We start from the raw sequence: 71,077 nt of genomic DNA on the forward strand, positions 1-71,077 counted from the left end.
AAATGCTTACAGTGCAATGTATCCTTATGAAGTCTGATGGAAAATCATAAATTGAAACTTCAAATTTAGAACAAAACCAAATAAAATGTTTACTGGGGATATTAGATCCTATCAAATATGTGTACAATATGTTAGTGTTATTGTTACCTCTGCCAAGGTGGTAATATGATCACTGAGCAGAAATAACCAACAAACTGACTAAAAGATGAATTGTTCAGTGATATCTCCAGGAAAGAAATAAAGACCACTCAACCATCCTGGCGTTTCCAAAAAATAAAAATAAAGCTTTGGTGGAGGTGTGTACATTTTTAATTAATATTGTACGAGCAAATCCAGGGTGGCCCTTGATGTTATTAGTTCAGAATCAGAATCAGAAATCCTTTATTTGTCCCACGAGGGGAAATTCGGTTTAAACAACAGCAAGCGCAATACCACAAATAAAAAAGTTAGTTAAACAACTACAAACATTCATTACTAAACACAAGATATTGCATCTAAATTGTCAAATGACCAAGAAGACACGAAATAGAACCAAACCCACTGTGATTGTAGCACCACGCTCGTAGCACCACGCTCGTAGCACCACGCTCGTAGCACCACGCTCGTAGCACCACGCTCGTAGTACTGTTGAGCGATCCCAAATATTAGATCAAGTGCTGAAATTCTTTCTCTCTGAGCCGCCATTTTGGATTTTCCATTCATTTTAGACTCGTCCTCCGACATGCTTCTAGGAGAGATGACAGGAACTGGTTATTTCGTGAACCACCGAATTCTCTTGAGTATTGGTTTATGTATTACAGGCAGACATCAAGGCTCTCCCTGTAAAAAGAAAATACCTGTGAGGTGTTCTGGGTCTATCCAGGAAAGCAGTGGTGCAGGACACACAGGGTCCATTTTGTCCTCAGGAATAGTTTCAGTATTTCACCATTGGATTTGGAGGATGTTGTGGGGGCCTTTATCGTTGCGCAAATATTTTGGACTGTACAACCTTGGCCTTTATCAGTCTCGTGAGTGATGGACAGTAATGGGGCTCTGGCCAGTTCTCGGCCGTTTTACAGAGCAACAGGTCTGCGTCAAAGCCAAATGCTGTCAGCATCACAGAGCTAACAGCTGGATTCATAGCCAACCAATAGTCATGGGTGAAGCAAATGATGAAGCTCAGCCTTGCCAGAGGAAGCTTCCAAATTACTGCCTGTGTGAATATTCTATTAATGAGTGCCTCAGAGTGTTTTTACCTCCCTTGCTGCCACATGCCTGCAGCAAGTATGAGTGATACAACACGATGTGATAGTGATCTCCACCTAAATGCCCCAAAGTCCTGAAGTGAATCCATTTTCAGATTGATAAATTGATTTTACAGGACTGTGTTTAAACACCTGTACAGTATATGTCAGGGAAGCGCAAGAGAGACACATCTCTTGTTAATCCAACTCAATTAATTTAAATATAGAATTAGGCCGCACAAAGGCAGATTTTGACTTTTTTGTGAGAAAAAAAGATGGTTGAAAAAAGTATAAAATCTCAGGCCTGTGAAAATAAATTTTAATCCCCTGACTACTACCAGGAATCCAAGAATATATTAAGATAGAGATTATCTATATCCTCTCAAAAGGAAGGGAGCAGTAAAGGGAAACAGGGATGTATGTTGGCAGGTTGCGCTCTGATCTTTATGATGCTGTTATAATCTTCACCTGACTCCTAGTTTCTATCAGTAAGGGAAGTTTTATGATTTGTCTCTATTCTATATTTTTACTAAGCCTTTGAAATTGCTGCGTGACACATGAATCCAGTGATTAATAAAAGGCTTCATTTGTTAACTCTTCCACATTGGCTTAGCCTGATTCATAAACCTTCAGGGAATATTTATGACCTCCACAGAAACTACTGACTTTCACTGTGATCGGTGACAGCTTTGCTGATAATAGATCCATGATTTGATTGTGATGTTAGTGACTACATCAAAATTCTGAACATCAGATCTCTCACCATCATCATCATCTTGTACATCTCCTGTATTACAGTGAAAACATTTGCCGTCAAGTGAGCTGAGCAAATTCTTTCAATAACATAACAGTTGAGGAATGTGATGGAAGTTTTGGCTTCATCCTGCATAAATAAAAAAAGAAAACCAAGGGATGCTGATCCATTGTGTTCAAAACCAATGACCTCACATCCCTATAATACTTTCCGACGCTATTTGTAACAGATGATGGCTAATAAATGGCAAATGATCTCTAGACTTTGTTGTAGGACATTACCACCTGAATGGGTTTTTACGTGCCTTAGAGAGTATAGTTACGTAAAGGCTTTATAATTCATCTTAAATTGGCAAAAAGAAAGCTTTCACATCTAAATTCAGACCCTTAAAGTACTTTACAAACACTTAATAAAAATAAGCCAGAAAGGGGTTGAGAATCTGTCACAGGTTGAGATGGTGCCTTTTAATTCCTGCATTAACAAAAAAAAGAACCGATACTGGGAACAGTTCTAATTACAAGACCTGGAAATTAATAGTTTGCTGAAAAGTTCCATGTTCAATAAAATCGAAAGTGTTCTCTTCTTCACGTACACTTGTGCATGGCGGGATGGAAGCACTCCCCTTACAGATTTTTGTTTTGTTTTTGGATACCAGCATTATAATGCTTATTTTTGGATAAGCACCAGAGAGCTGAAAACTTCTCCATCTATCTGCAGCTAAGATATTATAGAGATTCCAGTTGGAAGGAGAAATTCATGGGTGTGTTTCATACTTTCCGCCCCTGACAATATCAACCTTGTTATTTTTGTTTCTCTGCCACTTTGCTCCTCTGATGGAGTAGGGAGTGCATGTATACATAAATTAATATTAATGTGCGGCGTATACCCCATCCCCCCTCCTCGCACAGCACAACACACGTATCGTTTTACAGTTTGTATCTGCCTTTTTTTTTTCCCCTCCAACTTTTCCAGAGCACTTCCCTGTCTTTTTATTGCTTTGTAAACACTTGTAAATGATGTGGCTCTGTCTATGGATCCGCTATTTATGTACAAGAGAGTGGATGGATGACATCAGAACAATCGGAACAAAGAAATCCATTCACCTATTCTTTACATAGGTGAGCGTGAAGATTAGGATGACAGAAAGTTGTATTCCACAGAGAACCATGAAATCGATAAGACACTGACTCCTTGCAAAAAGAGCGGTTAGACGCCATTGACTAGCGCCTTGTCACAAACTCAATCAGATTAACTAATGAAGCAATTATTGATTGAAAGTTGGGGTGCTGGCCGGCACCGGACTGGCCATTAAGTAGATCTCCCCTCTCTTACTCGGACGGGAAACGTTCGCAACACAGCTTGTTTGCTGCCTTACACAGTTTACCAAAGAACCAATCATTCCTCTTCTCCTAGTCGGGACTTTAAAGGGTCACGTTCCTCTTTGAGATTGAGGGGAATCTAATTTGCCCTTCTGGAAAAGAGCCAGTTTCACCTCTAGCTCCTAGTGAAAATTAATGATTGCTAAATAGAAGTGACCACACCGGATGAAGAGCAGCCAGCTCACACTGAACCTACAGCCCTATCATACTGGCTTCATTTATGAGAAGAATGATCATTTAAAGAGAGCATTTTCCCTGCTCTGTTAAAGCTCTTTGTCTCCACACTTCTAACCTTTGCCCTGAAATATCTTCTTTTGCTTTTCAGCTCTTCATTCACTGTCAACTATGTGTTTGGAATCTAAACTCGCAGGACATAATCCCTTCTAATTTATCTCTTCTTTTACTCAAACTCACAATCCCTCAAGAAGATATGAGCTAGAAATAATGCAAATGTGATTCCCTCAGTGTTTCCTACACTGAGTCATGGATATTTTTGTTATTAGATGACAAGAATATAACAAATGCTGCTTACACTTTGTAAGCTGACCTTGTTATCCTTTTCTAAGTAAATTGTGCTTGAACTGTCAAATCATAATAGAGTTATCTCAAGAGTTTTTGTGTTTTTTTTATTGTTTAAGCGCTTTGTGACCCTGGTCTAGAAAGGCGCTATATAAATTTAAATTACTTGCTTATTATTTACTTACACTTTACAGTTTAATAACAATATATTAAAGAAAAACAGGCCCCCGCCAATCACAATGAGCAACAGTGGCAAGTATAAGACGTTTCTATTTGTTCAGGCTTTTCCTTGAATTTCTCGAACTCCTGTGTTGTTCTCAGTATTATCTTGATCTTTAAAGTATGTACTTTTTTGAGTATTGTTTTGATTGTCTAAGCGCTTTGTGACCCTGGTCTCGAAAAGCGCTATATAAATAAATATTACTTACTTACTTACTTACTTACTTTTAAAAAAGAAAATGTTAAACAAAATACATTTAAGGTGGATAAAAAGGACATTACAAATCCAAATGTTAAAAAACAACATTTAGTAATCAGACAATTGCAAGAGCAACAACACAAATAAATATAGCGACAACAGAAGTGACTCTGATTACATGTCTTGGTGCCTAAAGGGCTTCGATAAGTAAGTAATTGGAGGACAAGTCCTAATACTAATGTAACTTACATTGTCACTTGGTCCTTTTGAAATAGTAGCTCTGAGAGTTAAAATCTTCCATTTTGTTACTTAATTTTGTTGTCAGTGTTGTTTTTTTTTGTGTTTCTATTTGTTGTGATTCCCTTATGCAAAGGGCAAACATTTAAGCATTAAATATTAGTAAGCCAAGTAAGAGGTCAGACATTACATTTATAAGAATTTGACGGTTAAAAGAAGACGTTTTGTGACTGTTTGTTTTTTTACCACTGAGAACTTCCCTTGGATAGGAACTGAAATGTAATTGCAGAGTTATAATATATTCATCCATCCGTTTTCTGCCGCTCATTACCTTATGGGGGTTGCTGGGGACTGGAGCCTAGCCCAGTTTCTTTGGGGGAGAGGTGCGGAACACCCTGAACAGGACGCCAGTTTGTTGCAGGGCACACAAAGACAGACAACCATTTACACACACACTTATACCTACGGACAATTTCCCAAAGTTCCTAATCAACATCAATATGTTTTTGGACTTTGGGAGAAAACCATAGTAGTGCCCAGAGTAAACCCACACAGTAGAGGAAGAACATATAGACGACCTAGAATGATATATTTTATAAAAATGATTATTAATAAACTATTCTGATGTCCTCAAGCATCCCTTAATTCAATAAAAAAGCACATTTCAACGGCTCTTGTTGTACTAGTTATTTGCCTCTTGAGTTGAAAAAGTCTCTTGATAGGAAAACACAGACTTTGAGCCACTGCTGTTAGTTTGGTGGTCACATGATACTCATAGATTCATGGGGTGATCATCCAGACAAGGTTATGATCTAAAAATAATCTCTCAATTCCAAACTTACAGAGTCCCGACTGTTCAAAGTTAAAGCATCATTACAGAATGTCTAAAAGACATGTTGTGGTACTTGAGGTGTTTAGCTTTCCACAATAATGTATCTTGACTTCAAAACTTTCCTCAGATTGTATCATGTTTATTTATTTGGAAGGATTGGTTTGAAAAAAAGGAATTAAGTAGCACCAAACTATGCAGACGGTTTCACACTTTCTTAATATTGTCATGCAATGTGTGTTACTATGTTATGTTATTTTTCATTATTTAATGGGGCTGTGTCTATGACCCTGTATCCTTCCCATTCCTTGTTGGCTGTTTTCAAGTCAAATATATTCTGCTTTTTCCCTAGTGTGTTTACTTTTTGTCAGCACTTTTTGGTTTGCATTCCTCTGTTGAGGAAGGGGGAGTGCTAAAATGATTTGATTGATCCAAGCAAATGAGGGCGAGATGCATGTTTTGCACTTGTTGATGTCATATACTAGATGTAATTAGAGAGAATCAGAGAGTAAAAGTAAAATATTCCAAAGATTGTGCTCTTGCACTACAAATTTTGATGTAGACTATATACGCTCCAGTGTGAATAAACACAGCCTGCTACATGAGTTTGAGAGTTGTAGGTGAAAATATTTCCTTGAATGTGGTTTAGGTGTACTGCCTTTTGCTGGAGTCTGTAACAGCAGCGGCAGCAACCCTGTTGTTTGTTTGTGCGCTGCTAGCTCTGTCAGACGAAGTCTCACAAGGTGTCATCATGGGAGTGTTCATTCTTTCATCAAATAAGAGACAGCAAGGGCTGCTACAGTTCCTCCAACGTGACATGATAAATACTAATTCATTATTCCATGTGTAATCTCTCTCGCTGCAGTGTTTGGGGACTCTGTGAAAAATGTTCCCCTGTGAATATAAATCATCTAAGCCTCCTCTGCTTTTCATAACTAAATAAACTTAAAGCTTCAGTTTGTTTTCCAAAACAGACTTGTTTACCTTTCTTCAATCGAAGTCTTTGACCATCTCACCTGAAATCAAAATTATGAACTCAATGTTATTGTGTGGTAACTGACGGCAGGCTGCAGGCTCTGTCATCAGTCATACTTTCTCAATTTTCAACCACATGGAAAAAGAAAAATAAGGGGAACGGCTCTTTATTTTTTCTCTCAAGTCACTGAGGCAAGAAGAACATTACTTTGCAGTTAACTTGTAATCAAATTGCATTAGGTTTTCACAGACAGTGGCTTCACTTCATTTTCACAAACCATCACAGACCTACATGAATTTTAAACCCAGTGTGAGAAAAACCTTGCTTCGGCACACACCACATAAACACACATACCCACACACAAAGAGGACACACACACTGTTCAGACAAGCATGGTCACCATGTTAGGCCACGGTGGTAAATCATTTATTTGGAGCAAATGTTTTTTTAATGACGTTTTACAACGTCTGGAGTACTTCAGCTTGAATTGTGGAAAGACAGTTGTCTGTAGACTTAAAAGAGCAACTTTCATGTCTAATATTGAATTTGTGAAATGCCTCGCTAATCATAGATGCTTATGAAATGATCATAAAATGAACGATTTGTGAGCTCACTTTCAAAATAGACTCCTTTTAATGCATGAAATGTCAAATGTTCTCTATCTTGCAAACGCCCCCCGAGCAGCACACATGACTCTATGGCAGGCTATGAGTCAACAAGAAGCATTACTTTATATGCACCTTCAAGACAAGACGTCTTTTATAACACAACTGTTTCTAGAGCAAATTAGAGAAAGAAGACAGTGTGTTTTGGGTTGTTTTTTTTGCCACACTAATGTACTGAACGGAAGGTCTACTATCCCTGCAGATACAAGCTTTCCAGATTACAGTGCTGACGTCTTCTTCTAACCAAGAAGAAGGAACAGGAGCTGGTGTGAGCTAAAATGAACCCTGGGTTATAAATGATAAACACAAGGTCTTAGTGGTTTTATATTCTGACTTTAAAATAATCATGAATTTCGTTTACTGTTCGCTTGTAAAATGTTATTATAAATATACTGGTTCAGTTAATAGTTTGTCATATCTTCCAATCGCTTTTAAACATGTGTTTTGTAAATGAATAAACTTGCTCAAAACGGAGGCTGATCACTATAAACTACAGTATATAGATTTACTTTATTTTTTTGTTCTTACAATAAAGTTAATTTTTTGAACGTGATATATCACATCCTTCAAAACATCGTCACTTCCCGTTTGTGAATACTGTAATGCGATCTAAACTGTGATGGATTGTTTCTGTCTATTTTCTGACCGAGTTAGAGGCCAGTGCGCATGCGTATGGGTGGCAGTGCACATGCTCGTGTGAATACTGTAATTGTGTTAATCCTGTACTGACAACGAAGTGTCGTCCAAGCAACCCGGTCCATGCTGCTGTGATTGGTCAGGGGTCAAAGGTAGGTAGTGACTAGACCACACCTCTGCCAAAAGCTCCCTTCTGGCATGCCTACTTTCTACAGCAGTACCTGACGTCAGTATATTGTTTTTCATTTTTATGAGGTTCCAACACATAGTACATCAACTGCAGAGATATAAATAAGGTGAGTGATTATAGCCAAATGTGATATCAGAGAAATGTAACTTAAACTTTTTCAAGTTGGGAAAATGCAGTGTAGTAGCTGCCACTCAAATACCTAACAATAACATTATGAGAATAAATACTTGGAAAAGTTAAGGTTGTCAGGTTCCAGACCCACTTAAGTGTATCAGAAAACACCTTGGATTTGAACCAAACTTTCTGAATCGTTATACACTACAAAATATGTATAACATATTTAGGCCTGATTTTTATGTTACTTTCTTTGTAAGATGAAAACTGTGTTGGATGTGATGTAATAAAATATATTTTTCTTTTTTAACCGTTATCTGATTCTTTAATTCAATTCAATTCAATTTTATTTAAAGTGTCTTATCATAACAAAGTTATCTCAAGACACTATACAGTTGAAATAAGACTACAGTTGATTAAGGAAAAATAGATCCCAGCAATTCAACAAAGAGCAAGAAACAAAACACTGTACAGTGAGCTGTACAGTGAGCAATGGCGAGGAAAAACTTCCTTTTAGAAGGCAGAAACCTCGAGCGGAACCCGACTCATTGTTGACGGCCTGCCGCTTTGACCGGCTGGGAGGAAGGATGGGGGGTAGACAGATGGATAAGGAGAGGAGTGAGGGAGGATATAGTGAGAGAAAAGAGGAGAGTGTAGGAGGGTCCATGGGGGTGCTGGAGAGAACTCGGGATCTGATGACGTGGTGAAGATCCTGGATCAGCAGCAGCTCTGGAGGTGGATCCCTGGATCAACAACAGCTCTGGAGGTGGATCCCTGGATCAGCAGCAGCTCTGGAGGTGGATCCCTGGGGCTCCGGGAGAGAAATAAAAAGGTGTGGGTTTGGGACAAATGTAGACAATACACAGGTATACAGACTCCGGTGACGGGTGAAGATATATAGAGGGGGGCGGGGGGGGGGGGTTAAAATAGCCAGGCCAGAGGGCACATACCTAGCACAGCAGATCCAGACACAGGGGCCCAAGCCGCGGCAGGAACCCGCGGGAGACCAGGACCCGGCAGGCGAGATAACCACAAGAGCCGACCCCAAACACCAGCGAGAAGGCGGACCACCACCGGGGGCGCGAGAGGGCGAGCACAGGCGAGGACGACCGCGGAAGCAGAGAGGGGGAGGCACCAGGCGCAGGCACCGGGGCAGAGGGGCAGCCAGAAGAACCAGTCAGGGGATAGGGCCCCGGGGCCAGGCCGGGCGACGGAGGACCCCCAGACCGTCAGGCCGCCAACAAGTCCATAGCAGGGGACCGAGTCAAGGAGATGGGGACCCACCACAGCAGCGGCGGCGGAACCCCCCCCAATACCCTGCGGACACGGCCAGTAGCCGGATTGAGTGCCACCGCATGAGCCCGGGGGAGCAATGGCCAGGCACCGGCCCAGGTCCCCCGGGTCACAGGGGGGCCACGGTTGTGCGGGCAGGGCGGGGGCAATGGGGCCGCAGCCGTCCGGGAACGGCCCCCAGTCTTTGAACTGTAGACCGTCCCCAACAGCCGCAGCCCACCTCCCCATGAGGGAAGTTTGGGGGGCCAGCAGTATTCGATGGGCAGTCCACGGTCTCTAAGGTGCCGAGGCCCCGCCCATCACACGTACTGACCCCCAGCCACCGCCCCACCCACCATGCATCACCCAGGGGGACAGCAGCACTTGCATGGGCGGTACATGGTCACTACGGTAACATGGGTCCGCCCAATGCCTCCGCCGTCCCCCCAATGCGGTCCCCCCCCCCACCCGGGAAGCCCCCGAAAGACCGACCAGCCCGGCCACGAACCCCCAGGACCAAGGGCGACAAACCCCCCGACCACGGCACATGCCACACAGGGCGGGTAGAGGACCACAGCCACCACTGCAGCAGACACCCACCCCAAGACAGGCCCCCCACCACAGACCAGGCCAAGCCTTCGGGGCCGGAAGGCCATCCAGAACACCCGGCCAGCCCCAGCCCCACCCCCGACGGCTCCGTCGGCGGGACCAGCAACCCCCCAGCCCCAGCACCGCCCCCAGCGCAACCCCCCAACCACCACCCAAGCCACCCCCGCCAGCACCCGCCCCCACGCACCATCAAAAACCCCCCGGGTACCACCCCACCGCCGGCGCACGGGGCCATCGCGGCACCAGCGGTGACCACCACCAGGCCCAAGGTACCCACAGGCCCCACCCGCCGGACCCCCACACCCGAACCGGCCAAGCCAGAACGGCCCCGGCGAGAAAAGAAGGATATACAGAGCTCGGTGTCTAAAACTAAAACTAAAACTCAGCATTCTCAGCCTATAGCAGCTAAGATAAACAGTTTTGTTAGTTATGACAGCTAGAGATAAACAGTCAAGTTAATTATAGGCTTTATTGAAAAGTAAGGTTTTAAGATTATTTTTAAACATAGAGAGGGTGTCTGCCCTCCGGACTGAAGCCGGCAGTTTGTTCCACAGTAGAGGGGCTTGAAAACTAAAGGCCCTGGCTCCGAATCTACATTTAGAGATTTGTGGTATAACTAGTAGATCAGAGTTTAGGGATCGTAAGGTCCTTGAGGGTTGGTAAGTTTGGATTAAATCTTTAATGTATGTTGGTGCTAGACCATGTACGGCTTTATAGGTTAGGAGAAGGATTTTAAATTGTATTCTAAATTCTACAGGAAGCCAATGTAGGGAAGACAGTACAGGGGAAATGTGTTCGCGCCTCTTAGTCTTAGTCAGGACACGAGCTGCAGAGTTCTGAATGAGCTGAAGAGTTCTGAGAGACTTTTTAGAACAGCCTGACAGAAGAGAGTCACAATAGTCCAGCCTGGAGGTAACAAAAGCATGGATGAGCTTCTCAGCAGCATCTAAAGGAAGGAAATGCCTAATTTTTGAAATGTTACGAAGGTGGAAATAAGCAGTCCGTGAGATTTGTTTTATGTGTGAGTTAAATGATAAGTCCTCGTCAAAGCATACACCCAGATTCTTTACAGTGGTGCTAGTAGCAGGAGCAAGTCCATTTTGTAAAGCTAGATCATTAGTTAATAATTGTCTGAGATGTTGCGGACCAACTAGTAAAACCTCAGTCTTTTCCGAGTTCAGTAGGAGGAAGTTTTTGGTCATCCATGACTTGATATCTGTGATACAGGACTGTAATTGTGTTAGCTGAATTCTTTCATCTGGCTTCATGGACAGGTAAAGTTGGGTGTCATCAGCATAACAGTGAAAATGTATAGAGTGTCTTCTAATCAAGTCCCCTAGTGGGAGCATATAGATTGTGAATAGTATTGGACCAAGAACAGAACCTTGTGGGACACCATAGCTGACCTTAGTGTGTGTCGATGAGAGGTGGTTGACATGTACATAGTGCGTTCTATCCGACAGGTAAGATTTAAACCAGTTAAGAGCAGTTCCACGAATGCCTAAATGGTTTTCTAGTGTCAAATGCAGCACTGAGATCTAGAAGAACAAGAACTGAAACATGGCCCTGATCAGAGGCCATCAGTAGGTCGTTACTTACTTTTACCAGGGCGCTCTCTGTGCTGTGGTGTTCCCTAAAACCAGACAGAAACACCTCAAATTGATCATTGTCCTGGAGATAATCACAGAGCTGACTCGTTACCACTTTCTCCAGAAGTTTTGAAATTAATACTAGATTAGAGATAGGCCTGTAGTTAGTGAGGACCTCTGGATCGAGAGTGGGTTTTTTAAGCAGAGGTTTAATTACTGCAACTTTAAAAATCTGAGGCACATAGCCGGATGTTATTGACAGGTTAATAATGTCAAGTATGAAAGTGCTAAGTAAGGGGAACAGTTCTTTAAGTAGCCATGTGGGAATAGGATCGAGAATACATGTTGTGGACTTTGAGGAGGAAACAACCTGGGACAGCTGTCGAGGACTCACTGGTAGAAAGGAGTCAAAGTATGTATCAGTCATAGTGTCTGTGACCGGTGAGGCTGCACTGGTTGAATTAGACGAATCTAGGAGGTCTTGAATCTTTCCTCTAATAGTTACAATTTTTTCATTAAAAAAGTTCATAAAGTCATTGCTACTGAGATGAGGAGGGATGGACTGCTCAATGGACTGATGGCTTTAACAGAAAAGTTACATTAAAAAAAGTAGAGGCTACATGAAGGAAGGGACAGACAGACAAGTTGACACAAAACCAATTTATTCATTCTCCTTTCCACCGGGGTTTTTCCCAATGCATTTAAACATGCCATTGTGGAGCCTTTGCTCAAAAAGCCAGGCTTAAACCCTACTGACCTCAGTAATTTCAGGCCTATTTCTAAGCTCCCTTTCTTGTCCAAGATCTTAGAGAAGGTGGTGTCTGAGCAGCTGTCTTTGTTCCTGGATCAGAGCGACATCCATGAGAAGTTTCAGTCTGGCTTCTGCAAACATCACTCTATGGAGACGGCCTTACTGAAAGTGTCCAGTGACATCATGTCGGCTGATTCGGGTAAATACACTGTTCTGGTTCTCTTGGATCTGTCCTCAGCCTTTGACACAGTTGATCACCAGATCCTGCTGAGAAGACTGAGGGATGTGGGACTGTCTGGTTCTATGTTGCAATAGGTTCTTGCAGTTCCAGTGTATCTGCCAATCAAATGAGGTCTGGTTCAGTGGATCTGTTGTGTGGAGTCCCTGTTGTGTGGAGTCCCTGTTGTGTGGAGTCCCTGTTGTGTGGAGTCCCTCATGATTCTGTTCTGGGTTCTTTATTATTTTTGCTGTACTTGATTCCCCTGGGTAAAATCATTCAGAGATTTCCTGATGTTTCTTACCACATTTTCTCTGATGACATCCAGCTCTACTGCTCTTTTGATCCAACTGAGCCCCAGAAACTGAGCAGCTTAGCCAATTTTTTGCTAGAAATCAAACAATGGATGAGTGAAAACACTTTTCAGCTAAATGTGGACAAAAGTGAAACTCTGGTTATTGCTCCTGATGATAAGATTATTGGGTTGAGTCAGTACTTGGGTGACTTAGGTCAGTCTGTCAAGCCTGAGCCTGAAAAACCTGGGTGTTGTATTTGACAAAGACATGTCTCTAGTTCAACACTGCAGACAACTGACCAGAAACTGTTTCCTTTAACTGAGAAAAATCTCTAAATTTAGGAAAATGTTGTTTTGATCTGTAGTTTATAATCCATGCGTTTGTGTCTTCTCGTCTGGAATATTGGAACAGTTTGTTTTCATGTCTTAATAAGAAGGAGCTGTCTCGCCTGCAGTTAATACAAAATTCTAGAATTCTGACCTGCTCTAGTAGAAGAACTCACATTTCTCTGATCCTTAAAACTCTTCACTGGCTGCCAGTTTCTTTGAGGATCAACTTTAAAATTCTGGTTCTTACTTTCAGAACTATTCATGGTCAAGCTCCTCCTTACAACAGTGATCTGATCCAGCCTTACACCTCAGCTCGGGCTCTGAGGTCTACGGATCAGAATCTGTTGTTGGTTCCTCGAACACGGTTAAGGGCCAGAGGAGAGAAATCCTTCCAGGTTGTTGCTCCCAAGCTTTGGAACCATCCTCCTCTCTCTCTGTGCTTGATGGAGTCTACTGACTCCTTCAAGAAACAGCTTAATAAACTTTTATTTGTGCAGGCTTTTCCTTGATTTTCGGAGACTCCTGTGTTTGCCTCTGTGTTGTCTTGAACTTTAAGCATATACAGTATTTTATGGGGTATTGTTTTTATTGTTTAAGCACTTTGTGATTGGTGACTGGTCTGGAAAAGCGCTCTAAAAATATAAATTACTTACTTACTTACTTACTTATTCTTTTAGAAAATTTAGGAATTCTAGAGAAGGTTATTTGTTGGAGACCCGGGTATTTCCCCAACAGTCAGATTACTCTTTTGAGTTCCTTCTGCCTCACCCCCAAACCGGGAGTCATGTCTGGTAACAAGCTCCTCTTCGGAAAACGTTTCAAGGTTTGGACTCAGGGAATCTGGGATTTTAATCTGTTTCAACTCATGCATTGGCTCCACCAGAACTTCACATGTTTCATCAGTATCAGGAACTATAAAAACAAAAACAAACAATCCTTTTGATTCAGTTTAAAAAATGTTAATTTCATTTTTTTTTTTATTGCATTAGATTACCTTAAATTTGTGCTTCCTTTAGGGCCTTGACAGTTCATTGGCCATTCTTGTACTTGAAAAAAGACAGCCTGTACCTGCTGTACCCTATTGAGTTGTGGATTGAGTTTCAACGTTCTCAAAGTGATGCAGACCAGCCAGGTATAGTCTGTGAATTCATATAAAAAAAATGAATATGTACATTCATGGGCTCATTTAACACACTGGGATGATACTTAATTCCTTAACTGGTGAGTCAGCTCTTATATCTCCGCCATTTTGTTTTCCTTTTGAAGTTGTTCTGTGAATGAACGTTGCTCTGAATTTCACTTATAGGCGATGGCAGGTTCCAGTTGGTTTCGAGCATGTTCTCATAAAGTATTGTACTCGAAGTTCTCAACGTTCATAGCTTTTATACAAAATTGATTGAAACTTGAAGTTGAAGTTAATGGTTGCATATCTGAATGAAAATGATATCTTAATACCTTTTCTAGCTGGATGTATGATGCACCAGTAAAATAAACTGCTGCAGACGTCATGATGTTGCCCGCAGGTGTCTCTGCCACTTCCTGAAGTGCTGACATTCTGGAAAAAGTTGTTTGAACTACACAAATATCCCTCTTCGAAGCTGGTCAAATTCACAGTCTTGCTGGATCAGATCACTGATGTAAGCTGGAGCCTGACCATGAATAGCTCTGAAGGAAGAACCAGAATTTTTAAATTGATCCTGAACGAAACTTGCAGCCAAAAAAGGTGAAAGAGCGTTCTCAAACACTCGCTGCCATAGAAGTAATACTATCAAATACTGAATATACATATACTATTCTAAAGACCAGATTCATGGCACTTGAAATGTCTTACCTCAGTTGGGATAGCTCTATCAACGTATTCCAAGGATCATACATTGACTCGTGTTGCACAGAGAAAGAGTCCGATCCTTGTTTTCATCTTCAGGCGTGGTCTCTTTGCTGATATGAACAATGGTCGGTTGAAAGTGCCCCTAATCGGTTTTGAACTAAGCAAGAGTTATGTATCCAGTTCGCTGTCTAACATTTCTGCATTTAACTATGTTGCTGTTGCACTAACACACACCTTTTTACAGCATCTTTCCACCAATAAACCTGATTTAATTTAAATATTTGTACTTATATTTTTTATTAATAATTTATATCTTAGATTTTAATAATATTATCTTTGCCATTTTATTTTATATCTTCGCTTAACATGTCTCTCACATTACTAGTAGCATTCGTTGTAAAAATGTTTCTATGTCAGATGAATAAAGAACATATGTATTTAATAGACTATATAGTTTTTCATCTAAGACCTGCAAGTCAGATGACTTTAATGATTTGGATAGAGATAACCACCATGCTTCTCATGTGGGCCTGTTGTGTTCTATAGGACTTCTGTGTTGCTGCTAGTTTCATAAAAGTCGACATGTCTACCTCGAACACTGATCCAGGAGAAATTTTGTTGCTTAGGTCATGTTGACATTCATCACCGGGTTGCAATGTTTCTATATGAGAAATAAATATTACTTTCTAGGCTGTAAAGTAATTGTGAAATAAAATGAACAATTACAACTGTAGTAACATGAGCTCTTGAAATAACCAGACAAATACAGACATGAGGTACGTTCATGTGCCAACATAATATAGGACATTTCAAACTCAGCCGTGAAACTCGTTTCATACAGCGCCATGTTGCAGTGTAAGAAACTAATCATAAAAATAAGGTTTGCTACAACAACGAAGAGTGGAAGGAACTCTCAGCATGTTTAAGCAAAGAGGTGTTTGTGTCACACTAAACATCCAGGTTTTGTGTTTAACAGCTTAGTAAATATTGTTGTAGTCAGTATAAATAAATGCTGCACAAAACTTTGCCGAAATTACTACATTGCCCTTTACTAGCAGTGACCTATCGTTCTGCGAGACTTCAGACGGGGATAACTTTATTAAGTAATTACTTGAAAACCAAGCAACACAACGAGTGACTTACTGTTGGAGAAGAAGACTTCAACATGTGAGTAAGTCAGGAGAGTTTGGTTTTCACCAGTATAAATATAGTTCATTTTTCATAAATATGCGTTAAATTATTCCTCATAGTCCTTTCTCTTCATTTAATTTCTTTCTTCTTGTTGCTTCCAGGATTTTACATTCATGTGAGAGCTTTCATCCAATCATATTTGAGATTTCACGTGTTGCCAGAAGAAATCTACCCGAGGCCTTCAGTCGTTTCAGAAGTGACGCTTGTCCATTGAAATCAACGGCAGCTGAAGGATTGTTTTAACCAATCAGATTCGAGTTGGACACAAAACGTCAGCGCAGTGGAAGCTACCACGTCACAGCTTCCATGATGCTGAACGCCTTGAGTGTGTTGAACACGTGACATATTCATGTCCTCTGATTGGATAGCACTGATACAAGTTACATGGAGCTGAAACTATGATTTGAGTTAATGTAACTGTTAGTTTTTATTGGAAGTACAACTCCGAGAGAGTCTTTCACGCATCAAATTATTTATTTATTTCCTACATGAACTTCAGAAAAGTTCAAATTCATTTTTTTCTATATAATGTTGAGCTTTATGAGATCAATAGTGGTGCTTGTGTGTCACTTTAGTGTGTGTGTGTTTGTCGCTGAAGCACGTAGTGTGTATGTGTGTGTGTGTGGGGGGGGGAGCGATGTAGAGCGTGTGTGTCGCGGCCATGGAAACCAGACAGACTGTAGTGGGAGTGATATTTTGATATATTGCACTGATGTTATGTTCATCTGATAATGATCTTAAGGTCTTATTGACCTTTAACAGTACACGCTCAGATCCCTGTGGTGTATAAAGAACCTTAAAGTAGTAATTGAGAGTAGGACTCATTCAAACGTGCAGCAATGAAGGCCTATGTGTGAACTGCATGGCACGCCAATGGTTTTCACATTAGTTGCCTTTAAAGAACTCTGGAAATAGTCATAATGTCTCTATGTCCCCATTGAACTTTGATTTGTACTTTGTCCCATTTGTACTTTTTCTCATCTGTGAAGCTAATGACTAGAAACCTTCACATAGAAATCTGTTTTATTTGAGTTCATTCATGTTGAATAGAATTTTAATTTGAGACATTATTATAATTATGAAAGTGATGTATAACTTTTTTATTCGTAACAATATAAAGTGTTTTTAACAAAATCTTTCAGTTTTTTGAATTTGATCAAAGTTCTATACCAATAAAGAGTGTTATTCACAGTTGGGTGAAGAGACTAACTAACAGTTCTATCAAGGTCTTAATGTGAATAATAATTTTTCTCGCTGTGCTTACCGATATAATTGAAAAGATGTACCACATGGTAAATGGGTTGAATAATTGATTTTTTCCCCTCAATTATTTATGGTTAGATGTCTTCATTATTATTGACCTCGGCTGAGTCCAATAGTCCACTCACAATGAACCTGCTGTCATCTGCCTGTAGGGCACAGAGCAGCAGTGTGATGGTTTTGCGTGTCACTACTTGCTAAGTACCCCCCATTGTGTGTCGGAAACATGCGGGGGATGGGGGTTTGGGTGAGTGTAAATAATAAAAGCGAAGGCAAGAAATTACTTATAGGTTGAGACAGGGTAATAATAGCTATACACGTGATGTTGAACATGTCTGTGAAAAACCTTCACTTTCATTTTTTCTCATATATCTTTACACATCATCAAAAGGGCGCGCCGTACGAGTGGCAGCTGCCTCAGTCTGCCTGATCCAGTAATGTTTATATTTCTGTTTGTCTACTCTTAGACAGGTTCTACTTAAATCTATTTTTGTGAACAATATTTTACTTTAATTGTATTATAATGTTCCTACTTTTCTCTATTATATTGTGTAACATACATAGACAAAATGCAGAAAGACCAGAAAACTGACACAAACATTGCTCAAATTGATCATTTAAGATATATTTTTCAGTATAAATAATATTAAAAGAAAACTCGAAAGTGATGATGACATTTTACTTTAACTATTCAATGTCATTCTGTTAAAACAAACATATGAAAAATTACAGATATTTTATCCAGGCAAGTTTAAAGCCTGGATCTACCAGCACGGCATCTTGCCACGACTCCTCTGGCCACTGCTGGTGTATGATGTGTGTGCTTTGAGAGGAGAGACTGGAGACCCCACTGTGCTCTCTCTGCCAGAAAGCCGGATCGTTGGAGCACATCCTAAGCTGCTGCCCACGTGCACTTGGAGATGGGCGTTACCGTTGGCGCCATGACCAGGTGCTGCGGGTCATTGCAGAAGTCATAAGCACATGGATCTCAACCAGCAAAAATCAACAACCAACAAGGCAGTCCATCGCCTTTGTAAGAGCTGAGGAGAAGCCACCGCAGCGCAGGACTCAAGCAGGGGGGCTGCTTGCAACAGCTCGGGACTGGCAGCTGAAGGTGGACCTAGGAAGACAGCTCAAGTTCCCTGATAACATCGCGGTGTCCACACTCAGGCCAGACATAGTCCTGGTGTCCGAAACAACCAAGCAAGTGGTCCTGCTGGAGCTGACTGTCCCCTGGGAAGACCGGATGGAGGAGGCCTTTGATAGGAAGAGGGCCAAGTATGAGGTGTTGGCAGGCGAATGCCGAAGCAGGGGATGGAGGACGCGATGCAACCCAATCGAGGTCGGGTGCAGAGGGTTCGTTGGCCAGTCTCTCATCAGGGCACTCAAAATGTTGGGAGTGAAGGGACTGCATGTAAGGAAAGCCACCAGAGACATCACCAATGCATCAGAAAAAGAGTCAAGGTGGCTGTGGATCAAGCGGGGAGATCCGTGGGCTAAACAACCTACTTAGACACAAGTTGGGGTCTGATCAACCCTGGCTGGGTCGCCTGGGCGAGGGTGTCTGTTGCGAGACCCGAAACACCCTATGAACCCAGGATACAACACTGATGATGTGTCTAAGTTGCACCAAGAGTGTTTGCTATAACATATCAGTTTGTATTATGAAATTCTAACCAGAACAAGGGTTGATATTTTTAATGGTTACTTAACTACATGACTAAATGACCAAAATACTCAATACCTGAGAAAAACTAGATGAATTCATTAAATGTTATTTAAAGTGTAAAATCATTAAAACTTATATCAAGGCACTTTCCTGAATAAATAACAGGAAATAATAGAAGAGAAAAACAGGTTCTAGTCAACAGCAATGAGCTTCAAGGGCAGAGGCAGATACCTCGAACAGAACCAGACTAGTGTGAACAGACTTTTTCTTTTAAGTAAGTAAGTAATAATAATAATAATAAGTAAGTAAGTAATTGTTATTTCTAGAGCGCCTTTCTAGACCCAAGTCCCAAAGCGCTTTAACATCCATTCCTACCTGCAGTCACACTTGTGAGCTATGGGTGTTGATAAAAAGAGCTAAAAATGTGATTGGTCAGGCAGGTGGCTGGCATCTCCGTTAACTGAGGTTGTCATTTACAGGCTTGGCACCAGCAGAGTGACCTCTTTTGAGGGGTTTCCCAGCACTTACAGGCATTCGCTTTCATATCACAGTTCAATCATGTTAGCAGTCCAACAAAACAGGAAGATAAAAGAGTTGAAAACTTTTCCCCTGAACTATTCACTTTTAGTTCACCCCTGAAAGCAGTGAAAAACCCATGGGTAATGCCTGGAAGGCCCTACCTTCAAGTGGACCTCTGAGGGAAGAGAAAAACTATATAACATATTAACAACTAATTCCATTCTCAATTAACAAGCTAAGGTTGTTTATGTTACAACCTAATTTTAACTGTGTACCTTTAAAACAAAGAAAAGTAAGTGTAAGTGTTAGACTAGGGCTGGACCCGAGTGCATATGCAAAAACAGACAGAATCCAAAAATGTTTAATCTCAATAGTTAATTAAAAAAAACAAAGTTCTCAAGTGCCCATATCGCAAAGGAAGTCGGGTGGAGAATAAAAAACACAAGGAGATTTTAAAAAACAAAGATAGCGGTCATTAGAAAAAACACATGCTGTATAAAATGACAAAAAGTAGGCTCAGGCACAAGGAGAACAAAAACGCCAAAAAACGAGAAAGGACTGTAATCCACAAGGAGATTGTAGAAAACCAGGGAATGACGATTATAATCTGGTGCCTGTTGCAGTAGGAGAGGTGGCTTTAAGCTCTGCTCTTCAGTGATTGTTTGATGAGCTGCAGCTGCTGTGTAGCAACAGGCGCCGTGGAACTCAGGAAGCAGAACATTTTACTACGAGTCTCTAGACGCGCGGTTACATACCTCGATGTTTGACCAATCATAGCAGAGTGGCTGTGGTTATTAAGTTGTTTCCGTGGCGGAGCTTCAGCACATTTTCTAATGTAAATGTTTCAAGGAAAAGAGAGTTTTGATGAGTACAATAGAGGTCCAAGATCAATTTAAGATACACTCAAATCAACACATTAGTTATGTTATCATATGTTTTATCGAGAGTGCATTTATGAAAAAAAATGAGCAAACACTTTGTCCTGATAAGCTTTTCAACTTAGTAAAGTATGCACTTTTTTCTTAAGATTTCCCATTAAAGGAAGGTACTTTCCTATGTTCATTTGCCTCAAATGCACAATCCGACAGTCGCAGTAGGAAATTGAATAGCCTACCCCTGGCTTTGGTAGAGCTGGCTAAAGATTAGAAGTACCAGCTTCAATCATGCAGAACCCCATCTATTTATCACTAGACATAGCTTCTTATAAACTGTGTGCTTTCGAAATAAAAATGTTGCAGCAGATTCCTTAGTCATGGTGAAAGGTCACATTCGACCAGCTAATAAAAGCAACTCTTCCCGCATGGGCTTTTATTTGCTTATTCCATAAATAGTACACCCATTTGTCCAAAGTACAACCTTTATTATATCTATGTGCAGATTCTTAGAACCACTGTCACACCTCTACTCTGCTCATAAAATGTCAACGTTGGTCTTTTCAAAGGAACAAGAATAACCAATAGAATCAAGATAAAATCTGAGTGCAAACTTTTAGTGAGATTGAAACAACACAAGCCTCATGGGCCTGTTTAATTCTACAATATGGTGAAATAAACATTTGGAAGCTAACCCCTTTCTTTTTGTTCTCAGAAAAACATGTCTCTAGTGCAACACTGCAAAAAACTGAGTAAAATCACTAAACATATGAAAATGGTGCCACAACATGATTTGGATCTTATAATCCATGTATTTGTGTCTTTTCGTTTAGACTATTGTAACACTTTATGGTTCCGTGCACACGCTTCAGGACCAGAGGAGAGAAATCCTTCCAGGCTGTTGCTCCTAAGCTTTGGAACAATCTTCCTCGCTCTCTGCGCTTGATGGAGTCTACTGACTCCTTCCAGAAGCATCTTAGGACCTTTTCATTTGTGCACTTTTTTTTCCTAATTATCTTGGGGCTGATGTGTTCTGTCACTGTGTTGTCTTGACCTTTTAATGTTTTTAAATTTGTATGTATTTGGAACTGAGTATTGTTTTGTTGTTTAACCGCTTTTTGACCCTGGTCTGCGAAAGGCACTTTACAAATAAAAATGACTTACTTATTTACTTACTTTCTAAACAAGTCGCTGCAAAGGGTCTGTTCACACCAGAGCCAACTTCTTATTTTTTCCCCTGATAGAATCTGACATTATTCCTTCTCTGCTATGTCTCAGGAGCGTTAGAATAAATCTTTCTAAAAAGTTCCAGAACGATAGTTGTTTGTATTTTTTATTGATTGCAAAGTTCTTATCTGCCTTAGGTTTACATAGTTTCACTTCTGCGTCTTATATTGTTGCAAAGATTTGATGCACGCCAGCTGTCAAAAGCATGAGTTGCAATACACGTATTTCTCACATATATCAGAGCTATGTAAAAAAATCCTGTTTTTTTCTTTCATTTTCTCTTCATGGCACTATTGTGTAAAAGGAAAATTCACAAAATGAGAGCAACAGGTACATTGCAGCAATCGCATTCTGAACAAGCTTTTAAAATAGATTCAGACAGACTGCAATTTAGCTCAACATTTCCGCTGATGCTCCTATCGGCTGTATCGCAGTCAGGAGCTACTGCTTCAGTGAACAGCACATCTCACAGAATAATTATTCCAACAAGGTCATCGAGAAGGAGCAGAGTTTCAACCCTCAGGTCACTAAATTGCAGCCCTTCCTTTACGACTACTTTGAGCAAGTCTTAACAACTACTAAACAAATGAGCGCAACGCCGAACAAACTTGCACTTAATGGCCCCTACGTGACACTTTATAGGTTCCTACAGAATCCCACTTCATTCATAAAAATCCTTCCCGGCCAGGTTAAAATGTGCCTCAATTGCTAGTTATTACAGTAAGATGGTCTTGTCGAGGGTGAACTGATGTAATGCTAGGAAAGAAGATATGTCAGAACTTGCAGACCCAGCCGTTGCATCAGTGAGGTCTAGTAACAGACGGTGGCAGTAAATGGTTAAAAACACATTTTTCATTCCAGCCAAACTTTAATTCATTGTTTGGCACTGAACCATCCGACATGTGTGACAGACTTCAGCACTACAACCCTGCAAGAATGTCGAATATTAAACCAATAAGAACATGAGTGGAATGTGAGCTGTGTTACCATGAATCCTTAACAAAGGTTTAGTTCACTTTATTGATTATTAATTATTGATTATTAATTTAGTAGTAATATAATATTTTATATTCAGGGGAGTAATATATATACTACTACTTTAAACCATATACCAAGTGTTTTTATGAAATGTTTTACTTCTTTTTGGCTGAGTTCATTGTAATTGTACAACATGAGTAAGATAATTACCATACTTGGGTATGTTCATGCTAGAACACAGACAAGCCTTGTTTTCCATGTTTAAAAGTGTAAAAAGTTATGTGAAGTGAAAGTCACATATAGAAATCACACACTTTTTTTTTAATATTATTGTTGAATACGTTTTTGATGGCTGGTTGTTATTTCATGTTGGCATTTTGTTTCCAGCACAGTCCTGGACAAAGCATTTATTTGATTTTTTTTGTTCTGGGTTAAAATCTCATGTTACAACGTTGACACCTTTGCTTGTAGGCCTGTATGTTATTTGTATTTTGTTGTGTTTTAAACAAAAACAAAAAACAAACAAACGTGGTTTGAGCAGCTTTTATTCAGATTGTCATGCAGCATAAATTTGACACACACTCCTGTCCAGCCATGTTTCTTTTTATAGGGATCTCAATGAAACTGCCCCCAAGACATTTATTTACATTGGTCATATATACAACGTCAAACCCCTTTGTTCCTCTCCACCCGGTACAGAGCACACCAGCTGTCATGGACAGAAACACGAAGACCCCCTGGACAGTACTCCCGTCAATCAGACACATGCGCACATTTCTGTGCACAATTTAGTGAAGTATTTTTTTTTTCCTAAGGAAAAAAAACTTAAATCCAATCTTCACAACTATGCTGATCGCACACCTATAAATTATTGTGAATTATACTTTACAGGTGGAGTTTATAGGCTGCATTTTGAGGAATAAAATGTATTAACTAAATCATATTAAATCTTGGACAGTTGACTTGTACCAATTAAATATGCATTGTTTTAGTTTTGCATTTATATTTCAAATAAATATTCCTAAATAGTTTTCAACCAACCACATTTCATTTCATTGAACATTTCTTGATTTTGTTGACCTTTAATAACGTCAACATTCAAAACCACCCCTGAGTGGTTACATGTTGGCTTCACTTCTATTCGGCTATTGTTCCACTTTCAGAGGGATTTTCATTTTTCCTGTACGAACAAGTGATCGAAATAGAATTCGCCGAATACTTTCTAATCCGATTTCCACCTTTTGAAAATCTATCTTTCATTTATACGAGAAAAGAAAGTTACAGTCTGTTGCCAACGGTTTAATTCCAGGTTGTGTGTCACACTGCATGCCTGGCATCTGGGGTGCAGAATGGATGGAAAAGAACATGGAGGGGTGACAGAGGAAAGAGGAGGTGCTCTCTTAAGAAAAAAAAAAGGGTGTGTGTGGGTGGGGGTGCATCTTCACTAGTGTTGGTGATGTGGGGGGTGCAGCTGGGAGGGGCGAGGAAGGGGGTGAAGGAGAATGAGGGAGAGAGAGAGAGGGGCGGAAGGGTGAGGAGGGGGTGAGCAGACAGAGGCGGAGCTGCTTCCCTCCCCCTCCCTCCCCCGTCACTCTCTGAGTTCTCCTCGCAAATTACCTGTTTCACTCCGGGCGAGCACATGTGACACTGCGGAGAGGAACAACACCACTAAAAAACACCACTACTCGTTTTATTTCCAGGGGCTGCGAAACCCACCGAGACAAAGTCTAAAGTCCAGCAAGTGCTTTTTCGAAGCAACCTGTGAAGCTACCCGAGGATCCATGAGCGCCGCCAGGATGCACTTGTTGTCCGCCCTCTTCATCACCGCGCTGCTGCGCCGAGGTAGGCTAACGTTAGCCACAGAAAGATTTAACAAAGTCTTTTTTAGTTTCTCTATGTAGTTTTTTCTGTCGCCAAAACTCTCTTTTAATTCGCTTTGAGTGTAGTTTTGGCGACTTGCTGAAATGTTCCCTCCAATTTAAATCAAAGTAATCCTCCCTTAGTTTCACTTTTCTTTCAGTTAACTATACTTAATCCCAACTATTCTTCTATTTCCCGTCCGATTGGTGACGAGTCGTGGTATCATCCCAACATGTGCTACTGCTATGATGTCACCATTATCAGTGGAGTTGCCGGGAAAAGATGTTGCGTTCACGTCCTGTGCGGGTTCTGGTAATTACAGGCTCGTGCTGCTGCTGACAGTAATTACACATCCGACGAGGCTCCTCTTTGGTGTGGGCTCTTGTAGATGAGAATGCGTCATTGTGCTGCATGTGAAAAATCACCACTTTAGTTCCCCTTGGTATTGATCCCCAGCCAGGGACAGGTTTGGTGGCTGTAAGAATACAGTTATTTGGACCCTAATGATTTGTGTGCCTATAGTCAAAACAGTAAAAAAAAAAAGTACATTAAGTGAATCTAATGTGATAGAAACCCTTTTTTTGGTTTTACAATTGGATTTTGGGTTTTCATTTGGGTCATTATTTGTGGCTAATTTAAGGGTTGAATTGTCTGTTCTATAAAGCTACTGGATTTCGACATTACTCCACCTTTGCTACTTTGGCGGGCTTGTCCAGTTCAAATATTTACTCTTTCTTTCAGCATTCGACCATCAACTACAATGGTATTTAGAAAGAATTCATAATGCTGACGATCAAGTAAACTGGTTTTATCAAAAGTTGCTGTATAAGTCAATAATATGATACGGTTTATTGGAGTTATTTTCATGGCAAACTTGCTCTAGGGTGTGTAAAAATATGTCAATGTTATATGAGACAAAATAATTCTAAAGTATTCATAGAAAGAAAATCTCTGACTTTATTTTTCTTTTCTTTTCTAAATATGTATTCCAAAACAGCAGTTTAGTAGTAAATGAAAGATATAAGATATATTCAGCAAAACTCATTTAAAATGAATTAAAAAACATACAGAAAAAGAACAAATTATTTTGTGTTCTCTACATTTCTCTATATTTGTTCTACTTTTTTATTCAAGGAAGTAAAGCACTGCAGTCCTTATTGGTATGAATCAAAAAGAAACACAGCTTTTTTTTCCTCAAGCTGTTGGAATATACTTTATCTTTGTAGAATAACTGACGATTTGATACCATTTAGCCTGATTTCTTGTCTGCCACATCAGGCCAGCAGTTAGCTGCCTCGTGTGTTTACACCAACAAGGCCCTAGAAGGTGAGCTCTGGTGTGGAAAGAAAAAGGGCGGAGAGGTTGTTATCAGAGGACTTCCCTCGACTCGTCGCAACACAGTGGTGGCTATTTCTGAAAATGAACACCGACCAGCACCTATCTGTCAAGCCTTGCTAGTTTATTTGCCAGGAAACAGACTTAACCTGTGAAGGGTGTTGAAAGACTGACGTAAGTTTGTAATGAGGATGGACTTTATGGTTGTCCGCACTCATGCCCACAGTGATGGGCAAAGTGAACACAACAGATGGCTGCCGTTCCTCTTTGGGATCCCTGTCTTCTTTATCAGTTTGGCGTTGTGTGATTAAGTTTGGGGTCGATAGTGGTAATAAAGAACAGGCCGGGTTTATGACGTTAGCAGCACCAGCTCCAGGGTGAATCTCCCAGAGACAGACAACAAAAAAAGAAACCACATCACTCAGAGAACAAATAGTCTAGAAAGATGCGTCTGTTTTTTTCGGTCACTCCCCTGTCTCCTCCCTCCCACACCCCTCCGTCCTCCCACACAGACAGACTCTCGGTGTCACAGCTGGTATTACTTGTCAAGTAGGTGGGGGCGCCTCCTTTGCTAATGGACTAATCTCTTTCGGGGGTCACCCAATTTCACCTGAGATAGATTCACTCCCCGCTCTTTCATCTTCAACTAGACTGCGTCCAGGCTTGTGAATGTCGCCGAGGAAACGGAGAGCTTTAATTGTAGACTCTAGCTCCTTACAGGATTTTGGAGATTTGTGAGCAAGCCCTGACTTGTTTATAGGCAGCCGTTCTTACCCTTGATGTTTTTTCAAGTTGTGTGGATGTCTCTTGTTTGAAAATAGATTTCTTTGTGACTGGCAAAGTATTGTGCACCTTCATGTAAAATTCAGATGCATCCTTGAGAGGCTCAGCAGAAGGGAAATAGTTGCATTTGTACTTTCTCTTAAAGTAAAAAGTTCCCATCTTCTGATCAAAGTTTTAAAGTTTTTATTTAGCTGCTGATGAAAATGTATGTATGTAAAAATCCATATAAATATTTAAAATTAAATGATACATATATACACATCAGATTGGCCTTTTGAGGGATAGAAGATAATATTCATCATTATATGACTATTAATTGTCCCAAACTACTGTAATATTGCTTGAATTAAAAATGAGTTTTGTACTCTGCCGATTATAATGCAGAATATAAAGACAATGTCTTACTGTGAGCCCTTGATATTCATCCATGGAGACTTTTACTGCATATGAGATGGTTTTTATTGTACTTTTTATGTCTATAAAATGTACAGAGCCTAAAAGAAATACTATGGTATATTGCCCACAATTTTTTAATGCCACATTTGATTGATAATATTAATGAGTGACGAGGCACAAAAAAAATCTTCTCCCGCTTCAAGTATGTTAATTATTTGCTCATGTATTTGACTGTTATGGGAAGTGAGACAGATGCCTCCACTTCCAGAGAAAAACACTGTGGAAATATGGTGTAACAACCAACCAGATGTTCAGTGTTTGTTCTCATTTGTGCAGATTATGGAGCTTGTACTATGAATCTAGTGACATTGTGAGAAAATGCAGATGCAGATAGTGAAAATAGAGAGCCAGTTCTACACAAGTCAGGCGAAGTCTGAGTACATATCAAATATGTTTTATAGTTGGGAGCCCCCTGTGTCGTCTACCGGCAGGAGGTCCTGAATTCCTCACAGTGGCCCTGGCAGCATCGTTGCATATGGGCCCCCAGCTTAATTGACTACTGACTTGGAAACTTTAAATTACTCTGATAAAACGAATGATCAAGAAGACGAAAGGGGTGGTAAGGTGGAGCCCTGCAGAAGAAGTGGTTTGAGAATAATTGTGTCTGATTGTTCTGATAAACCCAAATAATTGTGACCGTGATGCAAGTCTTAATGCATCACAATATCAACATGCTTTTTACTAGTTGGGATTGGGCTTGAGTTTGACATGACTCCGGTCGTCTCTCTCAGAACTCCATCTCTCCAAGTTATGACCCTACACACCCACCCACTGGCGATAAATGTCTTTTCCCCTTCCCCCCTGCAACACAACAAACAGGTGGATAAGTGTTGTTTTAGTGCCCTGTGTCTTTATGATCCCTGTTTGTGAGCGCAGTTGCTGAAAGAAATCCTTGTTGTTGCCACTACTCATTGTATATCAGCCAAGCAAAACTTGAATCCATAGCTCCCTGAATGTTTCCTTCAGCGAATGAAAAGGCTTGTGTTACAGAAACAGTCACTCTAAGGCAATTATTTATTAGAATTGAAGCTTTTTGTCTGGCTGTGACAGTCTTACACACATTAATATCAAGTAATAACATTACAGTTTGAAAATCTAAGCTATCACTCATATGCTTTTCAATAGTATTCTCCATGTTAGTGTCACGATAACGTAACTGAATTAGCACCATTTTTATATCAGTACTTATGAATAGTTCTGATCTTTTTTTGCGTCAAAGTTGATTTACAACAGTTCGAGGTGAAGAGTGCAGCATATGATCTTCACCAGAATAAAAGCATTTAAAGCTAAAATTGTAAATTAAGGAAATGGAAGATTTCCATAACAAATGTTATCCTCAATGTTCTCCTCAAAAATATTTCAAACAAAATTAATAATTAGTTAATTCTTGAAGATCTGGTATTTGTCAGGATTTATTTTATTGCAAGTCAAATGTACAGTTAAAACGTAGCTTAAAACAGGTCTTTTTGTATATTTATCTTCTCATTTTCTTTTCCTAGTCCTTTGCAAACTGTTGTATGTTTGTAAAACCAAGTTATTTGTTACTATTGGGTATTTTAACTGAATCGTTGCCAGTCACCTTTGTGTTGATCGTAGTATCACTATTTATGACGTTGTGTATTTAAAACTCTAACTTTTTTTAAGCTATACATGATTTTACTTTACATTTACTGCTAACATAGTAATTAACACACTATTATGACACAAACTGTGTCCGTTATTTGGTTAGTTCTGTTTGATAGTTTAGTTTTTCATAAGACAGAAATAATTACACGGACCGCAGTGTGATACTCGAAGCTCAGTGAAACCTGCTTCCCAATATCCTCATTGTGCAGGTTCACGGTCCCTGCTATGCAAAACAATACGCTTTATTTGTTTTCTGAGGGGAGGGACCAAAGTTCTTTTGTTTCAGACATAAAGAAAAGCTTAACAATAGCTGAGGCTGTGATTGTGCCTTGCAGTTGTGCTCATTTATATCCTGGAAAAAGCCAATTGAAATGCATGAAACTATCAAGTAGGGTTTTGGTGAAAGAAGAGTTTCACTGTGAAGTTGGGCGCCCCTTGTTTTAGGGACAAAAGTGAGGTTGTATTTGTCCTTTGTGACAGATGCAGCTCTCATTGGTTTCTCCTGGACTCCTGCTGACGGTATTGTGAAGCGGTTCTTCTTAAACAAATGAGTGTATGACAGTGACTTCTTGCTCCTGCTCCTCCCTTTGTCATTAATATGAAACAGCCACACACCCCTCTGTGAGGGCACAGAGGAGCTTCTGCCAGTCTCGCCTCTTCACAACCTGACTGGGGAGGGGGAAGGGCTGGGCTCCCCTCCATATGAAAAGCGTGGGACCACACCCATCTCATGGTGGGATCTTTGTTCAAATTTTCCATTAGAGTCATTGCTCTGACTTAATGAATTCTTCAAGAGGCCTCCATTAGGAGGGATGAGAATTATGGCGGCAGAGACAATGACCCTGAGGAAGTGTGTGCGCGAGGCTAGAGAGCATGAGCTTGAAATAGCTTTTGTTTATTTAAATAAAAGCATGTAATTAACTCCTCCTTCTCATGAAAATGTATGTTAGAGGCTTAAAAAGAGACAGTGGCCAGGCCACACCCTTTGTGTTGAAAAGGGTTAAAATGGTGAGGCGGTTTCATGTCAGAAAACTAACAATAAGTGCAACTAACAATATTTTCTAACAGATAAATAGATAGATAAAACTTTATTGATCGGAGGTCTCCTTCGAGAATTTGCCATGGTCCAAGACCATCTCCTTGGTCTTTGAGATGTTCAGCTGCAAGTGGTTCCTCTCACTCCGGTCCACAAAGTCACGTATCACTCCTGTACTCGTCCTTGCTGTTGTCCCTGATGCATCCAACAATGGCAGTGTCGTCAGCATACTTCTGGATGAGACTCAGCTCAGAGTTGTAGCAGAATGATTATTGTGGTCTTCTCAACCGGAAATGATATTATTTAAATAGTTATTCAGATAATAAGATTTTTTCCCTCATTAGTGGAAACCTGCACACAGACATTATACCCTTTTTAACTGGTGTAGTTTAGCCAAAATTATAGTATACCATTTTAACACACCCATGTATCTCTATTGTGTCGAGCTTGCTTCAAATGTACTAACATCATAGACGTGCCACAATGAAACCTCACAAATGAAATCTATTTGGCAGTTCAAGCAAGTTTTCCATTTTTTTTCCCGAGGTTGCTCAGAGTGAAATGCTACTAAACTTTAAGCCCGAAAAATGTATGTATTTAAAATGATGTAATTAAATAAATAATAAAACATTAAACAGTATATTAAAATTACTAAAACAATCCAGAGGTTGTTCCGTTTCGTAGCCTCTTCAGATTAAGTTTGTGTTTGTTGAGTCATTGAATGTTATCCCTCCCACAGTCAATAATCTTTGTCTGCTATTCATGTGCGAGGAAAGGATGAACCCAAAAACCTTTCTGAATGGTGCAGTACCTGCTAGAACCATGGCTTCATGAATAGGAGCTCTTAATCCAAACTGTTGAGTTTCAAGTTGATATAACCTCATGGCTCTGTTATCTGGGATGAGCTCAAACTAGACCTAGCTTTTGTTGACCTTAAGAGTTAGCTCGGGGTATCATGTCAAAATTTCTTAATTCACATTCAACGTATTTTAGATAAAGCTTTTATCTGGGGAAGCGATGCCAAAGTTGGTGCAATATGCTGGTTAGTTGGAGGTGGCCGTCTTGCTGGTGGCACACCAAGCTGCAGGAAAAGTGCATAAAAATATCAATTTTGGAAATTGAATCTATTACACCCACTTCTACTGTTATTATTTATTATGTGTATCATATGTACAGGGATACTTTGTTCGGTTTGAAGAGAACTTTGCAGAGTCATTAAACACATTTGTTAAATTAAACCAAAGATGTATCCATCAATTTGTCATACAGTTACTTTTAGTGATGCAGGACAGTCAGTTAGGTTGAAACAGCGTTTGTGAAAATCTTATTTTCCAGCCCTAGGCTGAACAATAAAACAACACAGACCTTTTTGTCTTTTCTGAAGTAGTCTGTGTTGGGTCCCAAAGCTCTTTTGCAATCCTGAGAAGGAAGTTCCATTCCACCAAAACAGCTATTTTTCATTATCCAATACACTGCTGCCGTCTTGGTCGAGTAGCTTCACCAGAAATCAGACAGAAACGGTTCTGTTTCTGTTTCTGACCCCTGTATGCACATTCTTGGCATCTTAAATGCTGTTTCTTTGTGCTGCTCGAGTGTCCACCGTCCTTTCGTCATACGCTGCTGCAGCAGGCTATGCTGCCTCAAGCTATCTGTGATTGCTCCTTCAGTTGGACTTGCAGTAGACAGGAGATCTCATTCACAGAGACTCTTGTTCACAGGAGTGTATTTCTAAGACAGGGATTCAAAGCACCCAGTATTAGCCTATAGGAAAGAAAAGATTGAATGGTTGACTTATGTCTCACGGTCAAATCTTTTCAAACAAGGCAGATACCATGAGTGAATCCACATGTATTTTCACAGCTCTGTACATACATGAGATTTGCTTGCTTTATTGCACCGATATGCAGACAACATACTGTAAAATGTGTCTGTATTTGTTAGAACTCTTTTAATGGATCCTTGGGGACAGCACAGTTCTGAGTATCAGCCAACATTTCAAAACCTTTTAAACAACAGTACTTTGACCCTATAGAGCTTTGAGCAAAATGCATCCAGATGGTATTTCAACGGTATTTTTAATGGAGCTAGTCTGAAATCTTACTTGTCCTAAAATATCCTAAGAAAAAACATGTGTGCGATCAACAATAAATACTTAGTAGTCAGTGAATACAAACAAAAACTAGTTCAAAAATTAAAAATTAGTTAAAGTGTACATAAAAGCCATCACCTTCAACTTATTTAAATGTAGAACATTTGTCCAATTCATTCAAATTTAATTTGTTTCATTATTTTTTCGGCTTATTATACCAAATGTTTTTTTCTAAAATAAAATTGTATTAAAAATTGTATTAAAATCTTGCCAGACTTTACATACAGTATAACCACATTAAAACTTCATGTTGTGGCGAATAAAAATACACAGTTCCTTTGAGTGAAATCACAGACAATAAACACAAAAACTATTGCACTAGCCAAGGTCTTAACAAATTGATAGGACATGTTTGTTATTTTGGTTGTTACATCGTGTCCATTAGGTTTTTATCAAGTGTTTATCTTCAAGTTGTAATTAAATGTTTAACTAAAGGTAAGCATTATTTCTAAACTGTAGTGTTCTTACCAGCGTGACAAAAAACCCAACTTGGAAGTAATTAATAAACAAGGCAGTAATTAACTAGGGGTGTTAAAAAATATCAATACAGCAATAATATATGGATATTCGACATCACGGTTATGATAAAAAAAAAGTTTTGTTCCTGTATTGTTGTGCCATATTCTTACCAATACACACCCAGATAACTAAAGTGTTTTTGAAGATGTGATTCTGATTAAACTTGATTAAAATATATATTTTTAGGAACACCCAGAATGCATCTAAAATGCTTTATTTTATTGTTATGCAGCAAGACCTCAAGAGGAAGTGGAGAGACTCTTGTCTGGTAAAAGAACCCTTAATTCTGACTAGGGGCTTAAAGAGGTCAAGTATCTCTTAATATAGGGGGGACAATATCAGTTCTTATGAGCCTTAGAACTGCTATTTAAACAAAAGGCTTTTCATAATAATGTATTCACATTTTTAGAGATACTTTCACTAGATTGCACTATTTATCTAAAATATAAGTTTGAAAACCTGACCAGTAAAATATCTAATTATCTTTAAAAAAAATGCAGCATTCAGCAGAACATATTGTTCTTGGAATGACAGGATGAAAAAAGGGAGCTCACAAAAGAATGTGACAACATTTGTTTTTGAGTGTTATCTTGAAAGTTTTAGGTAAAAAAGCAAACTGGTTTGTGTTAGTTGAAAATATGTTGAAATAGATCTTTATCATTGGAGCTTAAATGTTCTACAATACTTCAATTCAATTCAATTCAATTTTATTTAAAGTGTCTTATCATAACAAAGTTATCTCAAGACACTTTACAGTTGAAGTAAGACTATAGTCGATTAAGGAAAAACAGATCCCAGCAATTCAACAATGAGAAATTACTTGAAAAATCATATGCTTTTGATAAAAATGTTCTCCAATTGTTCTTTATATAAGATGAGTTAAATCCATTTTAAATTACACTAAAGCAGCTCAACAATTATTTCTTATCTCTACTATAATGAGGGGAAAATGCAAACGCAATAGTATGATGCATTGACTTGAGAGAATAAATATATTAAATCATTCAATGTGCCAGGAAGAAATTGTATTCAAAATAGAAATATGACCATGTTTTTTTTAAGTTATTAGAAGCCTTAAGGAAGATATTAGTGTCTCCATGAATATTCATGTGAAACTGAATCTATAATGTTTCCAGCTCACTTCTATTCTTCTGTGTTGCCTCTGGCGTAGTGCTGCGGTTAAGCCCTGATGATAAACCACATAATCCCGAGATTTCCTGGGAAGAGAGAAGAAAAGCCAGGATACTTTGCACCCAAAAGTCTCTGACTTACATTTGTGCAAAGATTACTTTTCATTTTTCAATGTCATTTTATTTTTTCATCTCCACATTAAAGTCAGTTAGATTCTAAGAGAATCCACTTCCTTTGTATAAATGAATGCAAATGTTTAGGGGGATAATGGGCTCTGGCATCATAGAACAAGGGTTTTTAACTTGGCCATGCATGTAAATGCATTGTTACAAATCATATTTAATTAATTATTTTCATCATTCTTTTCCTCAAGATTGAAGGATATTCAATAGTTTCAGCCTCCCTGCAGCATAAATCCATATACCCATTCTGAGATTCAGCTTCAACCAACAAGTTTGATCTTTGCACTAACAATAGCAAGAATTATGTTTTTCTTCACACCTAGCCTCAGTTTCATTGACTGTTTGCAGGATAGTTTTTGGATGCAGTTGCCCAAAGCAATGTGTTTTTGTCTGACCCTGCAGTAGGGAGAGACGGCGGGTCCCGAGACGTTCTGAAAAGCCCGCTGACTCAGTTTGCTGAAAGGGAATAACATTCCCAATGAGAGCTTAACTTCCAATACTTTGGGCAACATTGTTTATATTTAAAGAATTTGGGGCTGCAGGGGAAGCTTTTGCACATTTGTTTTGAAACTTGTTTTTTTAGTATAGCTATGTTTTTATCTGGTTCTGAAGAGTTCCTGCTCTCTACAAGGGCTTCCTTAGACTGAAAAGATGAAGGGAGCTGCTACATCTGTGCCACTGCCAGGGTTGATAGTTAAAAGCACTTATCTTGATGTATAGCCACGGTTCATGTCTTGGTGGGACAAGAAAATGTAATAGCCTCAGCTAATGAAATCATTCTGCCTTAAAGGATTCAGGATGACGGAGACATACGCTGAATTGCATAAAGGGAGAAGGCTTATCTCATCCCATGGAAACAATAGGCAAAGGAACGGGATTGGCAGTTTTATCTGTTTTATGTCAGTAAGAAAAACAAGATAACAATATTAGTGACATTGATTAACCAAATGATGAATGGACTTTTGAATGGATTTGACATATGCTGCTGTGTTCTGTTCATGGAATACTTAAACATGTCATGTCTGATCTCTGGCATGAGATATGTGCTGGCAATTTAACCAGAACAAAAACCTCTCAGCTAGATCATCTTACGGGGTTAGGTTTCTGTCTTGTTTGCATGATGGTGATCAGAATTTGCATCCTCATTCGGCATGTGAGTAATTTAAACAAAGCTTGAATTGAAACAAAAAGATTCTGAACCATGCAGATACACAGGCATAACTATCCTTTAATTCACATTATAACTTTCTATTTCTCATATTTATTGTTCTTTTTTATAATGATAAAAAATTATATTTATTAACAGAGAGTTAATGTTCACCATTCAAAAGTTAAGGAATCTTTGTATGGAATTGTGTTTAGCACTGTCTCATGATTCCCCTATTTAAACCTTATTAGATTGGGTCATATTATGTGGGTTTGTGACCTGCAGATGAAAATGACTGTAAATAATCTCTTACGTTTAATTGAATCGTAATCTGGAATCAAGTTGCAATGCTTTAATTAGTTAATGGTCAGTGGGAGGTATCTCAATAAATGTCAAATTAGACAATGTCTGATGTTACTATTACAGTTGCCGTTCTGTTGATTATTAAGAGAAAATCTCCGGACATCTCTACGGTGTCCCAGCTCATCTTAATCAAAATAAACAAAAAGCCTGAAAGATTCAATGTACAAGCCTTTGTGTGTATTATCTGCATTCTTTGTATTCCTCCAACTACTCTGTGTTTAGCCAGCAAAAGGCTTTTGGGACCCCCGAAGTTAGACGTGTAAGTGGGACACAATTCTAAACTGTCATGTCTTCTTAATACCGACCAGTCTGTTTTGCTTATTGGAATGGGGAACGGCGCCTTCTCTGTTTCACAGCAAAGGGTTAGAAGGTCAGCATCGTCATTACGAGTGCACAACAGCACTCACAACTCTTTGCTCGGCTAATGTGAAAGTATCAGGCGTGCCACAGCAGTTACTAGAGATGAAAGCTAAACAAGCCATCTGCTGAACAAATGAAGATATCTACCTGTTAATATTTCCTGTTGTTTACAGCGCAACGAGGCATGCATTATTGATTCCCAGAGAGCAGGTAGTGAATTAGGACAAAGACAAAATTGTTGCTTACGTTTCCATTAATCATTCATTTTGCGATGAAATTGTGAATATGAATGACTCATGCAGTAACTAATGAGGCACTTTAAAATCAATAAGTGGTTGCCTTTTTAGTTTTCCCTCATTGGAAGAGAAATGAGCTTACTGCGGGGTACTCTGGAACCATGATCTGGGCAGTATGGTTGCTTTACTCGCTGTGTGGAAATAAGTCCATTTACCTTTAAAAGCAGTTTTTTGTTGAAGCTGGTGTGATTAGTTCCTCAGGCTCTGCAACTGTATTATGTTCAAACAGACCACGTAATAGTACATACAACTGCTCCCTAAGGACCTTTGCACTGGGGATTTTTCAAAGCCTTTTCACTAAAAGACTTGAGGTGCAAAAAGGAGGACTTGGAACCAAGGGAAGCAGTCGAAGAACATAACATCTATGAAGAAATAAAGAAAATAATAAATATTTTTACCCAAGATAAAATTAGTCAATTAATGTACTTAGAAACAATGCATTATGAAATCAATATCATCAAGCATTGAAAGCAATACACCCAATGGAACAGCAGGTGGCAGTTGATTCCAGAATTTCATTATAAACTTAGTTCACCCTACAATCTGCAAATAAGCTTTTTAAAGGGTTTGTTCATCCAAATACCACCAAGGTGTGTGTCTGTAATCTTCTAAATCATAATTCTTAACATTGCTGTGTTTCCATGAGGAAAGACATCGGGAAGCAACTGAAAGATCTGAAACTTCCTGGACAAACAAACTTAAAATATACAGACCTATACAATTTTTTCAGCCTATTTTAGGGTTTAACAGCAAAACACTGTTGCAGACACATTAACAAGTCAGACTTGATCTAGTTGGTTGGCCAGTGGCTTTAGGAAAAGCTGATTGTATGGTTTATCCTAATAAAATAGCTTCCCTCAGAATTATGCATTTCGAAGAGACGTAGTAAAATAAAGAGTATTTGATGTCAAAAAGGTTATCTTGAATGTGTCAGATATGAGTTATCGAGGCATATTAACACAGTTGGCTTGTGGTTAAAAAAAGAAGGAAGGGGACAGATTTGTTACCAATAGGCAGATTTATGGATCAGTTGAAACCCTTCAGTAATTCAAAGGGCACCAAATTCATTAGTACAAAGCATTACCCCTTGATAGATTCTCCCTGTGGAGTATTACACCATCTGCTGCCCCGGCTTATCCTCCAAGTATATTATATCAGGCAGCCTTCATATATTTCACGAGTTTGAATGCATTACAAAACTCTTGATTACACTTTCCCAGTGATGCTGGTGAGACTAATTCTGAGGACATAGTCATCTAGAACGTTTTTTTTTTGTTACTCTTAGTTTCAATACAAAAAAAAACCTGCATCTAGGCGCAGGCAAAGTTGCATCCACATGGAAACCAAGGCTGCATATTTAGTTTTGTAGGAAGAAACATTAATGTTCCAATTCCGAACATTACGTCAGACTTGATCTAGTTGGTTGGCCAGTGGCTTCAGAAACAGCTACGTATATGGCTGTACAGAATACACAAGTTCTTGGTCGAACCGTCGAATCAACCAGTTAGAGACATAATTGTAAATACTGTAGATTTCAGGTGGATTAATGTGTTATTAATAACACTTAAAACCTGTTCTCAGTTTGGAAACTACGTTTCCAATACCTATATCCCTGTGTAATGTAACATTATTAAATGCTTTCTGAGGGTTGCTGAACTCATCTTATTTGAAATAAAAAAAATTCAGTACTAGTACTACATCATTCCTAGATATATTGTGTGCATGTGTTATACATAACTACAGAGTGAAGTGCGTGACATTTATTTTTTCAATTTCTCACAGTTATAATGAATTCCATTGTTCATTAAATCATTCCATGTTATGTTGTGAGTAGCAAACTGACAAAAGAAAGCAAAAACAAAGTTTCATATTTAGATTTTATGTTGATTTCGTTCCCTTTTCATTTTTCTCACTTGCAACGCCTACTTCAATTACTTAATTGCTAGTAGAAAACTATTTTGAAAAACCTACATGACTGTTCTGCAAAGTGAACCACATCCGTAAAAAACGTGCTCAGGTGTTCAACTGGGGAGGTTATAGCTTTGCAGGAAAGACTTATTTCATTAATCGTTCCTTGAGAAATATGTTTAAATAAAACTTGAAGACTTTTCAGACGTTCAAGGATGTATCATTTTTATTCATAAGCAGATGAGGTCAGCTCTTCCGGCAACAGGAGAATCGGTCATAGATAAAATGAAGGGCAGTGAGCTGCATTAGTTAGGGTTAATGGGTGAGCAGGAGGCGGTGTGCAGCGTTAATGGCTGTGTTGTCTTTAATGGTACATCGTTAATGGCAGTTATTACAGGATGTTTGGAGTCCAGGCGGCAAGCTCTCCAATGATCGGCCTGGGGTTTACCTTCAGTCTCCCAGGAGGGTTGCCCCTCCCCTCTTGACCCCAGCCCTGAAATACATAATTCACGACATAATGGACGAGTTTTCTGAGTGCACTTACCACCTGATCACTCTAGCAGACTGCAGTCTTGAGGGCTGTCACGATTTACAACATTTTTAAGAGGTTTTTTTTTTTTTACAGACGTGTGGTGCAGTGTATTGAGGGAAAACCTTTTAAACACTAATGATAATACCACAAGATCAATTTATATTTGGAACCTGATGGCGAGTCATTTCTATAGGCCTCTCGTCTTTTCCATCTGTCATTTCCTTGAAGAAAATTGTCCAATATGTGCTTTTTTTCCTCTATGACATGATGATAGTCATTCTCCTGTAATTATAACCACAATTATATAATTTATGTTGAAGCAATAGTGAGTCAACCTGGTCTCAAATTGGTGAAGTGTGTCATACATAATAATAACATTTCCCGCTGCCGTGTTTTTTTGTATTTGCATACAGCCCGTCCAGATGACAAATGAGGGGACATTTTTAGTAATTATCAACACTATGAAGCTTCAACATTGTATTTGAAAGTATTTTTGCTTCAAGAACCAGTGAACAAAGTATATAAAGTTCTTTAATCAAACACAAAAAAGATTTTTTATCCACATCAAATGAATAATCAGGTAGTGGTGTAAGAAAATATCGATATAGCGATATGTCGCAATAGTCTTATTCACGATACTATATTGATATTCAATAGTACTGTATCGATATTTTTAAAAATATGTTTTTTTGCGTTGACGTCATGCAACGGCACAGCAGCGGCTCTGTTGCAGTGAAGATGTGAGCGGAGGTGCTGAGGAGGAGAAATCACGCGAGGTTCACATTTGATTAGAGAAAGTATATACTCATTTCTTTGTTGTAAAAGCCAGAAAAAGTGCTGTATCTTTAAAAGAAACAATATATTGTTGTTACTACACTATCGCAATATATTGCAATATATCATTGTTACTACAGTATTGCAAAATATCGCAATATATCGTATCGTCACACATGTACCATGTTGTATCGCCAGATTCTTGCCAATACTAAGGTATCAGAATGATTGACGTCAGTCGACCAGTGCTTTTGTTTTGAACTCTATTCACCTCGTCCTCTGGGATTATTATTGCTAGGTCTTTATTTTCGTTCCAATTTACACAGATAAGTCACAGCTGATGCAAAGTGTTTGGGTTCTCAGGGGGAATCGTCACCAGGTGTGCTGGGACTCGACAGAAACCTCTGACTTGAAAACAAACAAGATATCTAAGCCTGAAATTCTTCTCCAATTACAAGTGGTGGAACTAAAGGTGTTGTCATGTCATTTGTTGCTTGTGGAAATGAACCAAAAAGTGGTCTCATAAATACAACAAAAACTATTACAACTAGTGAATTATATCATTGTATGTATTTTTCTTTTATATTCTAATTAATGAAAATGTTCTAATTCATCAATTAAACAACTTTTTTTTTTCAAATAGAATTAATGAGTGATACATTGTCACTTTCATCAGACATGTAGACTCTCACTGTAGCAATGTATTCAAGGTCTTCAGTATTAAAAACCTATTTCTGCTTCAGAGAGTGGGTGATTTAATGTTCCCTCTGAAAGTTGTTAAACTAGATATAAAAAAATATATTGTGACGTGAATTTTCTCCAGTTTTGTCCTCATTGTGAAATGGGAATTTTTTGTCAGACAGAAATAGTTCTCTACTGCAGACCCAGATCCAGATCAATGCAAAGCCAGCATAAAGAAAATGGATTCTTTCCTATTCTTTACCAACATTATCTGAAAATCTTCAGTGATGACCATTGTATGTTTACCATGGGAAACTTTTTTTCCCTTCTTCTCTGGGGAAAGCAGCAATTAATCACACAAGCAGCTTAAAGCAGCCCAGTGCGTTACAAGCTTCCCTCTGCATCTTTAACACCTCCTGTTCTTTGTCCTGCCGTCTAAATCCCCGTCCATGGTCGGAAGCAGAAACCTGATGCCTTGCAGGCAGGACCGCACACGCCTGACACAAAGAAAATGGAGCCTGCATGTTCAGTCACAAGCCAACAATGGGAGCTCGACAGGTGGGATGGCAGGAAATGCATTAGTCTGCTTCCACCTGCTGTCATCAGAGTACGTCTGTTGACCACACATGATGCAGAAAATGAACACTGTTTTTTTCTGCCCCAGGGAAACAGAGATGTCTCTTTATAGAACATTTATCTCTATATCTATACATTTGGCAGGTCTGTATAGTTTGTTAGAGCTATTCATCATTCAAGCACATTGATCTGAAAAGATGCATCCACATTGTATGTTTCCTCAGTTTCACCCTAACTGGATTTTTGTTAGTTCATTTAATTTAGGTTTTTAACATGAGTGCTTTTGTTGGCCTTATAGCTAATGGCTGTGAAAATGTGTGAATGCCGATGGGTGACAACTATTGTGTTTGTACTCCTGGAGTGCAAATCATACTCAGCAACCACACAGCCTTCCCCATTTGCTGTCCATCCTCCCCCTCAGAACTGAAGGCGTGTTTTGCCCCCGAGGTGACTGGCATGTCTGAGTAGGCTGTGGAACTTGTGTTTTTTCACTTTTCTGTGTGGGTTTGTCCTGAGCAAGTCTTGAAACAAAGGAAGAAAAAATCAATAATACAATTACAGAATTCATTTTTTATTTATGAAGAGATTTCAAAAACATGTATTATATATATATCATTTTTATTACCCTCCATCGTATCATGAATCACAAAACTGACTACCTCTTTTTCACTAAATAGTTGTGGAATCAAATAGTTGTTACTTATACTTGTTTAAGCTTGACATGAGAACACTAACTGAATGATTTTTCCTTAAAAGACCATGTCTACTTGTGCAAAAATATTCATATAATGTGATTCAGCGCCTAAGTATGACTGTCAATGTGCAGTAGAGTGAATTAAAACATTTGGTAAGTAACTGCTGAAACAAAAAAAAACATTTTTGTTTGTCTAACATAGGTTATGATGTCCCAGTCAGATCCTGAACGAGTTAATGGTTATGTCAGCGTATTCAAGTAACGAGATTGAAGTGGTAGAATTTCACATTTCAAACACACACGAGTGGCCACTCTTTATATCATTAAGAGCGGCAAGCACTGGCCACTTTTACATAGCAGCGGAGAATCTTTTTCTGACAAAATATTGATTCTACTAAAATCTAATGGCAGTTTTTAAATTAAATTATAGGAAAATCAAAGGGTAGGAATGTACTCTTCATTTTTATTATCATAATTGTTCACATTTACTTCGTTTAACTGCAAAATATTTCTTTAACTTTCATGTATACATGTATTCCTACTCTTCACTGAGGACCATATCATACATAAGTCCTTAACTCAAAGTATATTAATCTGAATATCATTCTCAAGGAAACTGTCAAAAGCTAGTTTGCTTGTCACTGCTATGCATAGAGAAGATAACAGTTCTAAATGCATAAATACAGATTTAATTTTCTTACATCTAATTTCTCTTTTAATTTGTTAGTTTGAGCGTCAACTCAAGCCAAACAACCACACCGTCTGTCAGAATTCTAATAAAACATGTTGGACTTTGGAGAACATTTATAATAGAACTGTTGGATAAGAATCTATAGAGTGAATGACTTAATAAAAAACATTAAGAAGTAGAGCTGCGTAGTTCAACTGGACTTGAGAAAGAGCGTTCAGGGAAATGCATGAAAATTAAACCTTTGTCCGATGACTTCCATTCCAGAGACAAAGGTTTCTCACACGATTCCCTCTGTTTGATCATTCGAAACAGGAAGAGAATTTGCAGCGTTTTTTAAGGTTTATTGATTTCTTCTGTATCATAAACCAGTTTGTAGCCTGTAAAAACAACTGTATTGATTCAGAAGCTTTCCAGACATGCTCTGTTTTAGGGGGATATTTTATGTGGATAATAATGCTTAGATTGTAAACATTTATCCTAATTTAAATAACTATGACTGAATTAAGTCATGAATAATAGTCTATAATTTTCTGTCTATAATAAAGGCAATGTATTTTTGCATTAAATATTCAGAGATCATCAATGTATCTGTGTATATTAATCACCACACACATCATCCAAAGTTAAACACATTCAAAATAGGTCTAAATACCATATGAGTTGATACTATAGCATGGTGAGAGGCAATTATGGGCTGTAAATACACACAGTTGATGTCAGGACAGATTGTTCAGCGTGCGACAAAGCAGAATTTTATTTTTTTAAATGGCTCTGCTGTCAGTTACCTGTCAATGACAGCATTATACTTGTTTATAAAAGACAGATGGACCAAGATATTGAGAACATGTGCATGTGCACATAAAATAGATAAAAAAATATCATTGCGTGACTATCAATATACTAGCTGTAAATTGATTAAAATACATAGCCTGAAGGGTGCTTTGAGGTTGCGTTCTTTTTAGAAACTTTGCTGCTTCCTATAAAAGCTGTTTATCTTGTCAATGTGGAATCTAAATCTCCTCTGACACCACATAGCGGATTGATCAATATTCAGCACTTCTTAAATGATTAAACGAAGACAGGGACGAGAAAGTGGAATGTCATGGAAGGTTACATTTTCTTTGATTTCTGCCTGTTAAGGCAAGCGTTTCTCACTAGAAGATTCTCACCTTTCCAAGAGTATTGATCCAGTAGAAGTGGTTGTGTGTGCCCCCTCACCGACACATTGCTGCTCTTTGCCATCAGGTCTTTTGTGGACTAGCAGCATCGGAATCTCAATTCAAAATGCAGTCCTCATTTCTACTTACTAATAAGTTTTGGCCTGCTTTAACATTGGGCAGGGAGATGAGAATATGTGGACACACTCAGACACTGAAGGGGAAGCTGGAAAAATAAAGAAAAATTGGGATATAGAGATGAGTGCAGGGAGGTAGCTGATTTCCCTGGTGAGCTTCTATCTGAGCTGTCCTCACCTGTCTCTTCACAGGGATAGACGTACCTTAATCAGGAACATAAAAGTATCTCCTGCGGTGTGAACCCCTTTTCCTATCATTCAACTGTCTGTCTGTTTTGTTATCACCAGACTATTAGGTTTTTTCAGTCCAGTTTAAGTATAGAGACATTCAAGTTATTTTTGGATTAAGGAGGACTTGTCGGCGATGATGCAGAATAGGAAATAGCACAGTCTGATTCCTCGGCTCTTGATTTCCCTTCCTACCAACAAGTTTGTTGGGTTAGAGCTCATGTTTGTAGAACTGAAGTCATGCTGTGCACCTATGTAGTTTTGTTGCTAAGGATAACCTTATCTCTCTGAGCAGTGGGAGCTTTGTCTTCTGTAACGGCACATGTGTGATTAGTTCTCTTTGTGTAACTGTGTAATCTACACAGATAAGCTTTCTTCAGCATTTAATTCAAACTCTGTGCCATGGTTTATTGGAATATTAAAACAAGCTTTTCTGAATTTAAATATCTCATACAGGGAGATCGATAACCTTTGTAGCTCTGCAAGCTAAAGATGACAGTTTGTACAGCAAAGACAATCTTCTCAAAGCTGTAGCTAATTAATTTCTTAAAATTGATTTGTATATTAGGGAAACATACTAATACGGTCATATATTGGATGGGCATATTTGCTTGTTTGTAATTTCTTTATTTCTATATAAACACAGACACAAACCAAAAAGAAACATATTTTTTTAGTCTTTTATAAAGTAAAAAATGGTTTAATAAAAAGACTAGTCCGTAGACATTCAATTTATACAATCTCTGTGTTGAAAGTATTTGAAGGTTAATGCTTTAATTAGGTTTCATGATCATATGTTCAACTAAGACTTTCTCTGCAATCACATATGTATATATATCCAAAGACATTTTTGAAGAAAATATACATTTTGGATCTTGAAGGGGTTGGTCAAAAAAAGAGAGAAAAAATAATCACCTTAATGGAGATCCCCTCAGGACAAATAGGGAACTACTTTGTCATATCACCTTTATAAATTACTCATTTTACAACCAAAAACATGTTGACTTTTGTTGGCTGTCTTAACACTAGAAATTCAACTTTTTACCTTAAGGCTATAATTTCTCTTCATTTAACATTTAACATGTTAAAATGAAAACTGAGTCCATAATTACTTACTTTTTTTTTTTAAATCATCTTTTCCGTTTTGGATTAAAAATGAAGGCGCAAATGATCTTGTGTTTTTCACTCAAGCAACTCTTGGTTTAGGAAGGCAACACAGATTAATCAAGTTGGTCGTGACATTTGTTGAAAAACACGTAATCGACTGAAAATGCAAAGCAACTTTAAAGCTGAGTGGAAAACACTGAGCTCAAAAGTGTTCTGCTGTGCTGATTCAACCATCTTACCCTCCTGATCCTCTGACAAGATGATTTCTGGCATTTCAAAATGAAATGTTGCCACACATCATTAGACCTGACATATGCAAAACATGTGGCCTCTTCCTGCACCACGTACTAATTGAATTCCGCCTCCTGATACAGTCAAAAGTTTGGTTTGCTGCTTTATTCCAATACCGATGGTTCACTATCTTCTGCTTGGGCAACAGGACCACTAAATCAGACAGAAACATCTGATGTTTTTAATTTGCATTAGAAAGGCCAAGTTGCACACATCTGTTGTTTATACATTGTCTTCAGCGTTTTTAATTTAACAAGAAGTTATTTGACGACAATCTACATTTAACACCGTAAATTTAGTCATTACTGTCAATACTGTGTTACCCAACCTGATTATGAGAATGCTAAAGTAGCAGCATGATGATGTTTTTTTGAACTGTGAGGGAGATCACTGCAGGATATACTTTTGACTTCTGTTTTTGTTTGACAAGTGACAGATGTCATCCCTTTGTTTGGACCAGCAGTTCAGCATGTCACTGTTTGAAAGTCTGTTTTCGCCTTTTCTGTCACCACTAAAGCTGCGAAGGTTCATTTAAATTCACTGATAGTGCCAAGTTGCTGAGGAGCTGTTGTGTATTCAAATTCCTGAATGCCTTGTTGCTGAGCTGAAACTATTGATTTCTTTTTTTATCTGTATACCTACAAGTCGAAACTTGTTTGTGCACTATAAATCGCACCACAGGGTCAGGAATCTTTACATTTATCTTTACATTTATGTGTTGTTTCCATTGTTGGTACACTCATACAGTATATCACATGTAAATGTGGATAAAAACTGAAACTCTGGTTATTGTGCCTGATGATAAGGGTTGAGTCATTGACTCAGGCCAGTCTGTCAAACTGACAAAAGTCATGTCTCTAGTACAACTCTGCAGAAAACTGACCGGCAACTGTTTTCAGAAAAATATCTTAATTTAGGAATATATACAACACGGTCGTTTGTGTCTTCTCGTTTAGACTATTGTAACAGTTTATTTTCGTGTCTATTTTTTGCTAATACTAGTCAACAATGTAGAATTATTTCTCATAGCAACTGTTTGAAATCCCCGTTTTAGTCAAGTGGCTTGAGTATGATCATGAAGGGGCTCCTGAAAGCTTCAGTAGTGCAACACTTACACAATGTCTCAGAGGTGGCTCCGGCTTGGTGCAGACAATGGTAACCACAGTAAAAACATTTGCTTTCATTCAAACAAGATACAAACTAATGTCATGAGCAGTAAATGTGTTCAAACAGAGTGGCATTGTGTTTTCAAGACTGCTACTTTACTACACTACACTACATTATTTTTAATTTTATTGTAAGTGTTTGGTCATGTCTTTGTTCTGTAACACTTCGCTGAAGTGTTGATGGGCTTTTTCAGACACCCTCTCATGGATTTACTTGAGCCAAAGCCCACAGGGGAGCTGTAATGTGAATCTGAATTTAAAAAACGGAATAACACCTCATTTTGTGTCTCGGTCTGTCCGTCCCCTCTTTTCATTGAGACCATACTTCCATTCCCTCCTCCCATCCCCCATCTCAAACACTTGTCTCCATGGCAATCTTTTAATCAAAATTTGGGGAAGCTAAGGTTGTTTTCTTAATAAGGCTACATAATCACAGAGAAGAGAACGTCTTTAGTTATTGATAATGGTCAGTTATAAAGGCTGATGTTGAGTAGGGTAAGAAGAGACGTTATAAGTGTTTGTTGGTGATGACTGTATGAGATATTTGAAAAACGGTGGCTTTGCTTTTATCGTTCACAGCAAGCGCTCTGGAGACAGTTATCGGCCTGTATGGTGAGACGCTGGAGATCCCATGCAACAATGGAGCTGTAAACGAAAACGTGCTGATCACCAAATGGAAATATGTAAGTGGAGGACGTTAATGTAGTCAAATTGTTAAGTCAGTTTGACACCTATTTGTCATGTAGGACAAAGGAGTTGGAGTTTCAGGAGACTTGCTGAGCAGGAGCGCAGCTAAGGAGGTTGCAGTATTGGCTGACGATGAGTATAAAGGACGAGTCAGCATGGCCATGAACTCCAGCCTGATGCTTGCTGAGGCCAAACTGACGGACCAGCGCACTTTCACCTGCATGGTGGTGGCCGGGATTGACATCGTAGAGTATCCTGTCAACGTGGAGATCTACAGTGAGTACTAACATGACCTCAACCTGAACGTTCTTAGGGTTGTTAAAAGTAGTTTTCCTTCCATTATAAATACATATTTATCTGATTATGTTCATTTTTAGAAATTGACTATTTAAATGTATGACAATCCAAATATAAATGTGCTATTATCTGTTAGTTAATTATTGTTATATAAGTAATTGTGATTTCATTGTAATAAAGCTTCTTGTTTAAGAAAACATTATTTCAAATAGGGCGGCCGATCATTTTTTAGAGGAGTATTTATTAGTGTTGCAGCCTCTTCGGTCACCAAAAAGGGCATACTTGTTCCTTTCTGTGGGCTGTTCTCATGAGCTTGTGCATATTTACTCTGGGCAGCATGCTCTTCTCCCGCCATCCAAAAACATTTAGAGGTTAATTGATTTATCTAAATTGTCCGATGACCACAATGAGATGTTGTATATTGTTTGGTTGAGGTTGTTCCAGTACATTTTCCTGCCTATACCATAGAAAGAATCAGTCAAAAATAGTCTTAGTATAGTATTTAACTTAGGCAACATTCATTACATGCGGAAATCACACTTTGACAGCCAATGATGAATAATAAATGTATATCATGCTCTTTTTTCAGATACAAATGAAGACATGTTTTAACTTTACTATGCCATTATACAAAATGAGCTCAAGGACAATTTTATTTAATATATGCATGTTGCAGCAATAAGGACCCTTTATATCGACATAAAAATAACTTATATTAATATATATTTATTTACAGTTTTATTTTCGATGTAATACAAACATAAGTAAGTGCAACATTGGTATATTAATGAGCTACGTTTGTTTTTATTTTCCCTCTTTTTATTCAAAATTGGTTCAGAGTAACAATATTTTGTAGCCTCTACTTGTCGTGCCATGTATGATTTAAATTAAACGGCAAGTTATCTTAGTGCATGTCCTCTGTAATGCCTTGCTCATCAACTTCTGTGTGTTTCCGACAGAGATGCCTGCAGGTGTGGAGATTTCAGAAAAAGCGGAAGAGCTAGAGATCGGTAAACTGACGAAGGTGTGTTTCTTAATGATAAAAAACGCTTATTATTCAAAACCTAAGCATCAAGGGGAATCCCACCCCTCAGCTCAGGTTTCTAGAAGCACAGCGACGACCTTGTTAGTCCAGTAATGAGTTCTTTGAAGCGAATCTCATGAATTAGTAAAAAGAAAAATTCCCCCAATGCAATTAAAACATCCAGAGGATCTAAAAGACTTTGGCACTGCTTCGGGCATTTCATGGTCTGTTGCATGGAAAAAAGTTTGCAGGATTTCTCAGTTGGCAGAACAATATTTTATTACTCTCCATGCAAATTGTGGTTTTCCTGAATGTGTATTTGCTATTTGCTTTCACAGCTCGGTACTTGTTTCGTCAAAGATGCCTATCCTGTTGCAAAGGTCACATGGCTGAAGAACAACAAACCTCTGGTCACTGATGGAAAAGGTGTGTTGTTCTCATCAGTTGATTTAAATGCTAAGTAGCAGCATGCTTATCCTCCCAGACACGATTATTTGTCTGTGATAAATGGCACTGCATTTCCAGACAGTTGGACGCCAGCATCCTCGGTAATTACGCTGTTGTTCAGAATCATTTCTAAAAGAGCTCTTTCACTTCTCCTTAGGGATTTCCATCCAGGAATCAGAGCAAGTAGACCCAATAACCGGTCTTTCAACTACAACTTCCACCTTGGAATATTCCGCAGAGAAGGAAGATGCTGATGCAGAGTTCAAGTGTAGTACACAGCCGAAGATGAGTAAAGAGCTGGAGTCCTCTCCTGTGAAGTTTTCCATCACCTGTAAGTGTCAATTATCTGCATCAACACACAAAGTCAAGATTGTTGTTCACAATTTTAACACAACTTTTACATTATAAAAAGTAAGAGTTATCAACTAAGACGTATAACTTTTTTTTTTTAAACCACAAAACGTATTGATGTTGAATGTGGTGCTCTAACTCAGAAGGGATATTTGGATATACTGTCTGCCTCAAATACTAGAGAATTAATAAAAAAAAAAGTATAATTTCATTTGCTTCCTTAATCAAACTCCATTGTGTCCCTGTAACAAAAGAACAGTCTCTGACATCATACAGTTAGATTTGATCCTTTCTATTTCATATGAATGTTATTCAATCTAACTAATATAACAAGCATGTAAAACATGTAGAATATGTTTTTATTTCCTTATTTTACAAGTGTTTTTTTATTTTGCTTCATAAAGAAGCATGTTTTGGTAAATAATACTGGGGAAAGGGTTCTTTCATTCTGTGGAGTTTGTTTTGTAAAGGAAGAAAGATTAAATATTAAACTATTTAAATATTGTACGGTAATCATTTTACTTTAAGTTGAGTCCTTGAAGGACAAAATGCATGACTTAACGATTACATTTTCCTTAAGTTACTTAAAACAAAAGGAAGCACCAGGGGGTAGGTGGGATCACCTCAGTGCATAAATAATGATGCTACCCTTGTATATAAAGTGGTCAGTGAAGCATAACAACGAAGTGAGTGGGGATAAACAGAGCAGAGATTTGGAAACCCCATCTCTCTTGCCACATGATGGAGGAAGCTTAAAAGCCTAATGGCCGAGTGTAAAGTGTTTTCTAATAGAAGCGTCTGATGAGAACACACTCCTCTGCGACATTATGTTGCTGTGCAGTGTATTTTATTTGTCACCATTCCGCTGGTTGTGACAGATATGAAAACATCTCAGGTAAATTTTCACTTTTTTTTTTTCTCTCTGGAGAATAACGGCTGCCATTCTAGTGTTCATTAACAAAGAAAAGCTTCTTTTGTGGTGCACCCAGGAGAAAAGAAAATAACTTAATACATGACTTTGTTGAGTTTATTAGTCCTGCCTTGTACCTTTTATTCTTAAAAGTTACCAAATATAGATTACCTGGGGCTGTATTCCAAAAAATGATTAGTGAAACATTTGAGAAAAAAATATCATTTTTAGAATCGTGTTTTCATAGAAGTGACCCAATCAGTGAAGATTACATCCTTGTTATTTAAGACTTATCTTATAAGTAAGTGAGGATAAGGTGTGATTTCAACAGAAAAGTGCAACATCCTCAGTCACGAGGTCTGTCTTGGTAAAGAAAGTCAATATCTTATGTACTCTTAAAACAAGATGATGGATAAAAAACGTCCGCTGGGATTTTTCTCTGCAGGGTTTCATTTAGTCACATTGGGATTAAAAATCCATTTAACTATGTTTATGTCATTCATTTGATAAAAAAAAAAAAAAAAAGAAAAATACATTTTTCATACCTTTTTATGCCCTAATTTAAGAACCCTTTCCGTCCCCAGACAACTATTTCAATGCTAGCAGAGACAGTATCGACTAGAGACTTTTGTCTGCACAAGTAGTTTTTTACTTGCTTTTGCTTCCAGCCAAGACAGATGGTGGTTACACCGTGTTTAATGGTGACAGTTGAGAAACGACATGTGCTTTCTTTAGGTCCTCAGTGGGATTAATATTGAGGGATAATTAAATATTTAAGTTATCTGCCTGACTTTCAAGTGGGGCACCTTTGTTTAAAAACTGTGAAGTGTTTGTCCTACCCAGAGCAGAAACACAAAGCTATGCCTCAGATTATGACTTCTACCTCCCACCAACAGTTGACCCTATTCTTTTTTGACAGACTCCACTGAAAACATCGTGCTTGAGGTCGTCGGACAAGAACCTGTGGTTGAAGGACAGAATGTGACCCTGAAGTGTGTAGCAGATGGTAACCCCGCACCAACCAGCTTCAACTTCCACATCAAGGTATTTTCACCGCTTTTTATTTTTTTGTATAAATGCATAAACTAATGATTTGTTTAGGCTTTTTTTTGGCGATCAGAGTCAGAAAAGAGACTGATTACCTTACCTATTATAATAATTTCACAGACAAATATGAAAAGATCAAAAATCAAATTCATTTTTTGCTCTCTGGTCCCCACTGGCTTTTTGAATAGATAATATGTAATTTCACTGATTCGATATTTAATCTGCTGTAGGTTGGGTTACATGATACCACAGGTAAAAAAAAACCTCACCTGTTCAGCAGGTCATTGAAAAACCAATGATTGTTCAATCAATAATAATATATTATACTACCACGATACAGTTAGTCATGGGCTGTAATTATGCTACAAAACTAATGAAGAAACCTCAATCAATGTTGAATGAAGTAGATTTCTGTTGATTGTATGCTTTCTCAAAACATCAAAAATATTGTGATACAAGAGAACACCAGCAAAATGTATCTATTGGTTCTGTAGTCAATAGCTTTCCAAGATTTCATATAAATATATTCACAAAAGACAGATACATACAGGCAATTTACTTGTTGGTTATAAAGCCAAAAATGCATTTTATATAAATGACTGTAAAGACAAGACTACATATAACACAAAAGTCCTCGAGTGAATCAATGGTGCAAATGAAGGATTTGAATATGTGTCGTGAACCTAATTGATGTGTTTAAGGGGGAGACGCTGAGAGTGGACTCGAATAACTACATTGTGACTGGAATCAGCCGAGAAGATGCCGGTGAATACAAATGCTCTCTCATCGACAACCCCCAGATGGCTGCGTCTCAGGAAATCTCAGTCAACTGTAAGAGGAAACTTATTTGTATTTCTGTGAAAGACAGCAGTGATTGCAATGTTTCTACATGGCAGATTCATTATTCTCTTCAGCAGATGTAATTTGTGACTATAAGGGCGGAAAGAATGTATTTTGGGCAAAAAATTTCTGCGGTGATTTTTCACCTAAAATTCAAATTTCACTCGTTTTCTACTCACCTTTATGTCGACTAAAGGTTGGTATTAATTTCAGAATAATGAATTCCTTTTTGTAGGATCATAGGCTAATATGTACCCATTGTAATGTAGCAGACCATGTTCAGTGACTTTGGTCTAAAAATACACACCTAAAAACATCAAAATACCTCTTTGGTGCCAGTTTGTAGAATGTATGTACTACAATGTTTTAAGCCCGCAGCAGAAATACTCTGGGCTCTCTGGGCACTCCAGGTACTCCACTTCCAGTCTGCACTGGAAGCGCTCATGATATTTACCAGTATAGCATGTTAGCCTTTTAGCTTCTGCTACAAACAAGCTTCAAATACAGACTTGTTCAAGTTTTTCTGAAACAATTCCTCTTGTCGAGGTTTGACAACAAGAGGAATTACAGACAAGCACTTTGGAGGTATTTGGTGATTTAAGTGTCTTTTTGGACGACGATCACTGAGCAAGGTTGGCTAGATTAAAATGGATGTAGACTTTTGGCTTGAACTCCAGAAATGGAACTCCGAAAATTATCCCAAGCCTTGTGAAGTTTGAATTTTGGTTGAACAATCCTTTTAAGTGATTACATGTCAGGTATTGTGCATTTAATAACCTTCAGGTGCCAAGTGTTAAGCAAAAAACCGAAGGGGCTCTACACCTGTCAAGTTTTTTAAAGATTTTGCAACGATTCCCTTCTCTTTTGTAGATCTTGACATCAATCTGAGCCCCTCAGGGGATATCTTGAAGCGTGCTGGTGAGGCTCTGGAGCTCAACTTCCGAATTGATGCTTCTGGGGATACTAAAGTTACCTGGAAGAAGGTAAACAAACATCGATTCAATCACTGAAACGGTGTGAGCCTGTCTTTGCAGCCTTCACGGCTGACCTGAACACGTCTTTTCTGACAACTGATATAACTCCAAAGATGTTTGAGCATGTTCATTTACACCTGTTTAAAAAACCTCCTGCGAGCTAATGTAGATAAAATGACAGCTGCACGATCCATTATCCTTGTAAACACGGTGGAGCTATGGCATTCTATAATGGTTTTAATCCATCTACTCGTTTATACCCACATTTAGATATTTGTTGTCTTTGGTAAAAAATATTAGTCCAGGACAATTCAAGAAATTTTAAATGTATTCAAATGCTTAAATTTTTCTCGCAGGACAATGTTGTCATGGATAAAGAGCCAAAGTTGAACAAGTTGACCTTCTCAGACTCTGGTCGGTACGAGTGTGAGGTGAGGATGGGACCCCTCAGCAGAAAAGCTGACTTTGAGCTGCTTGTTGAAGGTAAGCCTTGAAATAAGAACAACAAAAGCAAAATAGAGAACGGAGCTTAAATCAGTCCTTCTTTATTAAATGTTTTTGGAAATTGAACAGTTCACTATAACTGTGTGTGTGTGTCGTATATAAACACCTTCATGATTCATTCAATTTAGATAATTGTTAAACCTTTTATAAAACAGCAACACCAACGAAAGACAATGACACCAAAAAAGTTGAGTAACACATCCAGAAAAAAACTCAACTCTTAAATCAGAAAGACAGTATGATCAATAATGTTGTGAATTACAGTGTCATTTGACCACCAACTTGTTTCACTGCATTTGATTCCTAACTAATCTATACACAAGTTCAAGCTAACTCAGTGACAACCTAATCTAGGCTGCGGCTCAATAAATAAACTTTTTTTCTCCTCAGGTCCACCAGTGATCACGAAGCTGTCCAAACAGCGCAGCAAAGACGGTCAACACAAAGTTATCATTTGTGAAGTGGAAGGATCTCCTAAGCCATCTGTGTCTTGGAGCATCAATGGCACATCGGTATGCTCACACACACATATGCACAGAGTCAGTCTTATAATAAAGGCTAATAGGAAAAATGATGAAGGTTACAGTATCTATTTGTAGTGAAAAGAAAATTTTGTTTGCTCAGTCTTCTGTTCTCTCTGGAAGCAATTTCTAAAAATAACAAATCCCAGAGCTGTATGACAAAAAACAATGTGAGTGTATAAAGGGAACTGACAATAACGGATGTATAGGAATGATACAATAACACTTCATTCTGAAGAAGTCTGCCGAAAGCAGCCAAAGGAACTGATAAACCAAGTTAAAGTGCATTAAGATAAGAGATAAACGGTACAGCCTGCTAATTTACGCCAATGTTTTTTAAATATTATCCCCTTAAATGTATTTTGTCCATAGATGTAATCTGTTTTTAGCACATTGAGATTAGCGGGAGGCAGGTATGGGAACACGCTCTTGTTACACCTGGCAGCAGCTCTTACTGCACTACAGGAAGTGACCAATGCTCAAATGATAATTAATTTATTTAACTATACACAGTCAAGGTACATCAACATTTAGTCACTTACTATTATTCTAGAGGTATTTTGTTTCAAAAAAGCCACAGTTATATTGTGATAAGTTAATATATTTTGACAATTGTTCCACACTCACACAGCTGTGTGTTGGTAGCAACTGAACCAGGTTCTATCTGCGACACTAGACTTAAAAATGCATTATTTTCAACTTGTAAGAATGGTATGAATTGCATTTTTTAAGCAGGGTTTTCTATATTGATCGACAACAAGAAGGCTGGGGAAAGGAACGTAATATAAGCACTTGTTGCGACTGAACGAAGGACAGCCAGAAGTGCTGAGATGATTCATGACTGCTTGCTTAAAAGGGAGCAGGATCTTATAGCTTCAATTATTTACTTTTCACTTGTGTTTTACTGCAGCAGTGGTGCCACAGATCAATATAACTAGATGAGATTGGGTCTTCAAGGCGTGTAAGTGCTCAGAATTCATTAGAAACACACATTCTTGACATGTGAGTAGATGGTATGTGAATCATGGTTGCGATACCCTGCTGTGTCACTTTTGTTTAACTCATTTATGACGTTATAGCGTTCAAATCTAAGGTGACAGAAATACATTAACTGAAGGTTAAGCATTCAGAATACACAGATAAAAGTGCAGTTCTTGATCATTTAAACCCTTTTATTATTTTAATTTAATTTTTAATTTTTATTGTTTTTAATTCAAAGATTTCTACAAAATATATAAGCTAAAACAGTTCTATAAACTACTAAATTAAATTAGTAAATTATGAACTTCATCAAAGGCTTAACAGTGTCTAACATGACCTGATTATAAAGTGACAGAGAATCTAAAATGCACTTCAGGTGTTCGACGAATGCATGGAGATAAGAAAACTGTGAAGGTAAATATAATCAAGAGGAAGCCAGTTAAGTAGCCCAATAAATTGATCCGGCCAGGCCACAATTATAGCACAGTTCTCTGTTTACCTCGACAGCCATTGAAACAGGCTCTGCTCCAGATTAGGAATTAACTCACCTGTGGCACCAGATTAGAACCTCGGAATTTACCATTTTTTTCAGGCAATCCTGAATCAAACTTGACGCTATTTAGAAGATGCACTATTTCTAGATTACAGGAAACTTTTATTGTCGTGAAGAATAGTTCCTCTTTATATTAGCAAAACATTTTTGGACTCATGCAACTCCCAAATTTATTTCAGGTTATATACTAGTCAGCCAGGTCCCTTCACAGACATGGCTTTAATGTAGGAGTTGAGTCCCAGGGTGCTTCATAGAATGTTCTGTTTGATTCCCCTGAGCCAGTTAGGTGCAGAGTGATCTCAAAATATCTTCAGCACATGTTGTTCGCATGAAGGCAACAGTGGGCCTCAACAAAGACCCGTTCAGGTGTATAATGTGGACCTGCTGTGTCCGGACTGTGATTGGAAATAATTTGGCATTAAGTTGAGCCTCAGACTTCAGCTAAGAGGCAGCCTGTGCTCCTCGAGTCAATACCCAATGCACACCGTTGGCTTGTGCAGATGTCACACTTCTGAGCTTATCAGCTTTTTTCTGTGCTTCTGTTCATATCCTTGCTGTGAGGCTCACTGCATCAGGAAGACAAAAAGAAGATTGTTGAAGATAAATTCCTGATTGTTTCCACCTGAGTGCACGTGTGTGTGAATGTCACATCAGCAGTACTCAATTAGGGCGTGTGAATTGCACAAATCTGTTCAAGCGAAGCTTGAAGGTTCCAATCCTTTTTTTTTGTCTGCAAACAGCCTCAAGTACACACAACACATGCTTTACTGAAAGGTACTTGAGATTGAGATTTTGCCCGAAGTCGGTTTTCTTCTCATTACACTCATTCACCAGGGTGAAGAATGTTGGTGGGGAGCAGGTTAAGTTATACGTATTCACAAAAACACATCTGCTCTTGTGTGCAGAGTCCTGGGAGAGGGTGTTGTCAGTTTGTCTTTGTGTCTCCGTTTGTTCCTGTGGGACTCAAGTTGGCCTTTGTTGTGGGAAGGTGGCGGCAAAAAAAATCTGCCATCGCCCCCTAGTGGTGCAAACAGACACAAGTCTTTTTTTAGCGCAATATTACAGAAACAAGGCAATGTACACTGCATAGATGTTCCAAAAGTAATTCCATGAGCAAATTGTATAGAAAATAAAACGGTAACACTTCAAGAGTGTAGATAACTTATAAGAATGCACTTAGGGGAGTCCAGTGATGAACTTTGTGACTAAAAATAAATAAATAAATATAGTTATTCTCACAGGCAGCTTTACAAGCTTATTTAGAAATAGAACAGTTTTATGAAAGCAAACCTTAACGTTTGTTTGCTACAAAACAATACGGCTGATCAATGTAATACATTTGGTTACACATAAAGTAAATAGCAGGTGGTAATTTAAAAGCATCTTAACACAAGGTTTTATCTCAGGATCAAGGTGACTCAGTGGCTGAAAAAAAATGTGTTTATGGTATCCCTTGTGTAGTCTCTGAGTTAAGGTGAATGACCTCCCTAGCTATAGTTGTCATATTAACTTTTAATGGTGGACTTGAGTAAATCAGATAACTTAACACCCCAGAACAAACAGAACTAAGAGTGAAATGTTGGAAAATCAATAAAAGAGTGTCTTAGGGTTCACAGCTTAATGAAGAGGAGCTGTTACAGAGCACGAAAGAAGGGTCAATCTTATTTATTATGTTATTCTATCAAAAATGATTATTTTACTAGTAGTTGCCTAAAGAAATGACATTAAGAAATATCGTGCTGTAGATGGTTAAAACTCAGTAGTCACCTTAAAAGTCCCTCACACTGCCTTTAGTGGCGAATTCTTCCGCCAGCATACAGAGAGCTACAACAATGAAACTGACTTTATCTCCCCTTTCACAGCAGAATGAAAGTCCCTTCACCAGCGGCAGGATAACGTTCAAGATCAACGTGGTACCCACTGAGAACCTGACCGTGTCATGTATAGTGAGCAACGAGTTCGGCCGCGACTCCGAGGACATCGAGGTGTTGTCTCGTAAGTACAGTGAAGTAGTCATCTCGCACTGCTGCATAGTTTTCTGGATACTCTGCTCACCAAGCTGGCTTTCTCACGGTTGCTGCTTCCTTACTCTCTCACTCTTGATGCATGTTGTCAATTTTGGGATCAAATATCATTTTCTTCTATCTGTCCTTCTGTTCATCAGTGACAGCATTGCCACCATTACTGTGGAAGCATGGACTTTCTATCATTTGCTATCTTGTTTTCATCTGTGTGTGTGAGATTTTCACTTTCTTTGGCTTACCGTGTGTGTGTGTGTGTGTGTCTGTGTGTGGAATAGTCCCTTCCTTTGGCTCACCCAGAGTGTGTGTGTGTGTGTGCTTATGTGTAATATTCACTTCCTTCGACTCACCCAGTGTGTGTGCGCTTATGTGGGTGTGTGAAATATTCACTTCCTTCTGCTCACCCAAATATGTGTGTCTGTGTGTGCGTGTGTTTTGGGATGCTGGACTTTGACCTCTTTCCTCTCTGAACAACCTGCATGCCTCAGTAGAGTAGAAGTAGAGTAGAAACTCTTCTCCCTCTTATTTTCCTTTTTTTATTTTTGGTTGGACGTTAATTTTTGATTTCATATCTGATTTCAGTATTTGAGGAGGTGAAAATGGATAAACGAGGTAAGTCGTAGACGTCTTCTTGCTTGTAGGAAAGGGGTGGGCGCGGGTTACGGATATTCAGAATCAAAGTAATGAAAAGAATTGTGTCCGTTTATATCTTTCGAGATTAATTATATATACATATATACATATGTAAGAGTTGTGTTCTTATTTAATGTTTATCCACTTACTCTGTTCAATAACACAATGGAGGCATTAAAGAAATAAAATTGTAATATTCTGGTTTTAGTGAAGTATAATTCCTTTAAATAGAATGTATTAATAGTTGTAATAAAGTAAATATGAATAAGCCAGAGTTGTTGTGTAATTGCTCTTCCAAATATGGAATGTGTGAATATGCCAATAAGTCTGAAACGTTACCATGGTAATGAGTACTTATCATGCCTGTGGGGTGCACAATCTGCTTCTTTTGTTTCTGTACCTGGACAGGCCCTTAAAAGTACCTCTAGGAAAACCATGTGTTTAGCTCTTCAACTCTACAAACTATTTCTGGCTGTGTAGGACCTAAAATAAGCCATGGGTTGTTAAAATGAAGACGAAAACTCTACGATATATTCGAACCGCAAGTTGCTAAGGTTTAGCAATTGAGTGGCGTTATCATTTTTTTTGCTCTCTTTATGATGATGGCAGCAGTTCTGGGACGAAACTGAAAACATTTAAAAATTAGAAGCCTAGAACTTGTTCTTTTAGGTGTGCAATGTACCTGTCTGCTCTTGTCAGTAGTCAGACAAAAATGTCATTAAAACATTCAGAGATTCAGCTGTACTAGCATGCAGGGCACATTTTTTAAATTTGTGTTACTAGGGCATCAAGTCAAAGTTATATAAAGGCTGTAGATGTTACAGCTAAACTAAATACTCTTTGAAGTAAGTGTGTAATTCAAATATGTTGTACATGTATACATTGTATACACTACAATTCATAGTTTTTACTCTATCTTTTTCTTAAAAGTAGCTTGTAAAAGAGAAGTGGGTTTTCTAAACTGGAGTCGTCAGACCAGGGTTGAACACCAGGTGTCACTGGTGAGAAATGGAACTTCCAGCATCCTGTCTAACATTCTCCATGATCCCATTGGCTGACGAGTCATAAACAAACACAGTGCCCAGTGATTCATGACCATGATGTCTGCTGCCGTGTCCGTCATCAGTGCTTTTATTGTGCTTCTCTGCTGCGGAGACTCAATGCTGGGTCGGCTGTACACGTCTCATTTTTGTGCATTCTCTCTGCTACAGATCAGTCTGGCGATTACGACCAGACTAAACTAGTGGTCGGCGTCGTTGTTGGGCTCCTTGTCGCATCTGTGGTCATTGGACTGATCTACTGGGTCTACACCAAGAAGTCCAAGTAAGCACTTCCACTATTAAAATGTTTTTTTCCAATGTTTTCAAGATATTTTTCAAAGTTGTTAAACAACAAACATGTTTTTGACCGTGTATTGACAGTTGATGGAAAAAACACTGCTGTAATACGACAGTTCTGGAACCAGATTTTCCTAAACTAATAAGACACACTCCATCATACTTCTCTTCTTCGACATGCATGGATTGTCACTTTGAAAAATTGTCTTCATACTTTAAAGGGCCACTTTGAAACCCAAACTCTCCTGACTTACTCACGTGTTTCAAATGAATGTTGAAAATGAATTCTTCCTCTCCAAGATCCAGTAAGTCCCTCGTTATGACGATGTTTTGAAGTTATTACTTTATAAAGTTCTCCCTCATCTGAAATATCAGCAAACAAGAGGTTACGAATTCCATTATGACTTAATAATAACCCTAACTCAACCCACCAGGAAAGTTTAATCTGTAAATTTTAAAGTACCTATACTCCATCTTCCTCTCACTGATGAACAAGACCCCTAGGATAAGACTGACTAGTTCAATATGAATTGAGTTGACCAGAAGCTGAATCAACAATAAAACAGGAAAGAAAGGACTGCAGAAGATCTAACTTTGAATTTGATCCTTAACAGGCAAGGTAGCTGGAAAACTGGCGAGAAGGAGAACGGATCATCTGAGGAGGAGAGGAAACTGGAGGAGAAGGTGGAGGAGAACAGCCAAAAAGCTGAGGTGTAAAAACAACAACATTCAGTTGGGAATGTGAACGGTACGAAACACTTTATACACACTTGTGCACTTTATCACAGTAGCTGGTACTAACAGTCCTCTGAATTGTCTTCACAGAGAAATCAAGGAACCTTTGCACATTTCTCTTCGCCTCCGACTTTGGAAAATAAATTTCAACAGGTGTATATCGGTACGATGACGTTTGGATTTGGGTTCAGGGAGATTTTCACAGTAAAAGCATATCCAAACCCCCACTCCACCCACCTCTCCTTAGTGAAAAAAATAATAATTTTACTTCTGCACTACTGAAATATGTGTACGTGAAATATTCCCATTCATATTGTTAGGATTTGGAAAGTTTTTTTTGATAGTTGATGAAAATGAAGTCATAGACCAGTTGTCTTTGCTGTAAGGATGTGTAGCCCCCAAACCATGATAGTTCCTTTTCTCACTTTTAGAGTTCAACAACATCACAACCTCTGCCTTTGACATTCTCGTTTTTTTACATTTCAATTCGGAATAAGGGCTTAGTATAGTTTGGTACACTCTCCGCAAGTTCTGAGGAGTGTGGAAATAGTTGTGATATTTGGTGTTACATATTTCATTTCTGTTAATTTTACAACCACCACGGGTTGATTCTGAAGCTCAATCTGCTTTCACTTTCCAGCTGTCACAGCATGGACAGAACATTTGCCTTTCTTTTGAACATCTACCCATCTTCATCTATGTCCATGCACTAGCATTTATGTCTTCTGGATTGTGTAGAATATGATGGAATGTGCTCAGCTGTGTCTATCACAGTCTTTGGTCCTTAAACAAAACATTCACTTCAAAATCGAAGCAGGACGTAGTTGTCAAGTATGTGCTTTTTTGTCTATTTATAATGTACAAGTTGGAATACCCCAGTAGGCAAACTTAATTTGTTCAAATTGTGGATGAAATGCTTGCTGACTTAACAAAAGAAATTGATTTTAAAGCTTTCTGTTGCCTAGTCTGTGTAAAAGTTAACCAATTGGAAGAATGACCAAAGAAAGTGAACATTGCCATGCAAGTATTGTAAATATCTGATGTTTGTTTTTGTACTTTTGTTTAAAATAAACGTGTACATTTGAAACAGTTATGTCCATGTTGTTTTGTTTGTCTTGTTTTCCTCCATGAAGGATCCTAAAGTGACATTTAGAGGAAGAAATAACAAGCTGAAAAGATAGTAGAATTGATTGTATTTATCTGTAATTCTGTATCGGGTTGTCAAATTTTAAATGGCATTGCTCAAAAAAATGCAAGGAGACCCTTACGTATATGTTTCGCCATCTTTCATTCTTCCACATCTCACACCATTTGTTGGGAAAATAAAAGAGTACCCATCCCATATGGTTTATAACATAACAACATATTTGTCTATATGTGCTGTCGCCAGTCTCTTGCCATGAAGCTGGGCACCAGCCCAGGAGAGAAGTCTAGCCATTGAGGCTTACCTGAGAGCATGGCGTTTGCTGTGAGGAAGTTAATAATAGTAAGTAAGTTAGTACCTGCTAAAGACATAACCAACTACAGCGTTGTCCGTGCCCATGCCTGCAGTACTGGCGGTTTCCGGCCCTAAAGAGGCTATGTTGTTTTATTACATGGAAGAAAATGATAATGGTTCCAGGTCAAACACCAACTGTTAGAAGTGTGGTGAGAGCAGAACCATTTCCAGAGTGACAAGATGGACGATAAATTAAATTTGACATCTTACTCAGGCAATAGTTCATGGATAAAAAAAAAGTTTAAAATATCCAAGTTATATCCGGCAGGGGAAGTTTGCTTTATGTGAGCACATTGCCTTAAAACTTAGGGTTTTGTAAAATAATTTGATTTACCTAGTCATCGTCAATCTAGAATCAATCACCAATGATTGTGATAAGGTCTCGTGATACAGCTGTGTAGTGAAGACACTGCAGCGTGATACGCCACTAGATGGAACTTATAACCATTGACTCTGATCTACTAATTCAATGGAACTTTACATAATTGTCAAACTAAGACTGCCATCTAGTGGCCTTTTAAAATCAAGACCATACAGAGTACAGGAGAGTCTTAATTATTACTTTATAAAGTTCTACCCTGTCTGAAATGTTGCCAAATGAGAGGTTAAGGCGTGTAGCCCATTATGATAATAATGGTCTTCACTCATCCTCCAGCCAACTGTAATCACACTCCGAATTGTTTATAAATTGGAGGTGTAAGCTTCCGGGATTGATGACACACAGTAACAACCCTTAATGCTGGACCAATCACAGGAGAGTAGGATTGGTTATTGTAAACTAGATTTAATCTCAAGAAAAACTAAGACCTTTGAGTGGGCAGGACTTAAGCATATTTTCCAATGTAAATATTTAAATTAAAAGGGATTTTTGTACAAACAGACACATACTGCTGAGTACAATAGAGGTCCAATATCAATTTAAGAGACACCTAAATCAACACATTAGTTGCCCTTTAATAAAAGTTCATTAAGAGTTAATTGAAAGAAGTCTGGTTCACTGTACCCATACCTGCTCAAATCAACATAAAAAAGGTGTAGGAAATAAGTGTGGAAAAATATGAGACAGTGATAGCTTAGCTTGGCTCATAGTTGTGTGATAGAAGTGAGTCAGCATTTCAGCTCTCTTGCAAAATAACAAATAAATCCATTTTAATGAAATGGATTAACCTTTACTGATTATGAACTTAACATTTGACATCATTTAACACCCAATACAGTCTTTCAGATATCCACAAATAGTTGAACATCAGGTAATGTCAGAGTAAAAGTATTAACACAGGGATTCATCTGAGTCTCTGCTGCAACCTAGTGTCTAAAATATGTGCTCCGCTGTGTAGATGCATACTGTCCATCTAAGCTTCTAATGTAATAATGTTAAAATTCTTACTAAAAACTTTGTATATTTTAATTCTTGCTTTTATTGACTCCTGAGGGACAAAGTTACTATTATTGTCACTCTAATCAAACAACATGTTTACTCATCAAACAAAAGTTATGAACGATTGTAATTCAACAGAGAAAATCATAGGAAATCTTTAATAACTAGTGTTATCCTCATTGCTGGAATATATTGAGTGAAATGCTTCTTATTGGCCTCAACTGATCTCTGACATGGATCTGAGTTGCTCCACTTGTGTACAGTTTTTTCACCTGTTGACTCATCAGTCCAAAGTAGTTATTTCCGAAGACCTAGCCTTTTTTCTCTGGAAAACCTCAGTTTGCATTCGATCTAAACCTCCCATGGAAATCAAACTTACCACTAGAAGTCACTGAACATATCAATCAGCATATGTTACGAATGTAACGAATTATGACAATATGAGCGATTTCTTGTTGCATCCCACTTCATCATTAGCCCGCAGAGCTTAACCTGTAGTGTACCATACTTAAGATTTGCAACCAGTGCATGATGTTACAATTTTACAAGATTAATTAGAAATTGGTACTTGTACTCTTCCACCCACCTCCCTCACTGACTGCCTCTCTGAAATAAAATGTGGTTCACCCAAACTTCCTCAAATTAAATAGTGAAAAAACCGAGGTCCTACTCATTCGTACTAAGTCCACCTTATCAAAAACCAACAGCCTTTCTGTCACCATTGACAACTCTAACCATCTCACCCTCCCCCCCAAGTTAAGATCCTGGGAGTCATCCTGGTAAATACACTTTCCTTCCAATCCCACATCAATAACATTACCAGGTCTGCTCACTTACCAGATTCCCTCCCGCTCCCCAAGTTCCTCCTCCCCAACACACCTGTCTCTTCACCCCACCCACCTCACCAAAATGAGGGCATTCAACCACTCTGCTTCCCATCTTTGGAACACTTTACCACCTGAACTCAGAAAACTGGAGTAAAGCTATCCGACACTTCCGCGATCACAGCCAAACTATCCAACGCTAAATTTGGAGTGTGAGTAATGGCAGAGCATTATGGTAGCGCTGAATATACTTTGAAGAAACGTCCGAGGGATCAAAATTCGAACGAGTAAAATCCTAGATCAATAACCAAAACTTCAATCAGGTTTTATGCAAATTAAAAAGTGTTTTCTCATGTTACATCAATACTTACTAAATGTAGAATATTGTGGCAGGATTCAGGACCGAGACGTAAGTTGAGTCAACTGTTTATTCACAAGTCCGGGATCAGAGAGAGCATGTCACACGGATATTTATAATATTCTGTGCCAGACTACCCATGATCCACTGGATGAGAAAACACACCCCCATGTACCCGCTACACAGGCTAACGGACCCTCAGGCAAAAACCCAGGAACAGAGGCAGAAGAGGCGTCTAGATCCTTCTTGGGAGTTAAGCGCAACCCAATCAAAACCCATGACAAACGATTCACCGAGTTAGCATCCGTGAGTGCCACACGCAACAAAGCTTTAAGTAACCTGCTGATCCAGGATCTTCACCAGGTCATCAGATCCCGAGTTCTCTCCAGCACCTCCCTGGACTCTCCCATACTCTCCTCTTTCCTCTCACTGTATCCTCCCTCACTCTTCTCTTTATCCATTTTTCTACCTTTCTACCATCTTTCCATCTTTCGCTTATTGCTCATTGTTGAATTGCTGGGATCTGTTTTTCCTTTCTCCACTATAGTCTTACTTCAACTGTAAAGTGTCTTGAGATAACTTTGTTATGATAAGATACTTTAAATAAAATTGAATTGAATTGAATTGACCGGTGGAAACGCTCACACATGCCATTAGCCAGAGGGTGGTACGCAAAGGCTGCCCATCCCTTAGCGTCCTTACGAAGGCCCGGCCAGACAAACTTCGCTCCGACAAGCTTCAACAAAGCCCGGACACTCGGATGAGAGAGAGTGTGTACCACGTCGAAAACGCGACGACGCTAAGCAACAGGCACTAATGGTCGGGACAACCAATGTGTGCAGGACCGCCATCCTGCACCGCTGTTTCCTCGAGATTGAGACCAGTACTGTCCCCTAACTGAACAGCAGCCATCGCAGCAAAATCAATCCCGAGGTGAACAGGACAAACCAGCACCCGAGAAAGGCCATCTGCTACCAAGTTCGCCTTAACAGCCACATGCGGAATGTCTGTAGTGAACTCTGAGACAGTAGACAGGTGGCACTTCTGGCGAGCAGAACAGGGCTCAGTCACTTTAGCCATTGCAAATGTCAACAGTTTATGGTCATACGCAGTAAACGCACAGCCTTTGAGCGAGAAACAAAAATGCTGTGTAGCCAGGTATAACGCCAACAACTCACAGTAAAACACGCTGTATTTACGCTCGTTGTCGTAAGAGCGGCTGTGGGAGGCTGACCGCATGAGGTAGGAACCGGTTGTAAAAATGTACCATGCCCAAAAACACCGGCAGAGATTTGATGGAGACTGGCCAGGGAAAATCTGCAACCGTCTGGACTTTCGACAGCAATGGAACGGCACTGTGAGATGAAATGTGATGGCCCAACACGTCGATCACCAACAGCCCGATCTGACACTTAGCTGTGATAACCATCAGTCCGTGCTCTCGAGACGCTGGAAAACCTTCCTAAGGTGCAACAGATAATCTTCCATCAACTGGCTGGCCACCAAAATATCATCGATATAGACGAATACGAATGTCAGGTCACATTACACCGAATCCATCAACCTCTGAAAGTTCTGAGCCGCACCCTTCAGGCCAAAAGGCATGCGCAAGAACTCAAAAAGCCCAATAGGATTTATCACTGCGGTCTTGGGAACGTCATCGGATCGTACAAACCTGATGATAGCCACGCACATTAAGGGGTGTGTTTGGTAAAGGACAAAAAACTAGGAAAATATACGGCGCACCTACCATGACGTGGCAACGCCACCCATCCCACCCCCACAAGCCCCCCCCCCCCCCTTTTCACACACACAAACAGTGACATTACTTCAAAACATTTAACCACTTCGTTTTCGGGCCATTGTTTGCCATTTTTGAGGTTTTTGCCCTAAACACAACATTTGATCAAAAAGCATGAAAGATGAAGGCTCCAGCTTATTTTTTGGTAATGATTGTCCTGGCTAAGGACTGCAGGTACACAGCTACATGCATGGAGCGTGGAAGTGAGAGACATATTTCCACCCTTCATCCTGGACCTGCACCGGAGGCTAAAAAGATGCCACGCCTTTCAGAGCATGGCAGGGAGCCAGCCCTTAAGCCATCTGCAGAAGTCAACACCAGCTGCACCAAGGTCTGTGGTGGCGACCAGATCGACAGATCATGCTCTAAAATCTGTCTCATTAATATCTATCCGGTCAATCATCGTGAGAGAGGGATAAAGGCTTATGCACTCATCAATGAGCACAGCAACAGATGCTTGGCTACTCTTGAGTTCTTCGACAACTTCAACATCCAGGGTCCCACCTCTCCATACTCTCTCCGAACCTGTTCCAGTGTGACAGAGACCAGGGGGAGAAGAGCTACAAGCTACCAAATCTAATCTATTGATGGAAAAGTCAGACTTCGTCTGCCAAGTCTTGTAGAATGCAACGACATCCCTTACAACAGAATGGAAATTCCAACTCCCAGTGCAGCGTACAACCACCCTCACCTTAAATGTGTGGCTCATCTCATCCCAAAGCTCGAACAGAATGCACCCATCATGCTTCTCCTTGGAAGAGACATCATCACGGTACACAAGGTTCGCCAGCAGGTGAACGGCCCCCGTGAAGCTCCTTATGCACAGAAACTCGATCTGGGATGGGTGATCGTTGGAAATGTTTGATTGGGAGGTGTTCAAAAGCCTGAGAGAGTAAGTGCACTGTACACTAGGATGTCAGAACAAAAACGCCCTTCCATCTTTGAGCCGTGTCCAAAAGTGTCAGGTGAAGGAGAGGTACAGTCAATTCCAGAGCACAGAAATGCTTACCTGCAGCAGGAGAGATGAGCAGTTGGCCTCCACAGTGTTTCAGCAGACGAAGGACGATAACAATGTAGCGCTGTCCATCGACGACATCTCATTCCTGACAATAATGGAAAAGAACCTAAAGAAAGACCAGGACAACAGCTGGGTAGCGCTGCTGTCATTCAAGACACCAAGGCCCCGTCTTCTCAACAACAAGGCCAAGACATCGAACAAATGTTCCACTGTGTTATGTCTCATGTGTCTTTCTTGGTGTTTCCTGTTTTTGTTTTGAAACCTGCTCCCTTCTGTGTCTGTGAGTTTCCTTTCCGGTCCCTCCCCCTGCTGATTGTTATTGTCTCCACCTGTCTTGTGTACCCCCGTTCTGCAGCTGCCAGTGATTGCTGGCAGGCTTCATATTCTGTTCACTCTCCCTCAGTCTTTGTCGGTTCGTCACACTTGCTGTCCTGTTTTTTTGTCTAGTTTGTGTTTCACGTTTTAGAATTCCGATTCCGAGTTTGTTTTGCCTTCCCGGTTTTGACCCTGGTATGTTTTTTCGTTTTTCTGCCTGCCTATGCCCTTGACCTGTTGTTCGGATATCGTACCTGTTTGATGTATATTTCCTGGACTACCTGTGACGATCCCTCTGCCTGCTCCTAATAATGATGAACAGACACTTTCTGCGCCTGGGTTTCCTTCCCCACCTTGACACAGTGTTTCCTCGTCAGGGAAGAAGACCGCAACTTCCTAAGGTTTCTATGGTTCCGAGACAACGACCCATACAAAGATCTAATTGAATATCATATGAGGGTCCACGTCTTGGGAACAGTCCCTCCCCCGCAGTGGCCGTCAACTGTTTCCGGAAGAGTGTGGAGGAAGGAGACCCTGACGTCAAAGAGTTCAGCCAGGACTTCTACGTTGACGACGGCTTGAAGTCGTTCCCTACAGTGGAAACAGCAGTAGAACTACTCAAGAGAAAGCAAGACACTCTGTCAGACTCAAACCTGTGACTCCACAAAATTGCTTCTAACGAAAGAAAGGCAATGGAGGCATTCCCATCCCAAGACCATGCTAAAGACTTCAAAGATCTGAATCTTGGTTCCGATGACCTTCCCATGCAGCGCAGTCTGGGCCTCAACTGGGACCTAATGAGCGACACCTTCACATTCAAAATAGGAGACAAAGGGAAACCGTTCACTCGTCAAAGAGTCATATCAACGGTGAACAGCATCTACGATCCTCCTGGATTCATTGCCCCAGTAACTATCCAAGGGTAGGCCATCCTCAGAGAGCTTACACAGGACCATGGCGAATCCCCTCTTCCCCCAGAGATGGAAGGAATGTGGACAACATGGCGATCCTCATTGGATGATCTCAGCAGCCTCCAGATACCGCGCCTCTATGCAGAGACCTCCCTCTCAGGAGTATCACGCAGAGAGCTGTGCATTTTTTGCGACGCCTCGACTAAGACAATTGCTGCAGTAGCGTACCTCTGACTGACAGACACAGACAATACCATTCATGTGGGTTTCATCCTGGGAAAAGCTAAACTGGCCCCCCTTTCCGGAGCATACATTTCCAAGACTTGAGCTATGCGCAGCCGTTCTTGCAGTAGAACTTGCCAAACTAATCTCCTCAGAGATCGACACACACCTAGATGACACAACCTTCTACAGCGATAGCAAGGTAGTACTGGGCTACATCAAGAATGACACCGAGTCTTGTGGATAAGGAGATGCCCTCGCCCTGAATAGTGGCAGTACGTTTCTACAGAACGGAATCCCACTGATATCGCCACCCAGTCCGTTACTGCTGCACGCCTCCCAACTACCAACTGGTTGCATGGACCAATGTTTCTGAAACAACCCCTTCAAGTCCAGTCTGGTGAAGACACCTTTGAGCTGGTGAACCCTTCATCAGATCCAGACATCCGCACTTTGGTGTCTACAATGATCACAACATTGTCAGGCAAATAACTGGGGTCACAGCGCTTCTCCAAGTTCTCCTGCTGGAACAAGCTGACCAATGCCGTCGCTCGCCTCTATCAGAAGAATTCTTTAGCCAATGCCAGAGGCTGCAAAGGCTGGCATCGGTGTCATGCAGCTATCTCCACTGATTAACTCTCGCAGTCCAAGAGAACCATCATCCAAGCTGTTCAAGAAAAGACCTACACTGTAGAGTATGCCTGTCTAAAGATGGAGGAGAATCTCCCCAAATACAGCCATCTCAAAGCTCTTGATCCCTTTGTCGACGCAGATGGCCTTCTGAAAGTTGGAGGTCGTGTCAGAGAAGCAGAACTACAGCAAGAGGAGAAAAACCCTCTAATCATCCCTGGCAAGCATCATGTAGCAACACTTTTGCTTCAACACCATCACGAGAGAACTCAGCATCAGGGACGACTGTTCACAGAGGGTGCAGTACGAGCCGCTGGATTCTGGATCATTGGCGGTAAAAGGCAAGTGAGCAGTCTTATCCACGCATGTGTCACATGCCGCTGACTGCGCAGCAACCCGCTGATACAGAAGATGGCAGATCTTCCAGCAGACCGCCTCTCTACGTAACCCCCGTTCACGAAAGTCGGCCTGGATGTGTTCGTTCCGTGGACAGTGTCTGCACGTTGTACAAGGGGCGGCCTTGCTCAGAGTAAACGGTGAGCAGTGTTATTTACCTGCATGAGTGTAAGAGCCGTCCACATTGAAGTGATCGAATCGCTCGACACCTCCAGCTTCATCAACTTCCTTCGACGTTTCCTCACAACCAGGGGCCCAGTAAAGCTCATCCGTTCCGTTCGAGGAACCAACTTTGTCAGTGGTTCATGGGAGAGGATGATTGGAGTGGCAGGAAAGATCCTGGACTCCATGTTCCTCCAGCTGGGGACTTCAAAACTGACCCATGAAGCACCCACTACTCTAATGGCAGAAGTCACAGCTATCATAAACGCAAGACCTCTCATTCCAGTGTCTACCGACCCTGATGATCCTTTCATTCTTACACCTGCAACACTCCTGACTCAGAAGATCAGAAGATCAGTCTTCCTTCAGCCCCTACTGGATCAAAGATCTCCACAAATCCCAATGGCGTTGAGTCCAGCATCTAGTCCAAAACTTCTGGGATAGATGGAGGAAGCAATACCTTGCATCACTTCAACCATGGAAGTGGCAGGCTCCTACCCCAGACCTTCAGCCTGGGACCGTTGTCCTTCTCAGAGATGACCAGCTTAAAAGGAATGAGTGGCCGATAGGACTGATAACCCAAGTTTTTCCCAGCATAGACGGCAAGGTACGCAAAGTTGAGTTCAAGGTCTCCAGGAAAGATGGGACTAAAGTTCACCAGTGTCCCATTACCGAGACTGTCCTCCTTGTTGCTCCGGTTAAGAAGCAGTAAGAACTGTTTTGGACTTTCATATGGTGGCATTTGATAAACGCCAGACGGGGCGTGTCCTGTCACCAGTATTTTTGTAATGCTAATAAGAGATGCATTTAATTATTTTGTTATTGGAAAGATGGTTTGTGAATTCTATGTTTTTGTTCGAATACAATTAGTTATATTAAAATATTCCGGATGTTACGTGATGTGAACATCACAAGGTCATATATGGAAGTAGAAAGGTGCAGTGCAAAGTTTCAGAACCACAAGCATGATCTTGTCCCATGTCCACCAGCTTTACGTCTTGCGTCGTTCGTAGCATCGTCCGTATGTAACATTTGTTATTCTTTAGTGATGTTGATTAACTTATTTGTGTTGGTTAATCATTTGATGTTGTGTGCTGGGATCGCCTCATTATCATGTTGTGAGTGCGTGCTGCGCCACACCTGGTGCACCTTTGAGACCAGTGGTCAATTCCTGCCACCCGATGGTCGTTTAAAGCAATGTTCATTTGTACACGTCACGATTAAACTGGGATTGTGTGATGATTTGCCTTTGTTTAATAGGCAATTGTCTGTTTAATTTGAATATACTGTTTGTTAATAATGTACAGTTTATCTTTCAACAAAAGTATTAAAAATATATTTTGGTCTGTTTTCAGTTTTACAAAAAGATTTGCAAGTCAATAAACCTGAGTACAACGAATCCGATGTCTTCAGAGTCTTGATGAGCAAATAGTGTTTAGCTTACTGCCAAAACACAAGTCAACGTGTGCGACTTAAACTCTGGAGCGATTTATGTGTGAAATTATTAACACATTATTACCGGTATATCATTTCACACTAAACCGCAAGAGGGCGCTCTAGGCCTGTGTTGATAATTTCGACGTAGAATAGGAAGTTGTTTAAAAGTGACACCGAGGATTAAGGTTTCATTGGATTTTAGTTATTTGGAGTTACACGGATGGTTTGGTAAACTTCTTAGCATGTTATTTATGCTCTAGTTATCTGAATAACTCTTAATATGTTATGTTAACATACCAGGCACGTTCTCAGTTGTGTCATGTAACGTAAGCATACCGTACAATTATTCAGCCTGATGTTGCCTCTATTTTTATTTTAAATTGCCATTCAACATGACATGTCTGTTCTTGGTGTTGGATTTTATCAAATAAATTTCCCCCAAAAATGCGACTTATACTCCAGTGCGACTTATACATGTTTTTCCTTCTTTATTATGCATTTTATGGTTGGTGCAACTTGTACTCCGGAGCGAT

At 39.4% G+C, this 71,077-nt stretch overlaps 1 protein-coding gene across 4 annotated transcripts; it reads left to right on the plus strand.

Annotated features, from left to right (window-relative positions):
* The first annotated feature begins 24,165 nt into the window (after window positions 1-24,165).
* On the plus strand, window positions 24,166-60,683 carry LOC148076076 (CD166 antigen homolog). Of its 4 annotated transcripts, none has more exons than XM_087794954.1 (16): window positions 24,168-24,389; window positions 46,312-46,415; window positions 46,479-46,695; window positions 47,676-47,740; window positions 48,079-48,166; window positions 48,345-48,518; window positions 50,368-50,492; window positions 51,197-51,326; window positions 52,206-52,318; window positions 52,666-52,792; window positions 53,204-53,325; window positions 56,731-56,863; window positions 57,472-57,501; window positions 58,734-58,845; window positions 59,474-59,607; window positions 59,685-60,683. In XM_087794954.1, the coding sequence occupies exons 1-15, from the start codon at window positions 24,329-24,331 to the stop codon at window positions 59,574-59,576; spliced, it is 1,704 nt and encodes a 567-aa protein (XP_087651080.1). In that variant the 5' UTR covers window positions 24,168-24,328; the 3' UTR covers window positions 59,577-59,607; window positions 59,685-60,683. The 4 variants fall into 4 exon arrangements, with proteins under 4 accessions (XP_087651082.1, XP_087651083.1, XP_087651080.1 ...); XM_087794955.1 differs by having other exon boundaries at window positions 24,169-24,389; window positions 56,734-56,863; XM_087794956.1 differs by lacking the exon at window positions 57,472-57,501 and having other exon boundaries at window positions 24,166-24,389.
* The last annotated feature ends 10,394 nt before the right edge of the window (window positions 60,684-71,077 follow it).

This window comes from Callionymus lyra, chromosome 7, assembly GCF_982586985.1.
Source record: "Callionymus lyra chromosome 7, fCalLyr1.hap1.1, whole genome shotgun sequence".
Taxonomy (NCBI): Eukaryota; Metazoa; Chordata; class Actinopteri; order Syngnathiformes; family Callionymidae; genus Callionymus; species Callionymus lyra.

Excerpts from the sequence above, each read along its gene's own strand:
- LOC148076076 (XM_087794954.1), top strand. The coding sequence starts at position 24,329 with ATGAGCGCCGCCAGGATGCACTTGTTGTCCGCCCTCTTCATCACCGCG. Across the intron at positions 50,493-51,196 it reads GCTTCAACTTCCACATCAAG|GGGGAGACGCTGAGAGTGGA; the intron begins GTATTTTCACCG and ends GATGTGTTTAAG. Across the intron at positions 51,327-52,205 it reads TCAGGAAATCTCAGTCAACT|ATCTTGACATCAATCTGAGC; the intron begins GTAAGAGGAAAC and ends TCTCTTTTGTAG.